Source organism: Notechis scutatus, chromosome 3 (assembly GCF_049901735.1).
Source record: "Notechis scutatus isolate UNSWTSFEM ecotype Mainland chromosome 3, rNotScu1.2, whole genome shotgun sequence".
In the NCBI taxonomy this organism is placed as follows: Eukaryota; Metazoa; Chordata; class Lepidosauria; order Squamata; family Elapidae; genus Notechis; species Notechis scutatus.
Window position 1 is genome coordinate 155,010,912 of NC_142011.1, and position 72,089 is coordinate 155,083,000.

Genomic DNA, 72,089 nt, shown 5'->3' on the forward strand with positions numbered 1-72,089 from the left:
GGGAAAGTAATAAATTAAAGGTCAGTTTAAAGGTCCATTATTTTAGTAAAGACCTTATTGTTTAGAGAAGAGTGGTTCCATTTATTCAATCCTTATAAAATAATATTTAAAATGGATAAACTTAACTATAATAATTGCATTACTTTTATTAATGGTAATTATCTATTATATTGATGCTGATTAACTGGAATCATAATTTAACCCATCGAATAGATGGGTTGATTTCCATATGCCAATAAAGAAGACTTGTAACTCTTCCTGTCTCTAGGCAATACTTCCAGTATAATTTTTGTCAAAACAGTTTATGCTGTGGTGTTATGACAGTGTGGTTTCCACTTTAAACAGACCCTAAGGCAGATTTTTTTTTCTCCAACAAGCTCAATGCCAGTCTATTAGTTAAACTCAATAGCATATTCCTTATTGAATGAAAGTTCAGAATTCCAAAACAACTTAGAAATATGGTTTGGAATTCTGGCACCTGATATCCAATATATTCTTAAACAATTAAACAAATTAAGCATGTCATTTCTACTGGATCTGGTGGGGTGGGTGGACCCCACAAATATTTTTATCTTGCTTTAAAAAAAATATGTATCTCATAAACAGAACCAGGTCCAGAAATATTTGGGCATAGAGAGCAGCATACTCCTAATTAGGACAAGACAATCAGCCTCAGAACAGACTTGGTTTCAAACAAAGTGTAACATAAATATTTTATGTACAAATTTTATGTACACAGAATAACACTCATTGGCAATGGGCATGTTTGATTATTTCTGAGCTAGAATGAATGCAGCCAAATTTATTCAGGGCAATTCCATGCCACGGCCTATGATGCTTGACCCCGTATTGTTCCCTGTTGCATCCAAAAATAACTTCCAAAATTCAGATTCCATTCAGTTAGCAATAGGACTGGCTGCTACTCAATCTGGATTATAGCTACTACAAGTCTTCATTGGTCCTTTCTTGCTTCTTTCCATCTATATAGGAACAATAAACAAACTTTGCTGGCTGGGTCCTATGTGAATTGGCTTGTCAGTATCTGCTATTTCCTGACCAATATTGTTCCATTCTCTGTGAAATGCTTACAATAAATAAGGCCATAGGGAACATGTTATTCTTTCATTCCTAATTTCCTCTGTAGGGCCATGGAAACTTTCTAGTGAGGAGCAGCTTCTCTTGTTCTGTTTCATAGAGTCAAAGCAACGATGTTCCGATACTATTTTTTAAAATAAAGTTCTGTTGGCAGAGAGGGAGGAAAGTTTCAACCATCCTGGGCGGAAAATGGAAGTATCTTTGTTGGAAGTTATGAGAATTGAACAGAGCATGAATTGTAAGGGTGGGGATAATTCATTGTCATAGTGGGTCAATGTTGGATAAACAGCCAATAGCAGCCAAATATGAAATATCTGCACAGGGCACCACCCAGTTGTTGAATGGTAGGGAATGCCAAGCATTGCAGCCAATAAGAGATAAATCTCCTACAGGAATGGAATAAAATCCATTATAATTGTGTTGACATGTTTGTTAATATCTGCTTGATAGGATTCCCTCACCTGGTTCTTTTTTTAATAATGGAAAATTGGCATAATGGGAAGATGCTATTATTTAACAATAATATTTGCTCCTGATACTCATATGGGCACTACAAAGAAGAGAAAATAATGGATAGTGATTGTGTTTTTCTGCCTGAATTGAAAATACAACATATGTCCAGGAGGGGAAATACGAAGATAATATGAGGGATGATAGTGTCCTGGTAGGCCAGAGGGACCGACACAGGATACATTCTGGTTTTCTGAAAGATGGTGTTTCATGACTGACCATAACTATTTGCCCATGATAGTCATTTTATTGATGTCCAAACCATTCAATGTAGGCATTTTATAAAATTTCCTGAAGATGCTCTCAAAATTCCTAATATTATGACAGACTTTCAAAATTGCTTTTCCTGGGATACAGCACTTTAAGAAACCGCTTTACTTTTAAAAATATATTCTATAACAAAAGTCAATAGACATTTATCTTTGGATAGGTGGGGATTCAAAATCTCTAGGCATTCAATGTGGCAATATGCCTTAGCTCAGAAAATAATATTTCATCACAACAGTTATATTTTTAGCCAGAGATGTGTGTCTAGGTTTATAGCCATGATTTGAAAGGTGCTTAGAAAAATCAAAAACAGGGTGATGGTTGAGTTTTTTCTTAACATTAATAATTTCAGCAAGCTGGAGGAATCAAAATTTGTTTTCTTTTCTCCTCTGGGGAAAGAGAACAGGCTAACTTTGCCAATAAATACCAAACTTGACTCTTTAAGCTTTAAATGTTCTTATATAAGAACAAGACATAGAAAACCAGAGACATTTCCTGGGAATCACTAGGCCCTGTGTTTGTGAAGCTGCTGTAAATTATCAGTTACATTGGGGATTTAGCTGTCATGCTAAACGGAGGTGGATAAGGAAACGGCACGGAGTCTACAAGAGAAATCACAGTATGGGATAGTGACTTTGAACTGAGGACAGGTTGTTGTGCTCTATCAGAACTAGAATATTAATAGGATTACCACAGAGTTTCATGGCAAGTTTCTTGTGCTTTCCTAAAAGCCTTTCTTTTTGACCTTCTTCAATTTAAAATGGAGAAATAACCAAATGCTGGATTTTCGTATAGGAAGGTCATGCGTTGAACATTCGATCCCCTTTGTCCCCTCTCAGTAACCATATCTTCTTACCGATAATGATTCTAACTGTTATTTGATCAATTTCTTTTTCCATCCAGGTTATAAAAGTGGAACAGATTCCCCCAATCTGTCTCTTCCAGTTGCTTTGGTTCTCAGTGGAAAGGGATTTATGGCAGCTATAGACTCTATCATTTGGTGGATATCAATTTGAAGAAGATTGATTTAGGATAAGAGAATATCTCCTGAAGGCCTATTTTCTCTTTTTAGCGATGACTTTGCTCAGCTATTTTTTTTTTAACCAGAAATAAAAAGTGAAAATATGTTTCCCCAAAAGATTCTTGGGTATACCATTATACTGATTCCACGAATCTTGGCTGAGACTACTATAACCTTATGTAAACAATATAAGTTATGAATGATGCTGTTTATTATCCTAACTAGTTTCATTTTGCATATGTTGTAATGCTTCCTGATTTTATGTTGCCTATGTATTTCTAAAATACCAATCATGTTATATGCACAAAACATTCTGTTTCATAAAAAAGTATTTGTATCTTTATCCTCTTTCTTTGAAAGGAAAACATGTTCCTCCTGGATAGAGACAGTTTTCTCAGGCAGTGGATTTGGGTTTCATTAAAGCGTAACAATTATTTAGTGCTTTGATTACATATTACTGTCAAAAACAGAATGATGCACTTGTGGATTTTTCTAAGGAATGCTTTAAATAGATTGGTGTGCCCGGGAGAAGGGATTTGTAAGTCCTTTTAGATACCAAAATGTCCTGGACTGTTTGTTTTCATAATAATGCAGAAAGAAGATGACCTTGATGGAAATATGCAAGATCTGAGCAAAAGGATATAGAACTTTAAAAAAAAATCAGAGAAATAAGATTACATTTGGAAGTGACACAGGCAGATGCCATTCTGATTCACTGGAGTATAAAATGGGGGCAAAGGTACAAGACAGTTAGACTTGCAAGATTATGTTCTTAAAGACACTGTCAATAAAAGCAGTTCTGGCCTTCCCGTACAGTTGATTTCTTGGTCTGGTCTACTTAGTGAGACTGACATTGATATACAGTGGTGAATGTCAAACTATTATTTCCTTACTTTAATTCTTTTTGGTTTGATTGGTACTTAATGGTATTTTCTAATAACATGCACCTTATACTTAAAGAGGTTGCAGCCTCAAACTTATATAATAAAGAGTAAATTACACTGAACCCAGATAGGTTTCTCTTTGAGTAGCAGTGACAGGATTAATTTGTGAAGAGTTCTAGAATGCTACTCAAATGTATCTAGAGAATGAACATGTTTCTGATGGATAGTAATTATCACAATGGAAATGCATCTGACATGCATTATAAGTGAATGGTAGCCATTATATTTCTTAAAAAATACAATATTCCACAAAAATCATCAGTTTAAGGAAATCAAGATAGTTCTACGTTAGCCTTTTATTATGTCATTGTGCTGATACATGCTCATACATTTACAGGGGATCTATATTTCTCTATCTGCAGTGATATTTGCATTTTTCTTTCTTAAAAAAACTGCTTAGGAACAAGTCTACTAAGGAAGGCAAAAATGTATAATATATTTATTGATGAACTGTTAGTTATCCTTGCAGATCCTAAGCAAGGACATTAGGAGATATTTAGGAGGATAAATTTAGGAGGAAGGAAGGAAGGAAGGAATTTTTTTAAATATATCATTCCTCCCGTAAGGGTTATTTATTCTATGTGGTGTAGTTTGTCAGAAATACTTAATTGTCACAAAAATTATAGCCAAGTCCAAGATCCCATTTTCTTGCTGTGCCTGGATAAACTGACTCATCCAGACACAAAAGGAAGAAAAACCTGGAGCATATCTGACAGGATCATGCTTTGCATACATAGGCAAAGCCACAGCTCTGACAGGACCTGATTCTGAGATTTCTGATTAGAAATCATTTTAGCTAAGCTGATGGGAAATAAATGAGAGTTTATATCTAAGTATTCATTGTACTGAAAATTCTGTGAATAGTTGTGAAAATGTAAATATAAACAATTTGAAGAAAACTTCATTGATAAATCACAACTATGCATACCTATCAAGTTTTATTAAAAATGAATATTTTTAGGATACCTTTTTAAGAGAATTCAGTGTATACAGTTATGGTTTATGAATGGAATTTTTCTCCCAATTTTTCTATTTGCATACATCTTTTTTGTCCAGAATGACATTGGGCACAAAATTCTATTATATCAATGCAGTTTGATCTATGTGAGGTGGTGAATTACACTGAAGTGGATAGCTGATGCTACTTAACTAATGAAGTCTTTAAAAAAATTGTAATTACCTAAATGTGTACCATGCGAGCAATATTATTGAGAAGGCAAGAGATTAACTAATCAAAAAAAAAATATCTAAGTATACATCCTTTCACCATCATTGTCAAGAAGGATGTCAAACTTCTCTTTATGCCTTCTATTCTCTGAGAAAAGCTACTCAGACAAAATTGTCTAACCTTCTATCATTAAGAAATGTCATCTGCCTCAAAGGGGATTATTTATATGAAATATTTTTGTGTGCTTGCCAGTCTTTTGTTCTGAAACCACTTCATTTCTCAAGGGTTTATTGAGAGTGGATTCCTGCATCTATGATACCAAGGTGATGGGAAAAGTCAACCTTATTTGAAAGTTTAGAGAGGCATAGTACTGGAGCTTTTGAAAAAGCCAATCTTATTAACACTGCTGGAACTTGCTATATTTGTTTCAATGTTGTTGAAATAATACAACTGTTTTTTTTAAGATACCAGGGCATAAAATGATTATTAGTATTGTTGATATATCTTGATTTGAAAGACTAACATGGTGAATTATTATTGGAACTGGTTATCACCTATTTTAGATACATATCCTTGTTTTTTTCTTTTTGAATAAAAATTCTGTCACAGATAAAAGCTTGTTGGGTATGAGAACTAGGTCTGAATTAGAAATACTGTAATCTTATTTCTCCATGCAAACATTTTGTTTTTGTAATACTCTTTTTCTCATTCTATGGTTTATGGAGTCCTGTCGACTGAAGAATAAAACATCATTACCGCTACGAGCAAAAAAGGTTGGTTTATTATGCTGAGGAAAACTGAACACTGGAGATTTATCGAAGGACTATTGTGGTTTTTTTTTTCACCTTGTAAAGTTACATTGAGTTGATATATGAACATGGTATAATTGCACGGCAATGGAAGGTCTATTTCTCTAACTCTGGCACTGGTATTGCCTTGTTAGTGTAGGAATGTAGCATCTGAGCTGCAATGTATACATTTTCAGTCACACTCTCACAATTAAAGTTGTCGATAGAAAAAGAAATTGAATTGTCTAGTATCTTGATGAACTAAGGACCATTTGGCCTGATGCAAATGAAAACTGCATCCTTCTGTTTAGAGAAAGAGAGAGAAATGATTCACATAGCCTGGGTTCAATTAGCTTGCTTCCTGTTTAGCTTTTGAAAAAACTCTGGCTACTTATATGCATACATATGTTAGTATTTAGCATGCCATGGTTCCAATTAAAATGCTGTGCAATTGAAATCTTTTCTAGTTTTATTTCAGCTTAGCTTGGCAGGCATTCACACAGAAATTCTTGAAAATGCCTTAGTTATTTGTTAGAACAAGGGTGTCAAACTCAAGGCCCGGGGGCTGGATCTGGCCCACAGGGTTTTTATATCTGGCCCATGGGTCTGCCCTGGAAACAGTGAAGGGTCAGCCTGCAGTGCCTCTGTCAGTGAAAACAGAACTTGGGTGAGGCATGGGTGGCCCTCTCGAGCTACATTTTTGCTGGCAGAGGGTTGCAGGAGGCTATTGCAGCTGAAAACAGAGCTCCGGAGCCCGTTGTCACTAGCAGAGCAGTCGGGCCACCACAGGTGTCCCCGACATGAGTGACATTGAACTGGCCATGCCCACGCTCGCCACATTGACTCTGTCCCCCCAAGATCAAACACAACCCTGATGTGGCCCTCAATGAAATCAAGTCTGCCACCCCTGTGCTGAGCAATAGGGAAAGAGAAGCACAGGGACAGTTAAGGCATATAAGATATGCACACAATTCACATGAGAAAACAGGACATGCATATACATAGGTTTGAAAGGACTGTTTTAGGAGACTAGAGAAACCTGCATATTAAGAGGGCCCGAGGGATCATATTAAAGAACTAACATTGAAATTATGTTTCACTACCTGTCTTAACCACAAATTGTACCAGGAAAGATTTTTGTCAGAAATGTTAATGAACTGTTGCAAATTTTTTTTTGTCAAAACTTGGTAGATCGACCAATGGTTTAATATAGTGTAAAACAACTGATTAGACTATGTGTTTTATTCTTTTGCAGCTACTATTTCCATAAGAGTTATTTTTAAACTTTCAAACTATCAGTAAAACTGTTGTATGATTAACTATAGAATCAACACTGTTTTATATTTATAGAGCTTCTCTGTGTCAGAGTTATAACCATTTATAGCATTAAATAATAAGTCACTGCACAAATCTTTATTGAATTGTAGTGCAGATCTGTTCCTTTCCTCCCATGTAGGATTGATCATTAAAAACTCAATTCTAAAGACAATCCTGTTCTTACATAAGTGCTCCTCCTGAGCTTTGAATCACAATTATTGAGAGCTAAATTTTCCATTATAAAAGTAGTGCAACCCTAATTATTATAGACCAGCTGTCCTGGAATTATGATTAAATAAATGGCATTAAATAATTATGACAGCTTTAAATGGAACATTTGCAACCTTAGCACAATGTTGACTGCAAAGTAAGAGCCTCAATATGCAAACCTTAATTGAGTTTCTTACACTAATACATGGTTACAGCACAATAGCATCATACAGCATTATTATTAAAAACAACATGGAATGAAGAAAGAAACATTGCTAAGAAAGTTTGAATGGAATTTTAAAAATCCCAAAACGAAAAAAAATGTTTAAAAAAGCATAAATAAGTTGATAGCAAAATCTCATGATTATATTTTTTACACATTTTAAAGTTTGAAAGTACTGTAGCTCAAATAAAATTAAATGTATAATAATTTGGAGATTTCATACATTTTTGTAATATGAATATAATCAGGCAATAAATTTATACCTATTGCACCCACAAAAAAAGTCTCATCTATGTTTACTTGATGAATCAGAATCAGAATCAGAATTCCTTTACTTTAAACAAGTATAAATGTAAACAATTCTTAGAAACAATGGCTGTGGTGTGTTGCATGATTTTTCTGGTTGTGTTTTGTTAGCTAAGCATGAACTGGCACCAAAAAATGGGAAAACACTTTTATCCAACTGATAATTGATGTTTCAAGTCTGGGGTATATCACAAAACTCTAGCTAATCTAAGGCCAATACAGAAAAAATATTAAATTCATGTTTAATATTGTATAATTGTATCAAAGAACAGGAGTACACAATATTAATTAATATAATTTATTACTCATAATAATACTTTATTAAATTTTATGCTGTCAGACTTTCTACTACTCTAAAGCTACATGTTAGCCAGATGAATTTAATGGAAATCTATCCAAAGTCAAAGCACATCTACCATTACTTCAATCATAAAACCTTACTCAACATATACAGGTGAAACTCAAAATATTAGAATATCATGCAAAAGTTCATTTATTTCAGTAATGCAACTTAAAAGGTGAAACTAATATATGAGATAGACCCATTACATGCAAAGAAAGATAGTTCAAGCTGTGATTTGTCATAATTGAGATGATTATGGCTTACAGCTCATGAAAACCCCAAATCCACAATCTCAGAAAATTAGAATATTACATGCAATCAATAAAACAAGGATTGTACAGAGAACAATATCGGACCTCTGAAAAGTATAAGCATACATATGTACTCAGTACTTGGTTTGGGTCCCTTTTGCAGCAAGTACTGCCTCAATGCAGTATGGCATGGAAGCTATCAGCCTGTGGCACTGCTGAGGTGTTATGGAAGACCAGGACGCTTCAATAGCGGCCTTCAGCTCTTTTGTATTGTTCAGTCTCATGTCTCTCATCTTTCTCTTGGCAATGCCCCATAGATTCTCTATGGGGTTCAGGTCAGGCGAGTTTGCTGGCCAATCAAGCGCAGTAATCCCACGGTCATTGAACCAGGTTTTGGTGCTTTTGGCAGTGTGGGCAGGTGCCAAGTCCTGCTGGAAAATGAAGTCAGCATCCCCATAAAGCTCATCTGCAGAAGGAAGCATGAAGTGCTCCAAAATCTCCTGGTAGACGGCTGCGTTGACCCTGGACTTAATGAAGCACAGTGGACCAGCAGATGACATGGCTCCCCAAATTAACACAGACTGTGGAAACTTCACACTGGACTTCAAGCATCTTGCAGTATGTGCCTCTCAATTTTTCCTCCAGACTCTGGGTCCTTGGTTTCCAAATGAGATGCAAAAGTTGTTCTCATCAGAAAAGAGGACTTTGGACCACCGAGCAACAGACCAGTTCTGTTTTTCTTTAGCCCAGGTAAGACGCTTCTGATGTTTGTTGTTCAGGAGCGGCTTGATAAGAGGAATACGACATTTGAAGCCCATGTCCAGGATCCGTCTGTGTGTGGTGGCTCTTGATGCACTGACTCCAGCCTCAGTCCACTCCTTGTGAAAGTCCCCAACACTTTTGAATGGCCTTTTCGTGACAATCCAGGCTGTGGTCATCCCTGCTGCTTGTGCACCTTTTTCTTCCACACTTTTCCCTTCCAGATAACTTTCTATTAATGTGCTTTGATACAGCACTTTGAGAACATCCAACTTCTTTTGCAGTTACCTTTAGAGGCTTTCCCTCCTTATGGAGGGTGTCAATGATGGTTTTCTGCACAACTGTCAGGTCAGCCATCTTTCCCATCATTGTGCTTCCTACTGAACCAGACTGAGAGACCATTTAAAACTCAGGAACCCTTTGCAGGTGTTATGGCTTAATTAGCTGATTAAAGTGGGACACTTTCAGCCTAGAATCTTGAACCTTTTCACAATATTCTAATTTTCTGAGATTGTGGATTTGGGGTTTTCATGAGCTGTAAGCCATCATCATCTCAATTGTGACACATCATGGCTTGAACTATTTTGCTTTGCATGTAATGAGTCTATCTCATATATTAGTTTCACCTTTTAAGTTGCATTACTGAAATAAATGAACTTTTGCACAATAGTCTAATATTTCAAGTTTCACCTGTACAGTATAAAAATAATTAGCAAAAGTCAAATGATATATTTAAAATCAGCACTAACAATTTGCAATTACAGGTTGTCCTTGTCTTACAACAGTTCATTTAGTGATGGCATGAAGTTACAAATGAATTACTATTGAAAAAAGTGACTTGTGACCATTGAAGCATCTCCATGGTCACATGATCAAAATTCAGAGGCTTGGCAACTGACTCATATTTATGACAGTTGCAGTCTACTGGGGTCATGTGATCACCTTTTGTAATTTTCTGACAAGCAAAGTCAATGGGGAAGCCAGATTCATTTAATAACTGTGTTACTAATTTAACAACAACAGTAATTCACTTAACAACTCTGGCAAGAAACATCGTAAAATGGGGCAAAGTTTACTCAACTGTCTCGTTTACCAGCAGAAATTTTGGGCTCCATTGTGGTCGTAAAGCGAGGGTTACCTGTATCTTACTGAACACAAATTTCAAAGAGTTTTTAATAATAAAGACATCCCTGTTCAAATAATGGTTTAAAGACTTTCAAAATAAATGAAAAATAAATGTCTTGCATCTCATGCTATAAGATGTTGAGAACTTCACAGTTTGTAAAAAATCAAGCTATTTACAATACATATTTTGCTTAGCTGGCTAGGGATTGAAAATGTTAGACTTTTGGTTGAGGCTCGTTTGCCACTAAGTGAAATCTTTATGCATTTGGCTTTATTTTGTACATATATCTCTGATGTACTTGAACTACAAATTTGCTCTGCTGATTAGTCCAGAGTTAAACCAAAGGACCTAGATAAAACTGCATTACAACACTTCAGAGATAAATCTTTATGGAGGATAATATAGACAAGCCTGAAGTCAAGTAAATAAATTTATTTATGCCTATAGAAAAAGGCTTGGCACACCAATGAAATATTAGATAGATATATCAATAACCGGAGCAGTGTGACATAATGATTTGTGATATAACATAGGCTCTATCAGGTTATTAGTGTTGTAGATAAATAGGACTATTGGCATAAATTTTAAGGATTAGCATTTTTGCTTCACTCCAGGCAATTACGATTGATTTGTGGAAATATGTGGGCTTTCAAAAGACTTACAAGATACTTTTTCTTGATTATTGAAAAACCTTTTTAGAACACTTCAAGGGTTGCTTATTCTTGAATAGAATTTCATTCCACTCTCTATTGTGATCTGATATAGCATTTCAGGGAAAGTGATGACTTCGTTTCATTAAAAAAATGCAGAATTTGAAGATATGGTATCAATAATTGATACTTCATAATCATTACTCTCTAAAACTTGACCTTTATCATATACAGTAACACACCTTAGGACAAAGAAATTTTCTAAATGATATATCCAAACTGGTAAAAATGTTAAATTTTCTCAATATTTTTCAGACATGCAGAGCCAGTGTTTGAATTACAGAAAAACCAGAACATTTTCAACCAATTTACCATCTGTGATGTCCATGTTTTCGATTCCTAAGCACTTTTATCCTGAAATAACTGAATCTCAAAGGTGGTCCATGAACCACTTATGATCCAATAAAGTTCTCTAGATGATCCATCACATGTTCATCTGCTACCACTTGGTCACCATCTCCAAGAGGGAAACTAATACCTAATTTTGAACTGTAGTTTTAGTACAAACTTTGCATATTTTAATATGGAGGTGAAGGAAGGGCTTAGAATTGCAAATGTAATTATTTTATTTACCCATGCTTCTAAACAGAGAAATTCAGGAAACATGTGTTTGTTTAATGGGCTTGTCTCAAGTTTCTTTTTTAATTATTTAGTGGTCAATTGTTGAAAAAGGAAAGAAACATTGGATTAAACACTGAGCAAAGGTATACCTCATAATGTCAGCTGATACTTTGTTCGCTTGTACTTTACTGCTATGCGTTGATAGACTGCCAACAACTTTGGGGAAGGGGAATGAAAGGGGAAAACAAAAATAAATGCTGTATTTCTCGAGATGCTGCCTCAAAATCACCCAGCTGGAAGAAGGTGGGAGCCACATACCAAACCGCATTTAGATTGACTGTTATGAAAACATCTTGCCTGAACCTGACTGGTTACAATGGGGTGAGCAATGAGAGATCATTAAGGGAGGGAAAATTAGAACTTAGGGAATTTGGCACAGTTTCTCAGTTCTGGCTTTGCAATAGTGCAATACACTTAATCTCTAATAAACTATCCCTTTCTCAACAAATGGAGCCCAGGATCTTTCCTACTTAGAGGTTTAAGTTCTGGCAGGTTTGATACATACATTAATTAAAGGTTTTTTCCCCTCAAATACTCACTTTCAGAAGAAAATAGGTATAACATGTCCTCCAGCAAAAATCAAAGTACGGCAGGAGGAAATAACTCTGCTCTCGGAGTACCCTTCTGTTTCAAAGGCTGCTTCCTTTGTTTATTATTTTACTTGCAAATAGAATGCACTGTCGCAGAAGCGCATCACAAGAACTAAGCAAGCATTCAGATGAAAATTAGCAGCTTTCAGATTGTCAGCCAACACTACTCACTTCAGTAGTTTTTAAACGGTTCTCTAAAGCAACATTTTGTAAAGTACATACATGCATGCATAAATACACACTTCCTGTTCATTTTTCCCCCTCACCTTTTCTCCACTCCTGCAGTATTTCCTATTCTTGAAATGCTTACTGCATGGAGACATTAGGATCTAATTGAAGCTTAAGTCCAGCAAAGAACATATGGTGAGCATTGATTGTTTCCTGTTGATGGTTTTTTTTTTAATTTGCCTTGTCTATCAATGACTTTCACAGATCATTAACCTTACTGTTGTTTATCCAAATTCCTTCTGAGTTGGCAATCATTTTCAAACATTTCTCCAGTCAATCAAATTCACATTAATAGCTGGACTGTTCCTGGTGCAGTTTTATTATTGTCACATCCAGACACACTTTAAAAGTCATTTGTGTGAGGATGGAACATAAATTTTGAATACATTTGGAAGTTCCTTTCCTTTCCTTTCCTTTCCTTTCCTTTCCTTTCCTTTCCTTTCCTTTCCTTTCCTTTCCTTTCCTTTCCTTTCCTTTCCTATCCTTTCCTATCCTCTCCTCTCCTCTCCTCTCCTTTCCCTGCCCTCTTCTCTTCTCTTCTCTTCTCTTCTCTTCTCTTCTCTTCTCTTCTCTTCTCTTCTCTTCTCTCTCTTCTCTTCTCTTCTCTCTTCTCTTCTCTCCTCTCCTCTCCTCTCCTCTCCTCTCCTCTCCTCTCCTCTCCTCTCTTCTCGATAGTAGGACTGTCTAGCTTAGGAAATATAATTTCCCCCATGGGGAACAATGAAATTCATCTGAAATTATTCTCTATTCATTATGGAACCATTCAAAAACAACAGTTTAGTAGCCTCACTACAACAAAATACAAAGCTTAGACCAGTGTTGGCGAACCTTTTCAGCACTGTATGCCACAAGCCCGCATTCTGGAAACTGGAAGAGCGTCCAGTTTCTGGTGCATGCATGCGTGCCAGCCACCTGGTCTTTTGGTTTCTGGTGCACATGCACACAAGACCAGCTTACCGGTGCTCATGCACATGCTGGAAACTGGAAGAGTGTCAATGAAGCACCCCCACAGCCCGCCACTGAGAAAAACTAGTGCAGCCCCCCCATCACTTCTGCCAAGGGAATGCAACCACTTCCTTTTACTCTGGTGCTGAACAGACCTTCCTCCTGAAAAAGGCATGTAAAAAAGATAAAAAAGAAATCCTTTTGGTCCAGTATCACTACTGGTCTGTTTCTACAGATAAAATAAGTGCCTTATTCTGGAACTTCCTTTCAACTTCACAGTCTTATAGCTCTTCTCCCACCCCAGTAATGATCACATCCGGCTTAGCTTCTCACAAAGCAGATGAACACACTAAGTCAGCTCTTGTGAAAACAATGTGATCCTGAGCCATGGGCTGGGCATGACCACCTACCCATCATCTCAGCCATATGCTCAGCAGGGATGCCCAGGAGGCAGGCACATGCCTCCCATTGCTGAGCCACCAAAGGCTTGGTCGGGGCCAAGAATAGAATTTTGTCGCCAGGGAACCACCAATAGAAATTGTACATGAACACGGCAGCTACCAGTGATTTGCCTAGCCCAGTCGGCAGGCAGAGCAGTGTGTTGGACAGGAGTGCTTCCCATGATGGTCGAACCTGGTAGGTGTACACCTCCACATAGCTGCTGGATGGGGACAGTGCCCGGCGTGCCACCAATGAATCCCTAGGCAGCAGGAGTGCCTAATGGAGATGGCCAGGATGGTGAATTTGCTGCCTCGGTTTCTATGGTTGCAGCCAACAGTGCCACCTCTTCTTCCTCCTCTTTCACTACCAACACAGGAGTTGGCTGCACTCCCCGTGCTTGGAAAAGCATGGCCTGTTGGCTTCTGCCTTTCATTTCAGCAGCACTGCTGCTGCTGCCTTTCCGCTGTTCTCTCACAACTTGTCTCAATAAATAGCAGCACCATCTTGATGGCTGCCAAAAAACCATCCAGCTTCGAGGAAGGCTCTGATTGGCCAAGCCCCAGAAGACAGATTGATCACATGCTCCATTCTTTCACATCCACCCCCACAATGAATGAAAGCACATAAACATGTCCCAGGATAATGTTGCAGGATATAGCCTGCCACCGAGAACAAGCCAGCACAGCCTCCTTCACACCACTTCTGCCAAGGGAGTGTGTACCACTTCCCGGCTGGTGCGTCTCTTACCCCAGTGCTGGGCAGATATTCCTCCTACATGAACTCATCCCTGTACAGTTCTGCCACCCCAGAAAGAGCAGCGGCAACAACAGCTGGAGTGCAAGGGGTAGGAGCGATTGGCCATCCCTCACAGCTGCTCCCCCACTGGCGAGCTGGGCCCTTGGCAGTGTCTCCATGCGTTGAGGAGCTGTGCACTCCCCCGGCCCTCCTGGGATAGCTCACCTCCTAATGGCAGCTCCTCCTCTCCCTCCTCCTCCAGCATCCCGGCTGAAAGTGGCAATGCAAGAACCACTGCCACTCCCTTGCCCTTGGCAGTGGCAGGAGCAGCGGGCGGGGTGGCTGGCACTCCTGCCCCTTGTCCTGTGGCTGCCGCCACCACTGCTGCCCTTCTGGGATGCCCGAGATGGCCAGGTGCTCTGGACCGCAGACGTGCATCAGTGCTGCAGGCTGGAGGGCTGGGGCCATGCAAGAAGCCCGTTTGGAAGGGAGGGAATCCCTGGCCCACCCATCCTGGCCAACAGCTCTGCTCCCATAGATAGTGACCACCAGGATCCCCTCTCCATGTCTTTGGGGATGCGAGGCATTGTCTGTTGCTCTTCTGGGTTCCAGTACATGCATGCACATGAGGCAGGTGGTCTTCTCACATGCATGTGTGCCAGAAACTGGAAGACCAGTGGCTGCTCTTCCAGTTTCTTGTCCTGCCACATGCATGAAGACCAGCTAGCCAGTGCCCTAGAACCCGGAAGAGCAACGGGTGATGGCTCCACATGCCTGGAGAGATGACTCTGCATGCCACTTCCGGCACGTGTGCCGTAGGTTCACCATCATGGGACCAGATGATGGACAGATTCTATCATGTTTCTTCAAGAGTCTTCATATGTTGCCACTAGTTTCTTATGTCTTTTTTGTATTAAGTTGTTACCACTTACCTTTGAGTCCTGTCAGAAAGACAGGAAAAATATTAATAATAAACAGCATTGCAAGCCAAAGAACATTTTTCCTGAGGGGCCTGAAATTCTTTCCTTTTTAGTTCTCTACTGCTGGCATATGTATTACCTTGACCTACATTTTGTGAATCTGCTGCATTCCTGTATACATTTACCTGGATGAAGGGCCATGGTTTACAAGTGCAGAATCAGGGTTAGCCATTCGATAATCCTTCCATCCCTGTGCACACAACCTCTCCAATCACTTTTGCTGAGCTCAGTTTTCACCCTTAATTTGTTCTGTCTGCTTAATCACATTTTTTTCCAATTCAGCTTGGAAGAAAAACAGCTAGGAAGATTAGGAAGTTTATAAAATTTTAAAAAAGCAATGTTCTTCCAAAACTCAAAATTTCCTCTGTATTTTGAAGACTCTATCCCTGTGTCTCTCGGTCTCTCTCCCTCTTTCTTCCTCTCTCTCACACACACTAAATCTCCCAATCCCAAACTTTCCCCAATTTAAAGGATTTGCCATTTTTACCAGAAAATATGCTTCAATTTATGCTAACTATGATGGAATCCAATTTTCAGATGTAGCTAACCATCTTTCATCACTTTTTCCCTATCCTTCCAGCAATTTCTGGATACAGTTCATTGCCTGCTTAAAAGGATCAAGCATGATATTTGATCCTGTTTCAGAGTGATCATACAGCTTAATTTCAGATAATTTCCAATTTAGTGTATTTAAATAATAAATCTACCTGGTTGAATGTTATAACTTAAATGTTTTAAGAACTGTATTCATTACTGGGCTATATTATCCTAAGCTGAAGCTTTCTCTAAGCAATATTAACTCTGGATAAGGGAAAATAAAGCCCAGTAAACTGTATGGTTAGTGTGCTTTATGAGATTAATGAAATATTAGGAAATTAAAGGAGATACTATTTCTTTCTTTAACAATTGTGGGTTGTACAACATCCCAAGATGGGCTTAAAGTAGTGAAATTGCAAATCAATGCAAAGACATGGAAAGAATACCTAGAAAAAAATATAGACAATTTGACATAAAGCAATAACTAAATACTGTATATCCATAGGGAGATGATCAAGTATACAAATTGCACCTTAGGGCATGTTGCCTTCACAATATACAGGTAATCCTCAACTTATAACGATTCATTTAGTGACTGTTGGAAGTTATAACTGTTTTCACATTTGTGACCATTGCAGCATCCTGTGGTCACATGATCAAAATTCTTTGGTCACATGATCAAAATTTGCTTGGCAACTGGCTTGTATTTATGATTGCTTCAGAGTCATGTGATTCCCTATTCTATTGCAACCCTCTGAAAAGCAAAGTCAATGGGGAAGCCAGATTCACTTAATAATTGTGTTACTCATTTAACAAATCTGGTGATTGACTTAACAACTCCAGCAAGAAAAGTCATAGAACGGGGCAAAACTCACTTAACGTTGGTCTTGTTTAGCAATTGAAATTTGGGGTTCAATTGTGGTCATAAGTCAAAGGCTACTTGTACTTCAGTCAAGAGTCATCTTCATGGCTTTAAGATATCCTGCTTGTGAGCCTGTGATACAAGAACTTGTTGATCAGTACAACAAAAGCCTTTGGGACTATTTGAATCCTTGGAGGCTGTAGTCTCTGCAATGCCATGGTTGCCATGAGTGTATGCAAGCAAATGCAGATTAGACATCTCGGAACAGGTTTCAAAATTAATGATGCAGGAGAAAGAAGACAAGACAACATGTCCTTTAGAAATTAATTAAAATGCATCACTCTGCCCTTTCATGCTATAATGATATTTTGGTCTTTTGTTTTTGTTGAAATCATAATGTATGCATTCAAGTCTCTGGTGACCAGTGGGGAAAACTGTACACTTGTTTGTTTTTCAATTTGTTATGCTGCTGTGCATTTAGGTGGAAAAAAATGTCCTTAACTACTGGCAGCTGTAGTTAGCAAATGTTTAGTATATGTTGCTGTGAATTACTTTATCCATCATTTTTACATACTTTGGTGACCAGTGATGTTAAATAAGCCAGTTGTGATTTATCTTATCTTATTAAAAAACATTCAAGATCAGACCCGTCATGTCACATTTGCATGCCCATATGTGGCAGTGGGGACATCTGTTCTCATAAAGAAGTGGTACTATGAACATTCACAAAAGATTTTCCTGGCACCTATGATACGCTACAAAGTTTGAAAAGATCTGAGTGGCTAAATCTGTGAAATCTGAACTTTCCTTCCTCCTTTGAGGAGCTGTAGTTATAAAAGGGCATTATTCTATGATGTGGAAGATCAATATTTGGGTGAAGGGATAATGATGGAGGACTCTAGCTAAATCAAATACACTTTCATTATTTCCAGATCTCCAGGATTGAATCTGGCACTCAGTAAGAGTTTGGGTAAAAATTGAACTTCACCTCTATTAGAATAGCATAGAATTGTTACTAACAATGGTGTTGAAGAGGTCTTTCTCTACTTGAAATAGGAAATCAAATTAAAATGTTTCTGATAGTTGTTAAGCCACTTCTTGTAGACATTCAACAATGAGGACTTCGCTAATTCTTTCAACTGATTCTACTGTCAAACTGCTCTGAACTACAATCTGCCTTCCTATAGCTTAAAACAAGGCATTGTCTCATCTCCTGCAATCTGGGATGACAAAGATGTCCTAACACTTGCTTGACTGGGCCTCTTTTGTGCAGGCTTTTCTTTATTGTCTATGGAGTCCCACCAAAGCAAAACTCTCACTAGGCAGTTGTCTCCAGTTGCTTCCATGTGTATACAAACAACACTTCCACTTGGGGACAAACAATTAAGCAGTTGTACATGCAAATGCCCATGGAAACAAAATAAAAAGGCTTTAAAGCATCTGATCTGAGCTTCTTGAAGAAATATCTGTCTTGGAACATTTAAGACAGGGCAGCATCATTCATATTAGATGTTTGGTAAATCATCCTTTGGGGCATTTTGCATAGCCTGAGTAAACATATTATTTCTCTATGTTTCCCATTTTAAAATGATGAGCAACCACAGGAGATTGGAAACTGTTGAGGTAATTCCCCATCAGGAGAATGAGAGCATACAGGGAGACGTAGTGAAAGTAGTGTTGAATAATACACACACAGCACACAGATACACTGTACAGTAAATATAGGTTTTTTACTTCCAATAAACGTTTAAGCACAGTCCAAGATAAGCAGGCCAAGTCATTCACAGGTAAAGCAGTCAGTGTTCAGTTCAGGGATAATCCAAATATCAAAGTCCAGTATCAAAAAACAGTTCAGTAACAGACTTACATCAACGATCAGTAAAAGTCATTAGGAGGAACGGCAACTCTCTCCAACAGAAGGAAACAGATACTCACTGAGACACACTCCAGGTTTCTAGGCTCCATCTTATGGCCATTTGCGGAACCACACCCAAAACCAGTTTTAGCATTCTCTTAAAGATACAGTATTAAAATGTCTATCCTAGTTTACATATTTCCAACCCAAATAACTGTTAGGTGACTTACATTCCTAACAGAAGCCACATGCAGCTCTCAATCCTCAAGACACTGTCCCCCCCAAAACACACACCAATTTCAGAAACTACTGTATATAATATCTAAAGATTAAATATATCAGGAAATTGGGTCTACAGTATCCTACTAACAGAAAATATATTTAGCTTCATGCAAGGGACTAAAATCAAGAAAGAATCCTCCTTTAGAATTGGAAGGGGGGTTGTTGTTTTAAATAAATTGTTTTAATTTTTGTACACAGCTTCAGTCAGTCAGATTCTCAGTGGTTCACAAAAACTAAAACATAATAGTGTTAAAGCATTCAAAGTAAATCCTGAATACATTAAATGAGTTTCCTTGCTATATTATAAATTCTTTTAAAATATATCCCATTCTCCTCACAAAGACTTTATAAGTTTCAAGAACTAATTCCAATTTCCTTATTATCAGAATGCAGTGAGGAGGTTTCCAGCCATAGATATATTGATTCAGGCTTTTAGCCTTGCAGTGAAATTTTGTCTTAGACTTGCTGCCTAATGTATCCTCAACCAAGCCATATAATTCAGAATAAATGTTGTAGTTCCAGCACACTAGAATCTAGTTTTGTATTGATTATTCTGTTCTAAGCTCTGTCACACTTCCATCAGTTCTTTAATCATGCATATACAAACAACAAAATTATTACTTTGTTTGTTTGAGTAGAATATTTTTGCCCTGCAAAAGCACTTTGGATTAGATTGATGATGTGCATTAAAATCAGAAATAAACAACCGAGGATGGCACTTGCATGTTATAAAAAGCACAATGCTTGCATATCTATTCCACCTGATATCACATCATTTAGTGTGTGCCCAACATGATCAACATGTTATATATCTGAACAATTTAAAGCAGCCAGAATGGGTGCCCAAAAGTAGGAGAGTTGATTATCATTTAATATGAAGAACAGCTCATAAAGTGACAACTGTTTGAGCTCACTGGGATTAATCTGACATGTCATATGCTGACATGTGCAATCTGTATGGGATTTCATCAATATATTCAAGATAAGGCAATTGTGGTCTTCTGGCTTTCATCGATGAACTCCAGCTATTTGTCATAGCCTAAGACAGCTAACCGAGATTACTTATAATAATGTTTCTGAATGCATCACTTTCTTGCTGTTAAGAGAATGTGATAAGATCAAGTTGGCTGACTAGAGATTTATATAAGTCTCTGGGAGACAGAGGTGAAAAGCTCTGCATAAGGGACATATTTTGACATATCTGTTGGTTGAGAGGATTTTTTAAGCATTCAGAAAGGGTGAAAGACAATGAAAGAAATCATAATCAGTACAACTGATATGGCAGAGACTTGAAGAGATATAACACTCAGGTATCAAAACAGAGGAAGAACATTCCAAACCATATCTTCACAAATCTGAGAGACAACTCTCCAAAGTCATTGCTATTTTTATAAGATTTAATTTCATTGGTGAATTTTGGTGATCAGGATTTTCCTGATCATTTCTGCTTTTCATTTGCTACCATAATGGCTTGCTCCCAGTAGTAGCAATATCATGTCAACTGTATTTTTTTAAATATGTACATCAAGGTTAGATAGAAAATAATCCATATCTGGACTGAACAGTTTCCCATTCTTGAATTAGACGGTGGAAGAATTACCTGGATATACTCATATATTGTTATAATTGACTTAAAAAAATCAACAACCTCTATTTGCCTTGAAATGTTCCAAATTAGTTTAGCATTCTGTTTAACTGAAGTGCTGCTCTTCTCTGGTGATTTCTCAGCCAATTTCCTATTTCACAAAAGCAGATGGCCAACTCATGGCTTTTACCGCCAATGCAAATCTGTGCGATACTCTGAAACATTGGCAGAATTCTCTGTGTTCCATTTTGCAATCCTTACATTCCATTTGATGGTGGCAGCTAGATTTTAGCTGTCCATTAAATAATGGAAAACTTAGGAGAGAGAAACAGAAAAGCTTTAGAAATGCATTAACAGTCCTTCAGGGAGCTGAAATGGTTTAGATGATTGAGCAGATGCAAGCCAAGAGTAAAATATTGATTGTGCTAAAAACTATTGAAAGGTAAACACTATCTCTGCTTAATTTTGAGTTCCTTCCAAAGTATCTCATATAGAGATTTGGGGGGGGGGGGGAGTGGGGGGGGAATCTAGGCCCTTAAGGAAAGTATCTGGAAATGTTTGACATAACCTGCAATAAGCTAATTATTAGCAGCAGCAAAATATAGATTAGAAACTAGCATTAAGATTTCCTACTTAAAAGCTCCTTTTTCTCTTTGAGGCAGCTCATTATTCATTTGCTGTCTGCTGTTTGCTAGTTCTAGTCTTAATCTGGAAAATCAATTTTAAAATGACAGCTAACTCAATAGGACATCTGGGTTGTTAGTGAAATGTTGCACAACTCTTCATCCTGTGCACTGGTCCAGGTGCTTGCTAGGCCTTATGTCATTTCCAATGTAATCACTGTCATACAGCAATCAGCATGAATTCTCTGCATTTGGGAACCTCTGGAAGAGAGCCTGCTGATATGAGACTGAGAGGCTAGGAGTAGAAGGCAACTGGCTCAAGGAACTTGATGAAAGCTTAAAATACCTAAATCTTGAAGTTCAAAACAATGCTCTTCCACATCAGGAAATCCTGATTTCAACAGCCTCCAGGTACTATACTTCATATAAAATCTTTGTTGCTTGTATTCAACAAATGAAGCATTAAGGTGGGAAAGAAAGAAAAAAAACCACCATGGGACTGATAAAGGTAAATAAAGTTTTTAAACTCAGCAAACAGAAAAAGGAAAAACAATGCATATTGAATCCTAAATACATATATAAGCAATTATTAATATATAAATAATACAAATACATAAATACAAATATATAAACAAGAACATTTCTATTCAGAATAAAATCTATTTTATTTCTAAGACTGTTAAATCAGTTAGCATCTTCCTCATATATAATTCTTCCAGGTGTCTCCTGTCTTATACTTGTAACTTATGTATTTTTTGTATTCAGATGCAAGATCCAGAGTTTAACATTTTGTTCTCTAAATCGCATTCTGTTCATTTCAGCCACTGCTCAAGCATTGTTTAGATTCCTCTGAATCTTTGAATAATCTGTGAACTTTGTAAATGTCACTGATTCAAGTCATTGGTAAAAAAATATTGAACAGCACAGGGTACAGGACAGAGCTCTGTGGCACTCAAAGCATTTTCCCCACGCTGGAACCACTAATGAGTACTCTTTGGGTTGGTCATTCAGTCAACTCTGAGCTCATCTAACAGGAAATCCCTATTTTACCATTTCATAAAGAACAATATTTTGAGGCACCCTAGTCTAAAGGCTTTGCTGAGGTCCAGGTAGGCTATGTCTACAACATTCTCCTGTTAATTTTAAATTCCTATCCAAGTCTGAGATCTGTTGGGTCTTCCTTTTCCCCCTTTTAAAAGACAGCAGTGATATTTGCTCTTCTCTTGCCAGTAGTTAAAGATGTTTCAAAAGATTATGAAGAGTAATTCTCCAACATTCCACCAGTAGGTAATACTTTGTCCAAGAGATTTTTCATTTGGACTTTCGAAAACTGTCATTAGATCTAAATAAAGTCTAGATTTGTTTATATTTTAAGGAATTGCACTTGAAAGATTGTTTGCCATAATTTTTGAACAGCTGAAAATTGACACTGGAGATGGCAATAAATTCCTTCTTACTTATTGTACTGAGCCATATATATGATTAAGCATGACATGTTTAAATACAATCTGTGTACAGTCTACATGTTTTTTCTTGCTTTGGTTGAAACAGATTTTTTTTATACAAATAAAGCCCAACTTAGCTTCCTCAGTAAGGAAATCTAGGAACTTTTTACAGGCTGCTTTATGACCCTTGGATAATATCTGCACATTGGAGTACAACTATAGAGATTAAGTATAGCTTATCTGATCTGAAAGAAGTTGGTCAGCCTACGGATGTCAGCAAAGAGTTTCTCTTTTCCTTCTGTTGCCATCTAAGAAGTCATTGCAAGTGGTTCTCCTTAGATAGGATAGTGCTTGACACTTTCTTATACATTTAAAAGTTTCACTTTTTGTTATCAATTGTTCCATTTTCATTAAATGGATAGTCCCTTCATCCTTAGTTTATACCACGGGTGTCAAATTTGTGACATCACATTGCATCATGTGATTTTGTGACATTTTTCGCAAAGCTGGTATGGATGTGGCCTGCATGTCACACATCCGGCCTGTGGGTCGCCAGTTTGACAACCTAGTTTTATAGGCTTCAGGTTAAATTAAATACTTGAGGGATTTGTAACTAATTATGTTTAAAATACAGACTACTTAAATGTATCCTAAAAATAGATTTTTTATTTTCAAAAAAAAAAAAAATCTTGCCTTTCTCAGATTTTAAGCTACATATATTTACTTTCATAAAAATCTAAATGGAGACCTAAGAGTGGAGCCAGAGGGGACATTTCAGAGTCCTTTTGTTTGTTTCCATCCATGCATCATTGTCAAATTCTCTAACTTTTTAATTACTTTTTCATATGGCATTGTTCTTATATTATTACTTTCACCTGAATTAGTTCTTTTTCCTATTCCATAGTTAAATATGTTTTATTGGAAGTAATTAACTCATACACACAAACAAAACATTTTAAATTGAGTCATCCTAAATCTCCTTCCTTGCTTTATAAATAGTAGTCTTTCTCAATCAAACTCTTGCCTATGTGGATTAGTTGGGTCAGCAGATTTTACCAACTTTTTGGCATCTTCTCTGTCAAGATTTTAGTGAGACATATGAAGTGGAAACACCTTAGACAGTTAAGCTAACATAGGTAAAAGAGTCATTTTTATAACAGCCACTTTTCCTAACCAAGACAACTGTTATTTAATCTATTTTTGTGATTTCATCATTTTGTGATGATTGGATACATAATTATAATGACAAATCCATTTACCTTCTGTAAAACCTAATTTGTATGGTGTTCTCTTCTCCAACCTTTGGATGATTTATAACAGTAAAATATCATCAAATATATAAATCTGTCAGTTCCTAAGTATGATGAAACCGAAATACCAAAACACACAGCATGCCATTGTGAAACAAACTCTCCCTTCTAATGCCTGTGTTGTAATGTGATAAGCAACAATGAAAGGGGAGGAGGTTTTGAGAAATTATCCATTTTGCCACTTGTCCCCTGTGGCAACGCAGCAGGACATTAGGCTATTATTATAAAAAAGAGAGTTATAAGTACTTACAGCATGCACTTGATGTTTACATACTAAATACTGTGATTTCTTATTTGTGTCACCTTATCCCACTATTTTTTCTAAACATTTGTTCCTTTGCTGTCTTATTTTATCTTAATTCCCTACAGTTAGAAATAATTTTAGCCTTGATTTCTGGTCCTTGTCTCTGGATTTATTATTAGTTCCAAAAATTGAAATCTTCTTCCCATTTTTAGCCACATTGATTAACTACCTCTTGTTAAGTCTTTCATTACTTTTTGATTGCTTTACTACTTATTTATACAGTATTACGGTATATTACTCTCTCTCCTGTCTTTGTCCCCTGTTCCCTCTTTCCAAATATCTAGTTGTTTGCTTTTTTCAGCTGGATCTGAGGTTGGTTGCTTAAAGGCTAACTGTTGCTCCTCTCCACCATTTGTCATTCTCAGCTGTCAGATTTCTCTAAATGGCCTATGTGGGAATTCTCCTGAGTGGATATGGGCTATCTCTTCTCTTGGCCCTCTTCTCCATGTCCTGATTCTATGAATGTCATCCAGCTTTCTTTCTGTTTTTGGCCCTGACAGCTATCTTCACTCTTAAGTCTTTATATAAAAGGTCAAGGGAAAAGGGAAGGCAGATGTTCTGTTCAAGGTCAACTTTGCTAGAACATTGGAGGCTTTCAATCTGCTGAATTGTTGATTAATCACTCCTGTTTTGCCCCCATACACTGCCATCTCCAACAGCAACCTCTCTTTCTTGTCCTATCACTTTATCTTTTCCCACCTCAGAAATCTTCTGAGTCGTTTGATACTTATTTTCTGTGGGATTTGTGTCTTTTTCCTTTCGCCTTTGCCCATTGCCATCAAGTCATTATAACACTCTCACAAAGAGTAAACCCTTCTCTAACTAACAGCAAGCTCCCATCTGTCCCCATCCTAGGTCTATTAGCTGCATTTCATTGCCTCTTATAGAGCGGAACTTGTCTATATGCTGCAGGACATTCAGCTCTGATGGAAGACACTCACAGGTGGTTAATGATCTTGGTGAGAGGCTGCGAGAGATTGTGGGAAAGCTGGGAAGAGTCAGATGAATCTATTTCAGAAAAGGCAACTCAACCAAGCTGCTAAGAGAGGTAGAAAATTATATTTCAAAGAGAATCTACCATAACAAATTCACTATAACTAGGAAATGCCTCTTGGAATTCTGGAGTCTGTATTTACCCCAGAACTAATGTTTAAGAGCCTTCATTGAAATGTATACAATTCTTATTTTCTTAATCTTGCCAGTTACATGGGACTTCACAAACAGTAGCTAGGCAGAGGCTGCCTTCTCACACATACCACTGTCACACAGATGCCAGTGAGAATATCAGAATTGTAAGATCAGAAACTTCATCAAAATAAAATGATAAAAACCAAAGAATGACCTTATTAAAAAAAATAACCCCCAGGAACAATGTAGCAACCAGGATTCTTATTGTGTGTCTTCAAAGGCTGAAAGAAAAAAGATCTTTGTCATCTTTCTGGGATACATCTAAAGAGAAGCCATTCCAATTTAAGTGGAAATAAAATTCAAAAGATCAAAGGTGGGAATCATAGCACCCCTTGCCGTTCTGTTAAATTGAGTTCATCAGCAGTCAGAGATAGCTTTTTGGACCTGTACAATTCTTAATAAACTTTAAAAGTAACCCCAAGTAAAGAGAATTTTAGTAAAATAATCATGGGTGATAATTCATTATAACATAATTATTAATTATTATAGCATGAATAACAACAATTGGAAAAATCTACTTCAAGAAATGATCACCTCTGGGGCATCAGCTGCAGCTTCACAAAGGCTTTTTTAGGACATGTCTTCACCTGAGGCATCCACAGTCCAGAAAAAATATCCCAAATATCAATTTCCCTCCAATCATACTAGATCCTGGAAACTGGATAATCACTTCTTTGTTGTCTTCTGGATAGCAAAATGGAAGTGATTTGCCAAGGACTTCTAGCATGTTTTTCAACTTCTACAGCTCTGATATTTTCTGGAAGACTGATCTTCAAGTACTTAACCACGACTGGCTCTATCATTTCTAATATCAGACAAGATCAGCAAATCTATAGATATAATAATAATAATAGTGGGGAGGGAAGGAAAGAGAATATCACAAAAGGTGAAACATTTATTTTGTGGACACCCAAGGATTCAAAATAAAAGTTTGCCCTTGATCAATCCTTACCAATTTTAAGTATTTCAAGTAGGAGGTGGTTTTCTCTCTCTCTCTCCCTCCCCTCCTCTTCTTCTCATGCTGGTGGAAAACAAATGTGTATTCTAACTGAAAACCTTGCTAGTAATTGTCCATAAATGAGAGAAAAATAAAACCCTTCAGTCTACAGACCGGTACGTGTCTTCCAGTGAATAAAGCCTATTGAAAAGAATAAGATTTATTTTATACCATTAGTGATTTGCTGGGTTTCATTTTTCTGATAAACAAGAAAAAATCTTCTCATTTTGCTCCTGTTCCTAGGTGACTTCTGCATGCAGCTGTCAGGCTGCTTTAGGACTTTAGGAAGTTTGGGTTAAACTCTGCAGGCTTCCTGGGGGCCAACATATGTTTTTTTTTTGTTCTTAGTAAGAACTGAGCAAAAGTAGAAATAAGCCTCACAGAATGGTTTCCTCTTGCTGAGACCTTTTTCTTTCTGTGGGTTTTGAAAAAAAATGAGGAAGAGAAAGAGTTCAACTCTGTTGTCCGATTATTTAGGGCTTGTTATATAATTACTTTATCCTCCGATGCATATCATTCTTTTTAAAAAATAATAATATCAAGCATAAGCAGCAGGATGCCTGCACATATCAGTCTGTCTGTAGACATTTTACCACTAAGCACTATCCCTGGCCAGCTAAACATTATTATTTTGTAAATGATTTTTGTGATGATGCAAAACAAAAATGTAATTTTTCCTCTCCTCCAAAAATACCCCTGGGTTCATGCAGGCTCAGGAACATTCTTAGAAAATAAAAAGAGTAAGTAACTATGCCTGGATGGTCTAAGGCAGTGAGTCTTTTTCAGGTAGTCCATCTGAATGAATTAGATAAATACAACTCTTCAGAACTGTCATAATTCAACAAGAAATAAATTGAAATTTGACATTGGTTGACTTTTAAAGATTATCGGTAGTCAGCTAGAGGGGAAAAACAATATGTAACGTGCATCTTGTTTTCAGATTTATTTTCTTAATCCCTATAAAATGTCAGGGAAGTGACAGAGAGTGACTCTTTCCTGGGCCTGGAAGTAACGAGGAAAATCCTTTCAAGGTGACCTAAAAACACAGACAGAGCATTATTTTTGCTGACAACAAATCAGCAAAGTTGTTCCCTGGCTGGAAGATAGCAGGCACCCCATGAATTTTGGTGACATTTATTACCCAAGTTTAACCTGCTTTTCCTTTGGCAAATTCCACACATATCGTTAGTCTGTTAATTTTTCCTAAGGCTTCAAATACATATCATCAAAGATCAGGCCTCACAGAGGCAAAAATTGTCTCCCTGGGAATCTGTGTCATCAGCAGTATGCTTCTATGACCCGCTCATAAATATTACAGTTAAAGGTGTCTGGTGTCCTCAACCAGCATAACTCTTAGATAAATCATGCAGAAAAAGCCATGAAAAATATTTCAGCTTTGGGATTGGTTGTGGAAAATCTATCCATCATTCCAGCTTTGACAACTTTGTTGACTCTGAAACAAGAGGTGGATTTTATGGTTGTCAAAAAGAAGGTAGATGAGTTGGTTCTTATGACCTGTTGGGAAGTACTGCATTTGAGTGGGCAGGTAGGTGGGTAGATAGGTGAATGCTAATTCAGCTGATAATTCCATGTGTTTCCATCCTGATAGCTTTGTGGTTTGACAGCAGACTTGTCTCACTGGCTGACAAATACAATCATGGTATTCAGACAGTAATTGCAGCTTTCAAGCTGTAACTTCTTCTATGAAGATTTCACTGCACAATGACTTTTCACATGGAAATATTTACATTATTATAAAGGAGAATTAGTTACTTCTATCTTAGCTTGTTCTCAAATAACTGCAAGTAAATAACAAACAGAGAGCCAAAACTATAAAATGCATATTGACACTGTTCACATATGCATTCAAGCATTACAAAGGCAGTTTGCTGGAAATCAGATATAAATGATACTCCTTTTGTTTTTAGAATTGGGAAAAGAAAACAATCCATGATGATGTCTAAGATTCACAGTCTAAGATTGGTGAAAACTTCATAATTCAAATCCTAACCAAGGACTAAGAATTATTAAGGTAGACTCTAAGAATATAGCCAGTTCCAAATTGGGTAAGGTTTTTTAAAATAAAATTAGGATGTTCAGGTGTGAAAAATTCAATATTTCCAGATATTAAGGAAGTCATTTGGATATTCTTTTGAGGGATTCCTATCATAATTGGTATAAAATGGATTTCTTTTTCCATAAGCATTCAACTTCAATCTGCAAGACTCAGTGTTTTATTTATTTTTCCATTTGCTTTTTCTCAATCCTAGAATCATTTGGAATAGCAACATCAATGAACCAGACATTACTATTTTCAATGGCTCATTGTACAGTCAGCCAGATGTTCAGACTAGATTTGGCATTTTTGTCCACCTAGCAAATCCTTCTCAAGGATGTGGGAATAGGCAGATGTGGATGTTTGATGGTATTAGAGGTATGGTCACAGGATGTAATCTGTTCCTCACAGGATGTAAGCAAGTAAAGCTGCCTTTTGCAATTGATTGATGGTGATTTTGTCAATGCTGATGGAGTTCAGGTGATGCTCCAGTTGTTTTGCAATTGCAACCAAAGTGCCTATTACTATTGGTACGACCTTTGCTTTCTTTTGCTACAGTCAATCTATTTTTATTTGCAAGTCTTTTGTGTTTTATTATCTTCTCCAGTTCCTTTTCTTCTATTCTGCTGTCTCCAGGCACTGCCACAGACACTATGTCTTTTTGTCTTTCTTATCAAAAATGGTTAAATCTGATGTGTTATGCGGAAGGTTCCTGTCTGTTGAATTCTAAAATCCTAGAACACAGTAGCATTTTCATTTTCTGTTACTTTCTTTATTTTATGGTCCCACCGGTTATTAATACTATTATTAAATAATTTTATACGCCTCCCCCAATTCCAGAGATTTTGAGTAGTATATAAATTTTTAGAAACATTCAAACAAGAAAACAATTTAAACGAAAGAAGAACAAAGGTGGGAGAGAAAACAAACCTGAAGAGGAATAAAGAAAAAGAACAAAAGGGATGTCAGTCATTCCACTAAAGGCCTGGATGAAGATTCAGGAATTCTGAGCTCTTCAAAACACCACAGTAAGTTGGGTTTTCTTTTTTTTAGATTTAATGAGGAACCTTGTTCCAGAGGACAGGCATTGTTAATGTTAAGTTTGGAGAAAAAGGAGACCAGACATCTGACCAGTGACTTCAACTCTTTAATAATAATAGTAATAGAATAGAACAGAGCAAACTCTATGGGCAGCAGTAACCCTTTTATAGGGTTGGCTGCTGCCCTATTAACCAATAGTCTTTGTGATAAGTTCAAATAATAACCAATAAGAAGTGGCCTCATCCTGACCAATCCTTGTTCGTTGTTTGAGGACCAATCAGGTATGCAGGCCTTCAAAACCTACTTTGCATTTTATATTAGTTACTTTATTGATTCATAACACCCTCCCCTTGGGCTCCATTTGCTCCATTTGAGGGGAGCTGTAACAAAATTCTCAAGGTAGACAGGCCGTTTGGTCTGTCTGGATGATTCCGTGGCTCCACCGGGTTTTGCCTGAGGTCCGGTTCCGTGGAGCGTTTGGATAGTCTCTATTATGTTCCGTTTCGCTGCACGGTGCTTCCGTGCTGTTTTCGTTGAGGTTGTCTCTGCTATCTAATGGTTCTTCAGGGTTTCGTAGTTCGGTTTCCCCATGTACAAGTCCCTGGAGAAATCAACTCCCTCACCGTTTCACTTGCCGGTCCTCCGCTGGGCCGTAAGGTATCCGTTGGCCTGCTATCAGTCATGTCAAGTCAATTTCCTCGATATTTCCTCCCCTTCAGTTGGGGAACCCGGGATCCCTGGGCGCTGGGTGGTAATCTCGAACGGAGTTGGTCTATGTGGTGTTTCCACACCCTCCCATCTTCTGTTAGCAGGCGGTAAGATTTGGGCCCTGTGAGTTGGGTGACGGTTGCGGGTATCCATAAAGGGTCGCCGGAAAAGTTTTTGGCAAAGATTAAATCGCCTACCTTAAATTCTCGGCATTTGCTGCTGGAGCCGAAAGGCTTTTCGGGTGCGTATGCGGGGTGGAGTCGGTCCAGGTGCGATCGTAGTTTCCGCCCCATGAGAAGTTCGGCGGGCGTTTTGTTGGTGACGCTGTGGGGCGTAATGTGCTGCAATAATAAAATTCGGTTGATTTTTTCATCGATGTCGCCAATTCCATTTTGTGGAGGGTCTTTTTACAAACTGTACTATGCGCTCTGCACATCCGTTCGCCGCAGGGTGCGCGGGCGAGGTTAGCGCATGGCGGATGCCCCGATCAGCAAGATACTGTTCAAATTGTAATGCAGTGAACTGTGGGCCGTTGTCCGAGACCAAAACGTCCGGGAACCCATGTGTTGCAAATAGTCTATTTAATTTGCTGATGACTGAGTCCGTTGTAGTTGTATTCATCCGATGGATTTCGAGCCAGTTTGAATAGGCGTCGACTGTGATAAGGAAAGTGTGCCCCTTTGTAGGCCCCGCAAAGTCAATGTGAATACGGGACCATGGTCCTCTTGGAGTTTCCCATTCGGTTGGGCTTGCTTTAGGTGGGGCATTACTGACGTCTTGGCAACGCTTGACACGTAGCGACCCAGGCCTCGATTCTCTTGTCGATTCCCGCCACCAGGCATAACTCCGTGCGAGTGCTTTCATCCGCACTATGCCCGGATATCCGTCGTGCAATACCGCTAACACAGTTCGTTGCAGTTTGTCCGGAATTATGACTCTATCTCCCCACAAAATGCAGCCCTTTTGGGAAAATAGTTCAGTTTGGCGGCTTTTAAAGGGCGCCCATTCTGGTGATAGTTGTTCTGTTGGCCACCCACGCTCAACCCAGCGTAGGATGTGTTGCAGGACCGGATCTCGCTTTGTTTCGAGGGCAATGTCCCTTGCAGTCAATGGCGGCACGTGCAGGGCCTCAATCTGTAGTGTTGTGATGGTTGGGGCTGGATCTTCAACCGATTCTGGGAGTGGTGCCCTGCTCAACGCATCAGCGTGGAGAATTGCTTTCCTGGGCAGTGTCGCAAGGTGTAGTTGTGCGCCGCCAAGAATTCAGACCATCGAGTCATTCTGGGGGACAATATATACGGGGTTGGTTTATTACCCGCAATAATCCCCAATAGTGGTTTGTGATCAGTAATTATTGTAAACGCACGCCCATACAAATATTCATGAAATCTTTTAACTGCAGCCACAATAGCTAAAGCTTCTTTATCCAGCTGACTATAATTCCTTTCAGCTTTAGCTAGAGTTCGTGAGAAAAATGCGATGGGAGCTTCTGCTCCATTCGGCGCAATACGTGGGCCAGGATTGCTCCAACGCCAAAAGGCGGCGTCGCAGGTAATAGTCAATGGCAGAGTTTCGTTGTACTGTATAAGTACAGAATCAGAAGTTAGCAGTTTTTACTTGTTGGAAAGCGTTTTGTTCCGTTGTCCCCAAACCCACGTTGATTTTTTGTCTAAGAGTCTATGCAGTGGTTCAGCTACCGTTGCTTTATTGGGTAGAAATACGTTATAAAAATTGATAAGTCCAAGGAACGCCTGAAGATCTGCCTTGTTCCTTGGAGTGGGGGCCCTCTTAATAGCCTTTAATTTGTCCTCAGTGGGATGGATTCCTTGGCTGTCCAGGAGGTATCCCAAAACTCTACCCTTTCGGTACATAAGTGGCATTTATTTCTTTTGACTTTGAGACCGCGTCTTGGACCCTTTGTAAGACCATTCGAGCCATTTTTCTAGAATGTCTCTGTTAGGGGTGGCGATGAGTACATCGTCAAATACGGTCGACCCCTTTTATTCCTTGCAACAGCCTTTCCATTAAACTCTGAAAGATCCCGGAGCCACGCTCACCCCGAACTGGAGCCGGTTGCATTTAAACGCACCCCTATGTGTGACGATAGTTTGCGCCTCGGCGGTGGCCGGATCTACAGGCAATTGCTGATATGCCTGCGCTAGATCTAATTTAGCAAAAAATTTTCCGCCCCCAAGGAATGGAGCAGGTGCTGCACTACCGGCACTGGATATGCACTTTGCTGAAGTGCGTGGTTTAGGGTGGCCTGGTAGTCTCCGCAAATTCTCAGTGACCCATCAGGCTTGATAGGCGTCACTATTGGAGTTTCCCACCGGGCGTGATCAGTGGGTTCCAGCATGCCCTGTGCTATTAGCTTATCAAGTTGTTTGTCGATTTTAGGTTTCAGGGCGAACGGCACCCGACGCGGCTTAAGGCGGATGGGTGCTACCTCAGGGTTCAAATTAAATGATATCGGGGTCCCCTTGTACTTGTCTAGTCCGCTGCGAAGACGTCTTGGAATTCTTGCACGAGGGCTTCCTCCCAATCGTTGCTCTCGGCCCGTGAACTCCGGCTACAGTGATCCCGAGCGGCCCGAACCATTGCAGGCCTAAAAGGCTAGGCCGGTCACGGTCAACGACAGTTAGTGGCAGTGCGACGGTGCGGTCCTTAAAAGAGACCTGGAATTGGCGGGACCCGACGACTGGAATTCGATTACCCTGGTAATCTTTGAGTATAACCCTTTGAGGGTTGAGGTCTTGGCGGCGGATTGTTGGGATGAGCTGCTGGAGCGTCTTCCACGATACCATCGAGAGGGATGATCCTGAGTCTACCTCCATCACACAAGGTTTGTTTTCTATCGCGACCTTCACCCGGATTTTCCCGGCGTCTAGGGATGTAGCGTGGCCTATGGTGATTATTTGGTGGGTCTCTTCCCGCCTGGTTTCTTCGTGCCTGGGGTTAGTGGTGGACTGGTTGTTTCTGTAGGAGTGGTTTCCCCATCGGTGGTTCAGCTTGTCTCGGGTGTACCGAGGAATCCTGAAGACTGGCATTTGGCCTGTTGGGGTTTGGAGTTGGAGGTTTGTTTGCTTCTGCAAACCTTTGCAATGTGACCTCTTTTCTCGCAAATGCGGCAGAGTGCGCCGAGGAATTTGCAGCTGGATCGTGGGTGACTCGCTCCACATCCTGCGCAAGGTCGAATTGGGCGTTGTGTGAGCTGGTCTCGTTCGGTTCGGAGTCGGTTGACCTCTTCCTCGTCACTTTCTGATGGGGATTCTAAGTCTTCGTGGTGAGTCGATACCGGTGTCTCTCTGGGCGAGGCAAGGTATCATTGGCGAGTTGGCGTGGCGGTGCGCTGGTGCGGCGCATTCGGGCTGCCGACTTCTTAGTTGCTTCTGCAGCCGAGGCTTCTTTAAGGGCATCGGTAAGGCTGATGTCCCCCTTAGCCATGATTTTGCTCTGGATTGTGCAATCATCTAAACCCAGAACTAGGCGGTCTCGGAGGGCTTCTTCTAAGTTGGAGAATTCGCAGAGGCCTCCAAGGTTCCGGAGGTCTGCGACGTAGTTGGCAAGGCTTTCGCCTTTCCGCTGGCCCCTCTGGTAAAATTCGTGCCTTCTGACTAAAGTTGGCACGGTGGGCGCGTAGTGGGCCCGTAGTAAAGGCTCGAGGACATCCCAGTCCATTGCTTTTACTTCGGCCGGCTTGGCAAGTGACTTAGCCATTTTAAACACGGTAGGCCCGCAGTGGGTTAGAAAAACAGCTCTTTTTGCTGGCCGTTGCATCTTTCAAGTTGTTGGTCTCCAAAACATTTGGAACCTATCCATGTACAACTCCCAGTCTTCGGTTTCTGGGTTGAATGGAGCGGGTGGTACGGCACCGCTGGCCATGTTGCCGTTGATAGTGCGTGTTCAACCACGTGCTCTGTTGGTTGCTCTGTAGATCAGTCAGCTCTTCGGTCTCCGCATCCCATCCTCGTCGCCAGTGTTAAGTTTGGAGAAAAAGGAGACCAGACATCTGACCAGTGACTTCAACTCTTTAATAATAATAGTAATAGAATAGAACAGAGCAAACTCTATGGGCAGCAGTAACCCTTTATAGGGTTGGCTGCTGCCCTATTAACCAATAGTCTTTGTGATAAGTTCAAATAATAACCAATAAGAAGTGGCCTCATCCTGACCAATCCTTGTTCGTTGTTTGAGGACCAATCAGGTATGCAGGCCTTCAAAACCTACTTTGCATTTTATATTAGTTACTTTATTGATTCATAACAGTTAACAAAGCAGTGGGCCTGTGAGCTCACTTGTTCAGCTCCATTTACGTCAGTGGCAGATGCATGCATCCACCACTTGTACAAGTGGAGCTGTGCACGCAAGCACACTCTCCTGCTGCTTGTGCATCCTGGTTCGGAACCGGGCTGCAGCCCAGGAATTGAGGAACCCTGTTCTATATGATAAATGATATATTTTATTTTATTTATTTTATTTTGTCAAGCAATTGTAAGATAACAGGTATAAGTACAAGCATGGTTATGAATACATGAAATGGATACATATAAGAAAAAAAGAAACAATGGGACAGGGACGGTAGGCACGTTGGTGCGCTTATGCACGCCCTCTACAGACCTCTTATTTGGACCTTAGTGGTTCAGAGTTGTATTCCTTTACCCTTAAATTCCTTCCCATTGACTTTTACTCAAAAATATATATCTGACAAAGCAGAGAATAATGCCTGCAACTCCTTCATTCATTTTGCTCTCTTAATTGAACTGATTCATCTAAAGCAGTGTGGGTATCCTTTGTGTTGTGGATATGGCCTTCATACTCTTATTATTTTAGTACAGATGTACATCACCAACCCACTATTGTGTGTTTTTAAGTCTGACACAACCGTAATGACTCAAATGCTGGAAGAGAAGATGACTTCTGTTCATATTATTTGTGTTATTATTTGCATGGCTGCAATTCAACAGTAATAATTTATTGTTTGAAACCGCAGTGTCTTTTCTTTAGTTATAATCCTCATTTATATCTTGATTCCTATTTTCTTTTATGCTCTTGCATATGATTTCAATGTTTATTATTTACTAAATTGAAACAGATTTTCATCAGTTCTCCTAAACCTGCTTGGTGTTTGATATGTGTGGTGACATGTTCCATCTGTATTACCTTTTGATGCTGCTTCTATCTTTAACTTCCTAAATTTATGGATATCTGATTCTCAAAATATTTATTCCTAATGTCCAGATGATTCTTTCAGCCTTTACTCTCAGCCCATATTAGCTGCTGGATATCATAGAAGGAGGTAAAGGAGTATTGGGATAAATTATTTGTCATGAAATTTAATAGTTTCAAGATATGAATTTTGAATAAGAGAATAAATTCGATATTGGAATAAGAACATTTTTAATACCCTGACACAAGAAATATTGCTACAAAATCTGTATAGGCATCTGGTCAGTAAAAACTGGATCCATTCATTCACCCCAACCCCATTCCGAAGGGATTACAAGGTTGTAAAAAGAAAACAAAAATAATCCAAAATGATAGCTGTTGTGTTTATTATCAAATTCTAGTCTTCACATTTTTTAAAAAAAAATAGACTATAAAGCAAGACCATTTTATAGTGTCTCTGATTGTTGGTATCTACTGGACTGCAATCATGTGGCAAAATTAACAATTGCTATAACAACTCCATGATTAATATACTAACATAGGATACTGAACCTCTCATTTTAGTTGTTTGCCCATAGAATATTGTATGTTAGAAAACACGTATTTGAGCCAGTTGTCAAATTTTGGAATTTTAAGATAATCTTAAAATTAGGTGTGCCCACAGCAGGGATGCTAGATGGGCTTTGTCCATTCACAAAATAGTTGCCTTGGAGAGATAAACAATTATAAACACAGATTTATGAGAACACTTCCCTGCCATACTCTCACTCAAATGATATATTGAAAGGGTGGGACAGGATCTTGAAAATAAAATTGCTAAAGCTTAGTTTGCAAAACCCATTAGAACAACTCAATATCAAAATATAGCTCAGGTATTATCTTTCCTCCCATGCCCTCTGCAGTAACAAAAACCCACAAACACTGCTGAACTATTGCTTTTAGCAATTAGCGAGAACCAGAAGGAAAATTGAATTTCTGCATAGCATGCTTAGACAGCTCTATATTATCCCACAATTACTTTCCCTGTGATTGAGATTTTCCTATAAAATGTACAAGTTTTTATTCAGCAAAAGTATCTAACAACTTCAGTTAAAAGTTTATTACCTGAAGGTATGGTCCATTTCATTTCTTGTTGTTAATTTTGGATGAGGAATTCATGATGCATAGCTTGTTAATTGCCATTTGAATCACCTCTCTGAATTGCCCCACTGCCCATATCCACTTCTACAGAGCTCCAAGAAAGTGAGAGGTTTTAATAATTAATTTCCTTTTATTGTGTTCTTTTTTTATAACTCAAAATTTAAGATTCAGGGGCTTTATTGTATTAACACGTATGTGTATGTATGCATTCAGTTTATCTGCCTCTGGAATCTTTTCAGATTACTAAATTTCCCCATGTCAACTTCTGTTTCTTTTCTCTTGGAGGAAGCAATAGCTTTAAATATCTGATTTCTGTTCATTTTCCTTTTTAAATAAATTACTTTTATTTTTGTTTTCATTTGCATCATTTCCTGCTGTCCCATTAACAAATATTGAACACTCAGTCAGTTCCTAAAAAGGTTTAAATCATGGGCAGGATCAAAGTTTATTAAACTGAGACATTTCATTACTCATCCAAGAAACATCTTTAGTCAAAATGAAAAATTTGGTTAGGCATAGAGTCAATGTCCTTGGAATGTACTAATTCTGCCATACTGACTGCAGGGGGTTTCTCCCCGAAATCAATGCAATGTGTAAATGAAGACATTGGGAGGTGGGGGGGAGGCAGTATGTCAGAGTTAGTACATTCTAATGACTCTGAGTCTATGCCTAAGCAAAACTTCATTTTGACTGAAGAAATTACTTGGATGAATAACAAAACAGTTCAGTTTAACAGAGTTGGAAGGGACCTTGTAGTCTATGGAGATTCTCAATCATCCAGATCAAGGTGCTTTTTCCCCAAAAGTCACTGGACTTTGTTCTTCTTTGAAGATGTTTCACTTCTCATCCCAGAAGCTTCTTCAGCTCTTGAAAAAAGCAACCTAGATGATGGGATAATCTCCATAGGCATTTACTAATAAATAACTAATGAAGTCTAAATAATAAATAAATAGTCAAGTTTCCACCAACAGCAGAGGTGGGCAGCTAGGAGATTTGAGTGTCAAATCTCGGCCTCTCTCATTGCAAACCCTATAATAAATGTTGGTTCAGTTGCCATGATTTAACTTTTTTAGATTCTTTTGGCCTGGATGATTGAGTCTTCATTTACATAGTCAGTTTATATTTTATCTTAATCCTTTCTTCTTTCCCTCCTTCCCTTCCTGACTGGTCCACCCTTAACCCCATACACACACAAATACACTCAAACATCTTTCTAAAACTGCCTGGCCTCCTTAGCTCCCCAAATTCCTGACCTGAAAATACGTAAGAGGATGGCTTCCTTGACCATTAATTGAAGTCTAGAAACCTGATGTAACTGCATATCACCAGAGAGATAAAATTAACAGTTAAATAGGGGACATTCAAGCATATTTTTCAGCCTGCTTGCTATCTGAGCTACATACATAAACCCCACATTCCATCCAAGATGTTCACCAATGCAGGTATGTCTCATTAGGAGCCATAATTGGGACCGGCAACTCACTCATTCGAGAAGTGGTTGCTAAGTGAAACTGCAACTAAACTTAGTATCTTAGTAGTTTTGCTTTGTGTTATAGTACTGTGAAGATTGGTCTCAAAGTTACTTTTTGTCACCCTGATACCTGAACAGTTGCTGTTTGAGTTTGAGGCAATTTTAAATATTTAAATAACTTTACTTTTCAGCCATCTACTGCAGGATCCTATCAGTCTGCATCAGTGGTGGGAGTTCTATTTTTTTTTTTTTACTATTATTTCTGTGGGTGTGGCTTGGTGGATGTGGTTCAGTGGGTGTGTTAGGGGAAGGATACTGTAAAATCTCCATTCCCACCCAACTCCAGGGGAAGGTTACTGCAAAATCCTATTCCTTCCCCACCTCACTAATCAGCTTTCCAGCTCTGTTCTACTGTTCAGGGCAACAAGAGAAGACCCAGCTAATCAGCTGGGACTTGGGAGGCAGAGAATAGATGGGGGCAGGGCCAGTCAGAGGTGGTAGTTGCTGGTCCTCTGAACTACTCTAAATTTCCACTACCGGTTCTCAGAACTGGTCAGAACCTACTAAATACCACCTCTGGTCTGCACCTGTTCCAATGATGCAACAACAGTAGGCATTCTAATATGGAATAGACAAATAAAAATTTCTTTAAAAAAAAAAACTTCTGGATTCAGAACCTCTCAAATAAACCTCTCAAATAAACCAAAGCTAAAGTACTCCACCCTGCAAATCATGCCCTGATTTTGCTACCACTCAGAGTCACCGATACAAGAGGAAAGAAAATCATATGATGAAAATGTTTTCGATTACAGATTACAGATAATCAGAGTTGGAAGGGACCTTGTAGGTCATCTAGTCCAACCCCCCACCCAAGCGGGAGACCCTACACCATTTCTGACAAATGGCAGTCCAATCTCTTCTTGGAAGTCTCAACTGATGGCGCTCCCACAACTTCCGAGGGCAAGCTGTTCCATTAGTTGATTGTTCTCACTGTCAGAAAGTTTCTCCTTGTTTCCAGGTTAAATCTCTCCTTGTTCAGTTTCCATCTATTATTCCTTGTCTGACCTATAGCTTGACCTCCTCCTCTTTGTGGCAGCCCCTCAAATATTGGAAGACCGCTATCATGTCTCCCCTGGTCCTTCTCTTTACTAGACTAGCCAAGCCCAGTTCCTACAACCGTTTGTTGTATGTTTTAGCCTCCAGTCCCCTAATCATCCTGGTAAATTTACTATGCAGAACTAACATATTTATAGGACACCTATTTCAGAGTTTTTTAATGCATTTTTTTAAAAATGGGAATTATTTATAATTGTTACTTACCCTGCTCATTTTATTTTATTCCACCCTGTGAAATTCACTGTTGTTAATTATCTCTCTCTTTTTAAGAGCCCAGCTGCAGATTCACGGTAGATAAGACGTTTTCAGCTGGCTAATGTTCTGTGATGCAGAGCAGTTAGCATAATTGAGTTAGTTCTATTATAGTAAGGCTGGAGAACCTGTCAACATAGCTCCTGAAACATTTACTTGCCAATGCTTCATGCAATCGCAAAAACACTTTCTGATGGAAAGTAAGATATAATTCAAACAGCTGCAATTTTGATGTCATTCCAACCAATATCTATTCCTAAATCATTGGTAAATTTCAAAATGATTATGGTTGAAGTTTCTCAGGTCTGGAGTTTTTTTGATTTAGTTACCTGAAAAGGGATAAACAAAGCTTCCTTTGGGCTCAGGGCTATATTCTATCTCAGGGATAGGACTTAGACCTGGACAAAGTTGTAAATGGGGCCTGGCCAACCACTTAGTTTGATTTTATTTTAAATTTAAATGTTAAATATTGAACTGGATTCTATGCCATGCATTTAATAACCATATCTTTATATCAGATTAAAATTATACTATAATGGTAAGTTTTAGAATTTCATTTATTGGTTTGTTATAGCATTCAGTTCAGTGACCTATGTAGCTGAAGCTACTGTAAGACTCACTAGATATTGGTTCTTTAACTATCCAGCACTGCAGGGACTTTAAACCTTGAAACCTTGGGTTATTATGATTTTGCAAAGACCTTTTGTCTGCAAAAGAGCTTATCTTTCTATATCTGTTTGCTCAGTATCGTGTTTCCATTAAAGCATCTTCAGCAAGTTGATGAATCTGGACAATCTTTTTATTGTTCAATTTGGGAGGTATGTATCTTTTTTTAAAACCTTTTTATTGTTAAAAAGAATTGAAAGCCATCCATTTTATGTAGGATGAACTCTTGGTAGCAGCCAGCTTAGACAGTTATCCCACTCCAATTATTTTCAAATTTTAGAATAATTTATTTCCAGTCTGCCTGACAAGCACAACAAAGGATTAAAGGAAATTACAAGTTTTCCCCAATTCCTGTCTTTTTTTCTTTGGCTGGGTGTACCTGGAACTTTTAAGGCTTTCAGATTGCAAGAGTTGCTGGTCACAGTTTACTTAGATATCTCCAACACTACTTGTCTTGTACCAGTTTACTACTTTATCCCTTTTCTCTTAGGAACAGCATTTGAGTCTTGGTACTTAGTCTCTGTGGGATTGTCCTCCCTCCCTCCCTCCCTCCCTCCCTCCCTCCTTCCTTCCTCTCCTCTCCATTCCATTCCATTCCATTCCATTCATCCTGATGTGATGTAGAACCTTGATCTTAAAGGTTTCTAACCCAGAGAACTTTTTTAAAAAATACAAGAGCATGCATCACCCCTTGAGAAGTTATATAGATTCACATAATGTAAATGGTGGAGGAGGCAACTTTGAAGAAAGAAGGCTCAAACCATTTCTTATACATGTTGAGGTAATTTATGTAAACATTTATACCTATTCTATTGCTTGTTGCTCTCTGAACTTGATATTATCTCAGCTTGGTTCAAGCAGGAAACAATACACTAGTCAAGGAATAACCAAGGATAAAACTATACCCACTATAATAATACTCGAGGCAAGCTACTCTATGTAAACAAGGAGCAAACACCATAGCCCCTAGCATTGGTGATATTATGTTCAGGTAATGAAATAGCTGCAAGCAAATAACCAAGCTCAGAGAGCACCAAGTACTCAAAGGTTCAACCCACAGCTATATGCATTCTCTTCTATTGTACTTGTTCCATTTTCTGCTGCTGTTATTTTTATTTAACACACTTGTTAGGTAGCATCCAAATTGAATAAATAACTAAATAAACCATTGTTAAAATAGAATGGTATTGGAAAGCTTTGGATTCATCAAGAGATAAACCAGTGATTATTATCTGAGGTCTTGGCTTACCTCTAATTTAATTACCAGTTAGAAATTTGTGTAGTTACTTGGTAACAAGCATTTAATATATTGTGATGTCATTCTATTTAAACCAGGGGATTTAACAAAAGCTGCATTTAGTTTGGCCCTGAAGCTTAATCAAATTTTAATTTATTTCATGTTGCATCAAATGGTCATAACATTTTCTTTAATGGATGATTGATAACAGTTTGTAGCTTTATAGCAGGGAGAATACAGTTTATTGACCTAAGAAACAAAACAGTTAAGGTATTTGTTTCTATTAACTCTGAACAGACATATTTTTACTGCAGGCTAATTTAAAATCCCCAAGGGAAATGGCCTATGTAATTCATTGACTTGATTGCTCTCAATGGACAGAATCAGCATTATCTAGACTTCCTTTATATGATGAAAAATTTCATTTAAATAAAGTTATTTTTCTAATTCTATTTACTTCTTCAGAAATTCATTTATTTGTGCAACTAATGCATTCTATGTTTTAATATGATAGATAGATAGATAGATAGATAGATAGATAGATAGATAGATAGATAGATAGATAGATAGATAGTAGGTAGGTAGATAGGTAGGTAGATGATAGATATAAACAAACTGACTGTATGGAAGAAAAATCAATGGCACTGAGATAGATCTGGTTTGGGGAATTTTATTCTGGATGTCTTTTCCTTGTGATTTTTTTAAAAATGAAACATTATTTATATTTTTAAAATATTCTGGTTGATTATAATCTACAGAGGCATTTTTCACTCTCATCTTCTTAATTTGTCTTATTAAATGTATGAGTGTCAGTTTCTAGAAATTCAACATAACAGTCGATATGGAAGCCAAATGTCTAGCTTTTAATGACAAGCAGAGAAAACAGATTACCCAATGCACCATTAATAAATAAACCCTTTTCATAAAAGAAGGTACATATCTATCTATTCACTAAGATAGACCTATGAACCCAAATCCAGTGAAAGAAATGTCATTGATATAGTGACAAAACTCTATTTGCTCAAAAGAAGATTATTTGATTTGAGATGAAAAGGGGAGATGAAGTAGGGAAAAATATAACTGACTTAAAGCAATTCTGGATATTTCCTATTCCTCTTCCCTCCTTCCCACTAATAATTGTGTGCATGTGCCATGGTTGCATATGGGTTTATGCATATATTATACACTAGCCAAAAGTCACACTCTAATAAAGATAAATGGATAATGCTATGATCAATAATACATTTGTGTAAAATCAATTGATTCCTTATTTGTGAATACTGATCCCCCAAATACAGAGGCCATTCTCACATACCCCAAATTCCCCCACTGTTTTTCACATATATCCAAATTCCATCTCTCCTTCCAGCAGCAATAGTAAAATGAGTGGGAGAAGAAGGCTGGTGCCATGGGCAGTTTTGGGCCCTCTAAGAATAGCCCCTATAACACCACTGCTTCACAAGCTGGATTGGTTGCCAGGCTGTCAGAGTACATCCATGAACTGGAATAGAGCATGGTAACAAGTTCAGCCAATAAATAGACATAGCAACTAAGCAGCCAATGAGGACCATTTGGAAACTGAAACTAGAAGTAGCCTAGGCGTGGCTCTATATTAAGCTCTGCAGCTCTGAAGCAATTTTAAGCTCTGAGTCTGTCTATTGAAAGAGAAACTAACTTGCTTGCTTGCCTGCTGAAATAAAGTAAAACTGATGTCTGTTTCTGAGCACCTGAGTTACTGTTCTGCTCTTAACCTGTCACATGTTTGCTTCTGTTTGAGTTTGCTCCATGTTGGAGAAATCTACAACTGGTTTGTAAAATTTACTTCATATGTTTATAAAGAAGTTAAATGAAGCCTCAGCCATCTGTGTTTATTTTTCTGGCACTGAATTTATGCTGCAAAACTCTAAACACAGTCTCTTCCAGGTGCAATTCAAGGTGTTTGTGAGCATCTTTAAAGCCCTTCGTGGCATGGGTCAAAGTTTCTTGAGGGACCATCTGACCCAGTGGCACTGGCCTGTCCCACCTGTGCCAGCAGAAGAGGCAGGCTGTGGGTCCTGTCAGGCTCATTATTCCAGCTGGCAAACTCCAAGAGGAGGGTCTTCTCTGCTGTTGCTCCTTCCCTTTGGAATGTTTTGCCCACTCCCCCCCAATGTGAGTTGACCCCAACCCTCTTATCCTTTCATAAGGGCCTAAAACCTGGCTCTGTTAGTTGGCCTGGGTCTCAATGGGGGAGAGTACAATGGAGGCAGTTGGTCAAGTAATAACAGATCCTACCTCCCCCCCATTCCACCCCTGCCTCCCCACATGTCCTTAGATTTTAATCTTATGATTTTAATTTATATTTTAATGTAGATATATTTTTCTGACTGTAAGCCACCCAGAGCTTCCTTATGATAAGATGGGCAACCAATAAAATTTACAAATAGATAAATACAGCACAACACAATACAAAGATGGAAATCAAGTGAGGCAGAAGGGTAACTTCATTTCAAAGGAAAGTGTGGGGATCCCAATGGGACAAGGATGGCAAGAAACAAAAAAAATGAGATGTTGCTTAGTCTTTGGATGTATAGTAGAAAGTACAGCTATAGAAAGCCTTCACAAGAAGTGATTTACATCATACAGAAACTTCTATGATAGGGGTTCCCGATCTCCAGTCCATTGCCTGGTGCTGGGTCGCAACCCATTCAGAACCAAGACGCAGAAGTGATGGATGAATGTATATATTGTATGTGTGATGTATGTGAAGCTGTGTTTGTGAAAGTGGCACACATGTGCAAGACATCCCCTCTCCCCACCCACTGCCACTGTCACCTCCACCAGCCCATCAAATCACACTGATTGATGAGATACAGCTTCCTATCTCAACAGCCATTCCAGGAAATGCTTGAAGTCCACAGGTACAGGAGGCTCTCTTGTCACTGCATGATCCACATTTTACTTCTGTCAGACAGAAAAGACAGCTTCTCCCTTTCCATAGCCAATAGGCTCAGTCTGTCTTCAAGAGGTCTGACACAACTCTCCCACTTCAAAGATAATCAGTTTGTGAAAACCTTTACCTTCTGTATAAATAAATATTTTACTTAAAAACATCCCAGTTTCAAGTACCCACTTCAGATGCTGAAAGCTGTTATTACTTTCTTGTAAATATTATTCAGAGTGATAATTTTGCTGGGTTAGGTTCTTGGTGTTAGATGTTCATTTTAAATGAGAGAAAATTTAGGAATTATTTTACTCACATAAAGGGAATATAGTATAAAAAGGAACCTTGGTGTCCATTGTTAGGTCACCCTATATTCAGTAATGGAGCCAATCAGAAATCAGAAAGCCAGTTTTGTCTAGTGGTTAAGATACCAGGCTAGAAACCAAAGGATTATAGTTTTAGTCCTGTTTTAGGCATGAAAGCCAGTTGGGTAACTTTGAGGCAGACATTGTCTCTTAGTCCACAATGTCAGAATCAAAATTGTCAATCAATTCTTATGACAAGCAATGGATCAACATTTGGTAGATCCAAACAAAGGCAGAACCTGTACACATATGAAAATGCTAGGAAGAAGAAAATCTAATCAAAAGTAAGTTCCACAAAAGAATAACATTTATAACCAAGTTTCTCTCACAAACCTTTGGAGTTTTTAGTCAAACAATGTAACTCAAAGGCTACTTAAACATCCTAGCCTCTAAAGGCAATGGTCCTTGAATATTATACTATTGGTGTGGATAGTTTAATAAGAAATTGGCTATTTTATTTTTTTCAGCGATCATGTAATGCAGTCTTTGGATAAATCAAAATGAACAATTTGGAACTGTGTTTAGTAATAAACCCCTAATTTGCAGGTGATTGTTTTGAGTATATTTTTCAGAAGGATAATCTGAAAACTGATTTTATATAGAATAGTATTTCAGGAATGGAGAATATTTAATATCATTTAATGCTTTTGTCTCAGAGAAAATTGAATGCTTGTGTTGGCTCTAATTTAATAAATGTAGTAAGCTCTCATCTAAGTCAAGTTCAGTTCTTGGTAACTTCAAGGATATATTCCAGGTATTAAAAAAATACAACCTCTCTTGCTTACATTTTTCAAGATCAGCCAAGATAGCAAGGCAATAATGTAGCATATCTTGGTTGAAGAAGCTAACGTTAAGGGTATCTAAGACGTCTCTGAATGTACACATATTTGTCTCACAACTCTTTCTGCCATATGAAAAAAAGAAAAGGGAAATCCCTTCTGGCTGCAACATGAATATGAACTCTCAAGTCTCGGATGGAAATAAGAGGAAAAACTGAAAAGAAGACCGAGATCTACACATATTACATTACCTTACATGTTTGGTCATGGGACAAGTTGTTGTAGCATTACTTTATGCGGGTTTTTTTCCTCCATCCTAAGGGTAAAGATACACAACATATGAAGAGCAATGTTGGATCACCTTTCTAGAATCAGGTCCACATAACTAGACTAATATTTGTGTTCCCAAAGAACTGATACTATGGGCTAATTGTTTTTAAGGCACCTCTATCAATACCATTTCCTATCCCCAATCCCTCAAAAGGAGCTGGAAAGTAACCAACAGCTTATCTTCATTGCTGCTAGAATTCAAAATGCTGAGAACAGCACAAACCAATCAATTCTTCCTTCCATTCTAAGAAGAATGTTAAAGTTGGTTCACAGACTGATAAAGATGCAAGGGACCATTAAATAAACAATAAGTGGCTTCCTCATTATCAGTGAAAATAGCTGCTTCCTTTCCAGTGCACTGTAGAATTGTGAGAAAAAGAAAGTCTCTACTCTAATGTACATTGGGATGTATTGTTTCTAAGCCAAAAGTTCACTTCTTGGAATTCTTATATCTTCTTGGAATTCTTATATCATTATATTCTTTCATCTTAATGAATCTTGTTCAAGAAAATTCTGTAAATTCCTGCTTGGGGAAAAATTATCTTCATTTCTGGCAGCTGCCAAAGGCTTGACAAGGAGATTGCACAAAACAATATTCAATCATCTATCATTTAGTCTGTATTTTTAGTTCCCCTTTTGGCCATTCTCCATATGGTTTAGCCTCCAGACCCCTTTGTTGCTCTTCCTGGCACTCTTTGTAGGTTTCAGCATTGTTTTTATATTGTGACAACCAGAACTGGATGCAGTATTCCAAGTGTGGCCTCATTATTTCAGTACACAGCAATATTATCACTTCTTGTAATCTTGATGTGATCCCTCTAGTGATGTAGCCTAAGACAGACTTACTTATTTCATAGGTATTTTTGTTGTGCACAAGTGTTAGATTGGAATGTTAGCTGGTCAGAATTATTTCTCTCCTACTGTAAATGTGACCTTGTAAAAAGTGCTAGGTATTACCTGGGGGAGACAGCAGCACAAGATGTAGAGTCAGTGTCTCCAGTGGAGCTCTGGTTATACTGTGTTGAGGCCACCTGGGGACATAGATTGGCAGCCTGACAAGAAAGACACCTTCCCGATCAATTTGTCTGTCTAGTCAAAGTCCAATTTAGAAACTTTGTGTTTACAGATCACACAAATGGTAGGTTTTAATGGCTTCAGAGAAGCTATTAAGACTTTTCAATCGAGGGAAGTGTGGCTATAACACCAAACACTTGAGAAGGCTTTGTAGAAAGCAGAGCAGAAACAACTTTCTAGATTAATTGACTCTCACTAAACACATTTTTACAAAAGACATAATTAAGCAGGGTTGTTAGTTGTCAGCCTTTCTATGGATTGAAAGAACAGCTTTTCCAAGGAATGATAGAACGGCAGACCCAAGAAGAAAATTATCTCTTTGGTTAAAAATATTAAGTCTGCTTTAAAAGGATGAGTTGTTAATGGTATTCAGCTCCTATGGTATCTGGATGGAAAGTTTTGCCACATAGAGCAGACAGAGAAATGGATTTTAAAACCAGCTAAGACATGATTGTAAACAACTCTTTTTCAGTACAGTAAATGAACAATCCTTTGGAAAACTCAGAGGGGAGAGCAATCTTGTGGAAAGTACAGAAAAAGTATAAAAAATTAGAAGTATTAGATAAAGTAAAAGAACTACAGCTACATACTTTAAACTAACTTTACACTATTTTACACTTACATAATTTACATTAACACAATATACAATATCTTTCCATATCTTTATAAACTATCTTTGCTTCCAGTACTTATATTCTTTTTTTTTCTTTTTTCTTTTTTTCAGGCAGCGACCAAACCTAGATTTCTTGGTCTTCCTTTCTCTTTTCATTTCCCAACTATTGAGATTTGCAGTAGGAAAATCCACAAAACTGGGCATTCCCCATGAGTACTCTCCTCCTATAGGACATTTTGCATCCTTCCCCTTCCCCAGTGGAAGAATTGTTCCACTTCCATGGCCTTCTGGAGGTTTGTAAACATTTGGCCATTTGGAAGAGCCTTTGGAATGAGTTCTGTAGTGCTTCTGATACCAGCAATGTTTTTGTTGTATATTATTGTATTGTCTATGGCTGTTGCTTTTGCACACTGCTTAGACCCATCATGATTGAAGAAGGTTATAAACTGGAAATAATTGTACTTCCATTGTACTTTGTTACTTTTTTTTATTTAATCCATATTCACCAGTCACCCATTCATTCTTGAATCTACTTTTCATTTCACCGTACATTATTTTAATAATGTTAGTAGCTTATTCTCATTGCTTATAATTTAGTCTTTTGCTTCTCTTGATAGATCCAACTTTTTATTCTGTATAATAAATAATAAACTGGACAAAGTATGCTATTTTTCCTTCCTTTGGCAAACTTCCATTCTTCACAATGGATCCATAACTGCCAAATGCCTTTATATCAGCATTCACAATTAAAATAATTAAAATAAATGTTATCATATTCATGCAGTTTTCAATAACCTGCTACAGAACAAAAATTTAATCCGCACACCCAATTCAGTATAAAGCTACCCTAGCTTGTGATGTTGCACATTCAATCAGAATGGAAATGGCATCTTCAGGGATAATAGTTGGCATACTATGGTTCCTCATGATTATTTTGGGGTTAGGGGAAGAGGACAAAAGACAATACCTACATGATGGTATAAACACCTATGCCAAGACTTACACTCTTGCATCAGGATGCCTGATGTGGCATTTGCTGGATCACATCATTATATATATAATAATGTTAGTTTCATTGTTGCTCACTGAGAACATCACTGATCCTCCTGTCATTTTTGCATTCATTCTTGTTACCTTTTCTTTTGAATCAAAAATCAAAGGAAAGGTATTCAACCAAAAGGTATTCAACCAACTAGCACAGAGCTAGTGCTCCTACACATAAGACAAAGTTATACAGCCACTCCCTGAGTTAATCACATACATCATTTAACATTTCTCCAGTTTAGATACCATCTAAATCAGCAAACTCAGCAATTTTCAACATTCTAACATGATTTAAGATTTTTCTTCATCAAGTTTTTCATTGGAAGTAACACTGATAGCATTCCTTTCAATTCCATAATCAACATATCACTATCATTCACAGAGACATTGCTAACAACATTCTGCCAGCTTTTGTTTAGAATGTGAGGACTGTACCTATGACTAGTAGGAAGAATGATGATACTGTTCCATCACATGAAAGTAAAGATAACAATAATGAATGCAAAATTACAAGGGGACACCAGTTAATTGTGCTTGAGGGTTTAGATAGAATTCTGTTTGAAAAGGTTGGAGAGCTAACAGGAAACATTAACAGCTTAATAGCTAAGAGTACATCAAAGGGATTTGTTTCAGATAGGACTAATTCAATTCAGATAGTCCTTAATTGATGACCATTCATTCAGACCATTCAAAGTTACAATAACTCTGAACAAGTAGTACTTATGATCAATTATTGGTGTTTCAACCATTGCAGCACCCCTGTGGTCACCTGATTGTGATCCAGAAAATCAACCACTAGCTCACAATTACAACAAGCTACAACCACATGGTTGCAATTTTTGACATTCTGTGCTGGCTTCCCACATGCAAAGTGAAGGGGGAAGCTAGCAGGATGCCAATGGTCATCAATCCCATGAGCTCCTTGGTTAACCACTTGAGTGTTCCTTGCTTAATGACCACAACCAGGGCCAGTTATATTGCTAAATGATATCACCATGTGATGTTGGGCTTTACAACCACATAATTCCAATCCCAATTGCCACTGTAAGCTGAGGACTATCTTTAAATGTAAAAAAGATTGTTTTCCCCATTACTGGACAATCTAGAGCAGGGGTGTCAAACTTGTGATGACACATTGTCATCACATGACGTATCACAACTTTTTTTCCCCTTTGCTAAACCAGGGATGGGCGTGGCCAGTACATGATGTATCCAACCTGCAGGCAGCGAGTTTGACCCCCCTGATCTAGAGAATGTTTAAGAAAGCATAGTTATTAATATTGTATACAATATGGACCTGTCCTACAAATGATCAATTTTATTTTAAAATCTATAAATTTGTTAAAGATATTAAAAGACTAAGTGATTTAAATATGTGAACGTACTTTTGAATTATATAACAAAAACTACAGCGTGCGTATTTATATGAAGAATTTGGGATTCTTTACCAGACCCTTCCTTCCTACCAATGCTTCAAACATGAAAAAATATTGCAGCATCAAAACTGAGAACACCAGGACATGTCTGCCTTCTGATTGTCTGAACAGAAATAATGGTCAATATTTTCAATGGGCTATAAAAACTATCCCAAGTGATTTCTTTTCTACTGTTAAAGATTTTTTTTTTTTAAAATAGCGACTTTCTTCATAGCACTTCTTTTGTATTTTTGCAATTCCAGGATTGGATCAGATTTATATCTATTCTTAGGTTTCTTTGCATGATAAAATAAGTCTTGGCTTCCTTTGTTTTTTTAATAATTATTCACCGTGTGCTTACATCTCTCAAGGACAGCCAAAGGGTATGGCATTTAAGATGCAATATGAGGAAAGCCATAGGGATGCAACATTCTTTGTAAAGTGTATTTTTGATGTTGAAGCCAAAAAGTTTTCTTGGTTCAGTTATTTCAGGTTCATTATACCAGAGCTAGCATATCTGGCCTGCAAACATCCCGATAAACCATTACAAAGCATCAAAAAGGAATATGGAAGGGGAAAAAAAACATGCATGAATGCATATTTTCCTACCACAGATTTATCTAAAATGTAGAAATTGTATAGTATAGCACTTTGTTTGGGAGATTACTTACATAGCTAACTCCCAAAAATACATTATGGAAAATAATCTTTACATCAGACCAGCTTTGAAGCAAGTACTGCAATAATGGAAACTACTGCAGAACAAATCCAAGGCTACAGAATGAAGATTTATTTGCCTTTCCGGGAGATACTTTCCATCATTCTGGTTTCTAGACAAAATATGGACTGCTGCTAAGCAAGCATCAAATGAAAAAGCATTTGAAACAGAAAAGCTTTGTTCGAATATTCCTGGAAATATGTCATCTTGTTTAATTTTTATGTAAACATAAGGAGTCCTTGGTCAAGCATAATATCTCGCTATTTTTGTTGCTTTTTAATTCATAACAAAACAGTGCTTTCATGGGAAAAAATGAAACAAGTACAACAAAGAAAAAAGAAAAGAAAACCTAATGTGATCAATCATTTTAGCAGTTAACAGTTACAGCATGGGAAAGATAAATGCATGGCCTCTTTCACTCAATAGTTTGAAGACATGATTGTGCTTGCCGCATATGAACACATTGCCTATAGAGGTAAATTTTGCATGGACAAATATAATGAAATACAAAATGCAGGAGGTTAAAAACCATAATAATTATATTATTATATTAAAAATATATTGGACAGAATGATGGCTCAAGTGGTGAAGAAACTGGTCTTGTAGGCTGGAAATTTGGCAACCCAAGCACCTCATGATCGGGTAAGATATATACATACCTAAAAAATATTTGCATTAGATAAGTATATATATAGAATTGTAACTGCTTACTGTTAGAATGATTGAAGCACAGATTAGACATGTCATATAGTTTCCCTTTGCTGTCTTCTGTTTGTTTTTCTTTTTCTTTTCTTTTCCAGTATAGTCTGGAAAACATAAAAGGAATCTTCTGGATGCCATAATATTTAATAGTAGTAGTTATACTAATAACAACAACAAAGAATATGAGGTGATGATCACATGGTCACAGCCAATATCTTAACATTTTTTTTTAGCTCCCAGCAGATTGCATGCACCACCTGTTGAAGCAATTTCCATAAGAACACCTTATTATTGTTCTTTATTATTTATCATTTTAATATTTACCAATTGTTAATGCTTGTAAGTCACCCAGAGTTGCCTCTAGATGAGATGGGAGAATAAATAAATAAATAAATAAATAAATAAATAAATAAATAAATAATAAGCAAGCAAGCAAGCAAGCAAGCAAGAAAGAAAGAAAAGGAACAATATATATCTTTATTTTCTAGGTTTGAGCTAGATTCAATGAAAAAAAAAGATATAAATAAATTGCCTGAATCAACAATTCAAAGTCTGTAAGAATTTCATCCATCTTAGGAAATCTTTTTTCCCAACTTCTTAGGAAGAAATGCTGACATTAGCTTCCATGGCATCAAGACAGAGAACTGAGTGCCACTTTTTCTAGGTTAAAGTAAAAACAACAAATCTAGATTTTTGTCCCAGAGGTCAAATTAGAGTTGCAAAGAAGGGATGGTTTCATCTAAGGAGCATTTAGTGAATGTTACAGTTCAAAGTCAGCTCTGAGAAGACTCTAAGGGGAAACTTTTAAGTTTGGAAAGTCTTGTTTTTCCCTAACAAAACTTGTCATTCTGAGATCTTTGCCTGTGGTAAGTAGGGTGGCCCCCTGAAAAGAGATTTATTAGTTCTTTCACAAAAGTGCAGTGAAAACTTTTCCAGGCCTGTTTACTCAGAGATGAAAGAGTTAGAGCTTAAAGGGACAAATCCATTCTGTTTTGGAAAAGCTGATGGATGCATAGAGGAAGTTATCCCTGCAGATTTTTCTGGAACAAAAGCCTTGCCTTTGCCTTACATCCTTATAGACTTTCATTTGCCTATAGCTTTCTGGCACATATTCTCAGCCTACAAAACATATTTTATTGGCAAAGATCCTGTTAGATTGGCATGAATGATTCCCTCCTGCGCTGACTGAACTCAGAGAGCAAAACATGTTTAACGTGAATCGACTGATGTTTCTTGGAACAGCTGCTCCTGGAAAAAGAGTGACATCAAAATGGATGAAAGGGTGCCGCTTCCCCTCTCCTACTTCCAGGTTGGGCAAAATAAATAGGTAGCTAACTACGTGAGTCTAGGTGGGTGTGAATATGAAATGGGAAGAAAGAGAATAAAATATAGAAATGTACTAGTTGGGCAGATGGAAATGAAAAAGAACTGCTTTAGATGTTCACTGTAGGAAAAAGCAGAATAGTTTAAGAAACTTGGGTAGTTCTAACTGATCAAAAAGGAACAGGATCAGGATAATAATAACAAGGCCAGATGTGGAAAAAAAGAGTTAACTTCCAAAGCAAGAAAATAAAATAAGCCACTTTTAGCCATAATTATCCTTGATTGGGATTTAAGGTTCATTCATAGAACTGGATTTGCTTATTGACTACAATTTGTTATGTATTCTCATTTGATTCCTTTTCTCTAAACCACATGGTCTCTGAAAGAACCCAAAGTCACGTTTATTAGGATTAGAGATGTGAAAGTTTGAGTGAAAATGAGGAAATTCAGGGGCAAGGATCACGCTTTCTTCCCCAGATTTCTCCCAATGGTAGTATTTTTAAAACTCAAAATTTATTTTATTTCTCCCCAGGCTCCATTCTTTTCCTGGTTCTTCCTACTTCTACATCCCTGGCAATTATTTGACTGTGAATTATATGATGAGGTGGCAATCAAAACAAACTTTTGAAATGTACTTGAAGATTTTTAAGTCTTCTCAGCATCTACTGGGATAATTCAGAGATATTGGTAGATGTAGCAAATGTCATCCTTTGGCCAATTGCCAACATTCTATTTAGTTTTTATCTTTTGTGCTCCAATTACATATTTGCACCTTTTGCCCCCCGCTTTCAATAAGCCTTATAATGGTTCTTCAATGGATCTGTTTTTAACCTCTGTTTGGAGTAATTTAATCTTGTATTTAGTCTATTTGTAACTAAACTAAGATTTAGATTTGGACTTGGACTTGGATATTTTGCTTGTTTTTTCAACCAGATTTGAGGATTTTCTGAAAAGCTGCAAACTTTATCCTTCAACACTGAGACTGATTGCCTTTGCTGAGAGGCTATGGGCAAAGTACAGAGCAGGCAGTAATACTCCCAGTCTTACTAAATCATGCTATATATTGATGTCCCTCTCCAAAGCAATTTTATCCAAGCACTTATGCTTTGTCTTGTAAACCAAAGCTTTGCAATAAGAGAGGAGTGACGGCTGTTGGGATAAAAACAAATCTTAAAATCAATAGTTTTGTTTAGAAAATTTGGAGATATTATCATAAAATCTATAGCATTGATGCCCTTGTCCTCCACTGTGGAAGTTCCCTTTGAAAATGCCATTCTACCTCTTTAAGATAAAGTCATATTTCATAGCCACCCCATATTAACTGTTAATTCTGTTGTCATTCAAGCAACAGGGCAACTCAAGCTAAATTTATTAGAGCCATGCCCATATCTCTCAGTGTGTGTGCCAAATGCACTTCTGAACTTTAAATCTACACTTTCTTCTTGGAACTCTGCATCCACATTATTAAAGTATTGGTTAAAGCTAACTTGAACAGGGAGATCTCTGCCCACCCCATTTAGTGCTTGTTGACAACTGTGTCTTTTCTTGGATGAAAGATGAAGATACAGTTTTTAGTTAACACCAGTTTATTAACCCAATATTTAACAATATAACAGAGAACATTCTAGAAACAAAATGGTGGGCTCTTGACCCCCTAACTACAGAAAAAAAACCAGATCTCCTTACTACTGTAAAGATTACTTCTTCAGAAAAATCTTTAATTTTTAATATTTAAAAATATTATTTTTAAAATATTTTATCTTTATTATTATGGAAAAGTATTTTTCCTTGCTAAATTTAATAACATGCTAACTATGGTTTTAGAGGAGAGGTGGAACAACGTCTGTCTATAAGATGGCTTGTTCTCTGTTTGAAAAAAAAAACACAAGTTAATTTATCATGGTCTATGTGTAGTCCTATGTATCAAATCTGGCATTCTGATCTAGCATGTCCTTCTTAGCTAATTAGTTGCCCAGAGTAGATAAATAAAATGTATTCTTTCTGCCAGTGGATCTGCCTATAGAAATATTCAGGACAGATGCCAAATTGTATTCAGTTATGATTGCTACCAAGGGACTTTGGATTTAATTCTGGAACAGCAAATGTGAAAGATATTGCATATCATATTTTTTGTGTTTTATAAACATGCATATAAAAATCCTCTTCATTAATCCTTCTAATTATCTTCCATGAAAACAATGTGTCATGGCAAAATAACTCATCAAAAAAGCCAACAATTAGAGATGGTTCAAACAATTGTTTTGATTGATATAAAGCTATCAGGTTACAGTGAATCACTGGTCTTTTGCAAGGCAAGAACCAGAATTATAAAATGTATTATATAATGTTATATGAAATATCAGTTAAAGGCAACTGGAATATACATACAAACAAGGGTGGGATTCTACCAGTTTGCACCTATTTGCTAGAACTGATTGTTAACATTCTAAGCAGTTCGGAGAACTGGTTGTTAGAAAAAATTACTGGCCTAATCTTATAAGGAAGGCAGGAAGTAAACATTCTGATGTTGCTTACAGAAACTGCCTCTCCGTTAACCCTTATTACATTCTTGGCAGGACTAGACTTCCTGTCTCTGGAACATCTCTGGAGTTTTTTTTCCATCCTTTGCTGGTACTTTGCTTGTGTGGGGTGACCATTAAAAGTTACAATGGAAAAAAGTAATTTATGACCATTTTTCACACTTACAACTGTTGCAGCATCCCCACAGTCTTGAGAGGCCAGGCGAGGAGATGCATGCCTCGATGTGAATGATGTTGAGTTGGCCACGCCCAACCAATAACATGACCACTAACCCATGTCCACCCAGTCACATGACCACCAAGCCACGCCCACCATCTAAGCCACGCCCACAGAACCGGTTGTTAAAAATTTTGAATCCCACCCCTGCATACAAATCAGTAAAGGAACTCAACTGGAAAATGTTTGCATTATACAATAACTTACGCATCTTTTACAATGTAGGAAAGATACATTCCTTAAAGGCAGCATAGTCACTTTTTAATATATCACTTTTATCACTGCTCTAATATTTCAACAAGCTGTTGAAATAATAATTAGAGTACAGGGATAAGGAAATACAATGGTAGACATTTTTGGATTTTCTGCTTCTGAGGCTTAATTTTTATAACCAAAATTTAGAAGTATTAATTCAAGGTATACCGGTTATTACACAATAGTACTACATGGTATATTTTCTTTAGCTTTGAGTTTTTATTGACTGAAGTCAGTATGAATGCAGGAGCTTTTGAGTGCATCTGATTTGATAAGAAGAAATGGGAAACTTATGATCACCTTTAAAAACTGAAATAATGCAAAGTTTTTGCATGGCACTCTTCCAGACTGATAGAGATGAAAGAGGGTAGATAACATTGAAAAGTTGCACTCTCATGTCCTCCTAAATTCTTAATCTACACCTAGCAAAATTTTCTACAGACATTTGTGATCTATGTTAATCTATGGATATCACACACTCAGTCCAGATACATTAAGATCCTGGATTGTTCTATGGATTTCTGTGGACAATTGTCATTGTTGTTTTGGAGACATTTTAAAATAATTTTGCATATGGATTACAAATAACCCATTAAAAGAAACTCCAGCAAAATCCAGAAGAAAAAAAATTGATGTATTAAATCTCCTCTTCCCAAAAGCCTTGTTGGTATTTAGACATTAGTCATACCTCCTACTTTGGGATATCAACTTGGCAATTTATATTGTCATCACCTATTTTTCAGAGGCTGCCTCACCTGGTATCTATCCCTTTCATCCTGGTGTGTGAAAGGGAAAAGACATTAAGCATCTGCACTACTTCTACATCCTGCAATGATATCGTTTAACACATCAAACATCGACATCTTCCTATCCCAGGTTCTTGGGAAAAACTTGATAGGCAGATAAAATTGCCAAATCCAGTCTGAATATCTGGATGACTGTGTGATGATCCATAATAAAATCTTACTACGCAACTTCCTGATACATAGTATAGAGGAATGTGACTAAGAGTGTCACCCCTTCCTTGAGAGACCGATCAATTGTACAAGAAAGAAACAAAATCAAACTCTACCATAATTTGTATTTATCTTGATCAGTAATTGTTGCCATTTTAATACCTAAAATTGTTATTCTTCTCTAACTAAAAGAGATGGGTGATGAAACCTGAATTTTTATTTTTAGTTTTGTAAATATATATCACAATAACAATGTTCAAAGGAACATTCAAGGTCTTCTAGTCCAACCCTATTCCATTTCAGACAAATGATAATCCAATCTCTTCTTAAAAACCTCCAGTGTATGTGTGTGTGTGCGTGTGCGTGTGCATGCGCGCACACACACACACACACACACACACACTCACACACATTTCCAGTGGCATCTACTAATTTCTTGCTACATTATAAAAAATATCTATACCAAATTATCTTTCTGTTTTCTGTTGACTGTCCTTTGAGCTCAGAAAAGACAATTGCGCATTTGATGTGCCAGCATTCCTTGCATTTTAAAGTGACTCATACAAAACAAAAGATAAAATAGTTTCTCTGATCTGCTGGTGCTCAGTATCTTGGCAATTCGAAAAGAACAGGAAACTCATGCATATTTGATAGTTTCACTGAAGCAGTGGGACTTGAGACTAGATGTGTGTTAGTCTATTTCATTTCAATATCAGCAGCTCCTCCTCACCACTAAACTGGTCACTTCCAGAGAGATCCTCTCAGAGGATATAAACAGGAAATAACTTTGTGTAATGGGATATGCAAAGAGAGAGTGAGCAAGCTCGGCTTTTATCAATATCTCTCTCCCTGCCACATCTTTCAAGAAAGGTCACTCTTCTATTGATGAGTCAAATTACACCTACTATTGTGCACTTCCAATAACTCCCTGCAATGCTGACCTTTCATTTAAATGAAACATTCATTCCTAAAAGTAAAAAGGGCAGTTAATTAATAAAAAGCAAAGCCAGAAGTCATAGTGGTATATTATTACCACACTATTAAAATACCGGTGTTAAGGTTTGAATCAAGTCATAATTAACTACATGTCTAATTTTTCTCGTATGGTCTTTCTCCTGTTTCAAGGATTCCAAAATTCTGAATCACCATATCCTTGGGCCCGACACAGACAATTGCAGCTTTCAAAGGTGATCGAAGTCTAGAATCCCCAAAACTGTTTTTCGTATACAAAAATGTTCTTTGTGAGAAGCCAGAATTTAAAAAGCAGCATGTTCCAAATTCTCAGACCACTTTGATATCAGCAGGTCCAAAGTGTAAATCACAGCTACAGTTAATTCAACAAAGTCCAGTATATTTTCCAGTTTAATTTCCATTTATTCAGAGATGTTCACAACAGTGATGGTTCAGTGTTGATTCGTATAATTGGTTCCAATCAAGGACTGAAATTTACCTGCAGGCTTTCATCCTTTGAAGATAAGGCACAGGAATGTGCAGAAATGAACATACCCTTGAACACAAACACATAAACAAGCTTTAATTATCTTAGACACCTATTCCTTGGATTGCTTTCAGACTTGTCCTTCAACAAAGTAAGGTCTTAGATTTTACTTAAGTACAGTCACCATTGGTTATCTCTGATTTTTAGAGCAAGGCATGCTCTTGAGTAGGATGTTGTACAGGTAGTTTTCCTTGCAACTGTCTAAACCTCCAACTCCAAGAGCCGTAATAGCACAATGGTTAGAATGCAGAATTGCAGACTAATTCTGCCCATTGCAAGCAGTTCAATCCTTACCAGCTCAAGGTTGATTTGGCCTTCCATCCTTCTGAAGTCAGTAAAAAGAGGACCCAGATTGTTGGAGGCAATATGCTGACTGTGTAAATTATTTAGAGAGAGCTGTAAAGTACTATGAGTTGATATATAAGTCTAAGTGTTAATGCTAAGTGCTAGCTCCCAGACTTCTGACTCTCTACGTGAAAAAACAGATGGAAGCAGATTGGATAAATGAGAATATGATTTAACTGAGGATTTTCAGGTATGGAGTCAGGGCACTGAGTAGAAATTCTTCTTGGCCAATGATGCTGGGCCTGGCTTCTTTGCTTTTCTATGTGTCTTCTTGATCTTCCTCCTCATTAGAAAAAGATTGATAGGCTGAATGTATAACAATAAGGGTTCCTATTCATGAGCAAGAAGGTGCAATTTACATATTAGAGGCATGCCTCTAGGACTAATATTGGAAAACTATTCATGAAAATTCTAATATTAGAATTGAATAGTTTTCTTATCCACATCAAAATTCCCCATCCTTTCCAGCTTTGCAGACCATTGGTGGGGGGAGGGGATGATTCCACATGAGCAATGGGCAAATGGAGCATCAGCACATGCACTTGCCCACTGCTTGTGCAAGTGGGGATGTATGCGCGTGCTTGCCAGTGGTGGGATTCAATTTTTTTACTACCAGTTCTGTGGGCATGGCTTGGTGGGCATGGCAGGGGAAGGATACTGTAAAATCTCCAGCGAAAGGTGGTATTTGCCGGTTCTCCAAACTACTCAAAATTTCTGCTACTGGTTCTCCAGAACTGGTCAGAATCTGCTGAATCCTCTGATGCTTGCCCACCACTTCCATCCTCCAGTTTGAACTACTCCTGGCCCAGTAGTAGGCTGCAGGCCAGGGGTTAGGACCCCTGAACTTCACACTTGTCTATTAATTCCTCGTGAAAAGTATCAGCATGGTTTTAAGGTGCTATAAAACTTTCTGTTGAATTTGCTATGGTTAAGCACAGTTTCCTTTCCAGATGCAAAAGCAGATGCAGTGGCTGTCAGAAACAGCAGCACTTTCCAATATCCTATCTATCTATCTATCTATCTATCTATCTATCTATCTATCTATCTATCTATCTATCTATCTATCTATCTATCTACTGGATCATTGTCTACGAGTTAACAAGTGAGCTCTCATTCCTTTTTGGTGCGCTGCTAGTGATAAAATCACACATCTGAACATATTTTTCCTGATGGCAGATAAATTTGCACAGGCAGGTTCTGCAAACATTTATTAATCAACAGCCCAATTACATGAATATTTCAGAGTTATATCATGAAGAATGCATTCAGAGGTGTTGCTGTGAGTGAGACCATTGAAATCCGTGTGTAGGGAGAAAAAGTACAAGGCCAGTGACATAAACATCTGAAACTCATTGATGGCCAAACAATTTTGACAAACAAAAATAGAACAAGAGTTATGACATGGGGCAACAATCCTGATAGTTAAAAAAAAAAAAAGCTTCAGAGGAATAATGGATTACTCTTTGCAATGCACATCTAAACTTTTAGTTCAGTAAATGTGTCTATTCAGAATAAGCACAAGAGACACAAGTATATGGCTGTATTGCATCAATGTTTTGCATCAATGTAATAACAGGTTCGGCACTTTGTAGAATCACATATTATATCTGATTCAGTTGTCCCAGTAAGTATTCTTCATTATGTTGTGATTTCTAATGTGTGGTTCCTAATAAAAACAATGCTAGGCAAAATTGCTTTGCTGTCTATGACATTACAATGACACTTAAGAATGTACTTAATTCACTTTGTATATTAGAAACTGTCATGTTGCCTCTTTAAAGTCATCACTTGTGTAATATCTCTGTCTGCACTGGATTGCATTTATTAAGCTGTCCTTCCTGTAATACGATACACTAGAAAAGTATAAAACTTTTATGGCTTTTTCCTTTATTATTCATTATTATAATTCAACCAGACTTAAAGGTTTTCATATTCACATGATTTAAATTATGGAGTTGAATAGATGTTTAGATTTCTTTGACATGGTCTTGCCTAGTTTTGGAATTTGTAGCCTCTGATGTAGCACTCAAAAACTAAGCATTTATTTATTTATTTATTTGGTTTGTCAATTGCTTACAAGATAATAGGTATAAGTAAAAACATAGTTATGAATACATAGATACATATAAGAAAAATAAAAGAAATAAAAGAAACAATAGAACAGGGACGGTAGGCACGTTAGTGTGCTTATGCATGCCCCCTAAAGACCTCTTAGGAAAGGGGTGAGGTCAGTCGTAGACACTCCAAGGTTAAAGTTTTTGGGGTTTGGGGAAGAAACTACAGAATCAGGTAGAGTATTCCAGACATTGACTACTCTGTTGCTGAAGTCGTATTTCCTGCAATCAAGTTTGGTGCAATTAACCTTGAGTTTGTATCTATTGTTTGCTCTTGTATTGTTATGGTTGAAGCTGAAGTATTCATTGACAGGTAGGACATTGCAATGTATCATTTTATATACTATACTTAGATCGGACTGAAGGCGGCGTAGTTCTAGGATTTCTAGGTCTAGAATTTCAAGTCTGGTGGCATAAGGTATTCTGCAACAAGTAGAGGAGTGGATAACTCTCTTATGAAATATTTCTGGACATTCTCAACTGTGTTAATATCAGATACGCAATGTGGGTTCAAGACTGATGAGCTGTATTCGAGTATTGGTCTAGCAAATGTTTTGTATGCTCTAATTAGTAGAGTAATATTACCAGAGAAAAAGCTACATAAGATTAGGTTAACAACTCCTAACGCCTTTTTGGCTATGTAGTTACAGTGGGCTCTAGCACTTAGATCATTTGAGATGAGTACTCCAAGATCCTTGACAGAGTTTGGATCATCAACAAGGTCTTGACTATTCAGCCTGTATTTTATTTTCTGAAGCATAAGTTATTGTGCCTGGTAGTACTTTTTGGAATATATTTCTATGTATTATTATCTTTTTATTTTGACTGGATAGGCTAGTCATTAACCTGAATCTTCTGTATGTAGAATATATTCTACCTATGGTTCTATGTTAAAGGATAGTAGAGCAATCACAGACTATTCTTGTGTCTTCTAAAGAGACAATAGAATTTGTGAAGACAGTTTATATTACAGGATGAGGCCTCATTATACTATCCATTCATCAGCATTATTGGCTTCTTATAACACAATCAGGACTCAGTGAAAATAAGTGAAATAAGAACACCGAATTGCCCTTCTGCTTTACATGTATCTTCAATTTAAAAAATGCAACGCTTATTATTTGCCAGCAAAATATTTAACTAATCCACTAAGTCTGCATTATATTAGCAACATATAAGAAAATAGCTAGCAAGGTAAATTGAACAATATGCATTTTGGTTAGATAATGTAGTTAATTCTGGAAATTTTCCATCCTTAATATGGATTATAGCCTGGGGAAACAATATTTAATAATGGAGTTTGGGGCATTGTCCAAGCTTACTCAGATAACATAAATTAAGATAAAATTGAGAAAACTAAGTAAGGTAATCTGGGCTTCAGTCCATGCCACCATACAATCTTGGGAATCAGTAACAATATATTCATTTCTATAGTTTGGGGATCCCAAAAGACTCCCAGGCACATCAAACCTAAAACAAATCTATGTTGCAGACCACATTTTTCTTTAAAAGTATTTGAATTATTTAGCAACTCACTTCTCTTCTTCAGGTCTCAAATATAATTGAATTGTTGTGAGAGAATAGGAGCATATAATTATGTATGTTTACCACCTTGAGTTGCTTACAAAGTAATTTTTAAAAAAATCTTCAAAAATAGTGGGAATCTGTATCAATGCAAAGAGTGTCCATTAATAATCCATTCTATGCTTCAAACTTTCAGGATATAGTTCCAGTGTGCCACCATTGGGAAAGTGTGGCAGGCACTTAGTAGATATATTTGGTAGATAAATTAACAGTCATCTAAAATCCATCATTTTTTTACAGAGGCTTACTTGATGGATTTTGAGCACATTCATTTAGGAACTGATGTTAACATACTATACTTCCTACTAAAAATTCTATGATAACAATCAAGTTTCCAGAGAGTTCTGAAATTCAGAAGCATTGCTAGTTTAGCTATCATTGTAAATCAAGCTATTGTTTTCAGATTTACATTGTTAAATCTGAACTACTGTCATTTGGGAATGTGTGTTTTTTCCATTCATTTGAATTATGTCTTGTCTTTGACCTCCTGACAGCAGAGGTAATGTACCAGAATTTGGGGAAGAAATTAGGCTGCATAGCTCATCTGCCCAACTGTCCATCTACCTGTCTATTTAGCATTTTGTCCTTATTTTTATTTCCTAATTGCTTGTAGTACCACACATTAATTACTCTCCATGTACAGCAATTTACCCTAAGCTCCCTTGCGGCTCATTTTTTCCTAGCTTCAGTGCCTGTCCCCGTATTTTTGCAATCCATTATTCTATCTAATTTTAAGCATTCTCCTTGTCTCTGCCCTTCAGAACTATATTAATCTGTACCTAATTTTATCATAGACAGAATAAATATTTTATGCTTTTTCCCTTGTTATAAGTGTAATATGATTCTCTGTTTTTTTTATTTTTCTCCCTATCTATCTAGGGTTTACATGGCATTTTAATTTTAGACATTATTCCAATAAAGGTTCTATTTGTAAAATGAGCAGTCCTTCAATGCTTTCCTCATCTCTGTACAAATCCAGTGTTTTGTTTACTTCCCTAATTGCTGTCAGCTTTGACAGTGGGCTGATTGTTTTAAAGTTTATGCCAATTATTTGTTAAGCTGTTCAAAGTATGCAAAAAAACAACTGGTTTGTAAGTTAAAAATTCTATTTATAATAGAGGTAGAATGGCTGTCAAGATATTGCATTTTTTAAAGTTTTTATTGGTTTTTAAAAACAAACATAAACAAACAAAACATAAAAACATCAAGCCATGTTCCATATGTATACATACAGTGTGCTGGTTTACAAATTGTTTTGTGCTTCCATTTCATAGTCTTCAATTACAATTACATTGCATATAGTCTCGTATTTTCAATCAAAAATTGAATACCTTAGTATCATTATTAATCTATCATTTGACTATACTTTTATTCATTCATGTTTTACAAGATAATCATAATTTACTTTGTTTTATAACAGTTCATATTATCATCCCAAATCTATCCTAAAATCATTTTGTAGATATAATAAGAAAGAAGCACATCTTTATATATTTATTATTTTCTAAAAGTCTACATATTTCATCAATGTATTTTATTGTCTAACCATTGATAGAATAGATCCCAAATTTTATAAAATTGTTTATCCTCTTGTTCTCTAATTTCAAATGTCAATCTACTCATTTCAGCACATTCCAATATTTTCTTAATGATTTCTTCCTGTAATGGTGTTTTCTCATTTTTCCAGTTTTTGGCAAATACAACCCTAGCCGCTGTTAATACATTTACAATCAGATATTTCAAGTCTTTACTATATATTTCAGGTAAAATTCTAGTAAAAATATCTCTGGTTTCAAGTATATGTGTTTTTTTTTTGTCATTTTTTCCAACCACAGTGGATTTTAGTCCAGTATTTTTTAGCATCTGCATAAGTCCACCACATATGGTAACATGATCCAGGTGTCTGATGACATTTCCAACATTTTTTGGATTTATTCTTGAACATTCTTGCTATTCTTGTCGGGGGGAAATGCCACCTATAAAACATCTTGTAGAAATTTTCTTTATATGCTGTTGACATTGTCATTTTATAATTTTGAGACCACAATTTTTGCCATTTCTCTAAATCAATCCCATATCCAAAATTCTTCCCCCAAACAATCATAGTTTTTTTAACTTGTTCTTCTTCTAGTTTAATTTCTAATAAATATCTATACAATTTTTTAATCACCTTTTCATCAGTACCTGTGAAAATCTTATCTAAATCAGTCAATTTATCATAGAAACCTCCCATTTTAGAATCTTTATCATACCTTGAATGTATTTGCGCATATGAAAACCAATTCATCTTTATACCTTGTTCCTCTAGTTTTTGTATAGATTTGAGTTCACCCTCTTCATTCAATATTTCACCATATCTAACTGTTTGTTCCTTTTTGTATATTATAGGATAAGAAAATGCTTCAATAGTCGATAGCCAGACTGGAATTTTCAAATAACATTGTCTTTTAATCTTCTCCCAATTTAACCACAGAGACTCCAGTATATAATGTCTTCTAAAATACCCCTGTGTTTTAGTTCCTTTATAGCACAAAAAAGCATGCCACCCCAACAACAAATCATGTCCTTCTAATGTCAACAATCTAGTATTTCTTAGTGTTATCCATTCCTTAACCCACATCAGATTTGTAGCTTGATAAGACAACTCCCAATTAGGCAAACCAAATCCTCCTCTAATTCTAGCATCTTGCAAAAGTTTTAACTTTATTCTCGCTTTCTTACCTTGCCATATATATTTCAACACAATTTTATTTAAATCTTCAAAGTAATCTTTTCCAAGCCTAATTGGAATTGTTTGAAACAAATATAAAATTCTGGGTAATATATTCATCTTGATTGTTGAAATTCTCCCTATTAGTGACAGTTGTAAATTTTCCCATTTCGCCAGATCTAGCACTATCTGCTGTTTAAGTTTGATATAATTATTCTCTTTTAGTGTACTACATCTTGCTGTCAAATATATTCCCAAGTACTTGATCTTATTCATGACCTGAATTTTCAATAGGTCTGCCAATTCTTCCTTTTGTCTTAATAGCATATTCTTTGTCAAGATCTTTGTCTTATCTTTATTTATTTTCAAACCAGCCACCTTTCCATACGTCTCTATCTTTTCAATCCATTTTGGTGCTGTTTCTAGAGGGTCTTCTAAGATGAAAACCAGATCATCTGCAAATGCTTGCAGCTTAAATTCTTCCTTTTTGATTTTCATTCCTTTTATATTCTTTTCATCTCTAATATTTCTGTTTAGCACTTCCAAAGTTAACACAAACAACAAAGGTGATAGTGGGCACCCTTGTCTGGTTCCTTTTCTTATATTGATAGAGTCTGTCAGTTCTCCCTCTATCATTACCTTTGCCGTTTGCTTATAGTATATAGCTTCTATTGCTTGAATAAATTTTCTAGCAAAGCCCATCTGTTCCAACAGTAATAACATGAATCGCCAATTCACATTATCAAATGCCTTCTGTGCATCTAGAAATATCAGAGCCATTTGTTTTTCAGGATGTGCCTCGTAGTATTCCAAGGTGTCCAAGATTACTCTCATATTATCTTTAATTTGTCTCTTTGGCAGAAATCCATTTTGATCAGGATGAATAAAATTATTGAGATATTTTTTAAGTCTTTCTGCCAATATTGAAGCAAAGATTTTATAATCTGCATTTAGTAGAGAAATAGGTCTATAGTTCTTAATTTGTAATGGATCGGCCTCCTCTTTTGGAATAAGTGTAATATAGGCTTCTGACCATGATTTAGGTATCTTCTTCTTTAACATAACTTCATTCATAACTTCTAGCAATGGAAGATTCAACGATTCTTGTAATGTTTTGTAAAATTCTGCCGGAAGTCCATCTGGACCTGGTGCCTTTCCATTATTTTTCTTCTTGAGTGCTTCAGTTAACTCCATCATCGTTATATTGCTTTCTAACATTGTTTCAATCTCTTTAGGTATCTGAGGTAAATTAGCATTCTGTAAGTACTGTTTAACTCTTTCCTCATCAATATTCTCTTGCATATATAGTTTCCCATAGACGTCTCGAATGATTTCCTTCTTCTCTTTACTACCATAGCAAACTTGGCCTTGGTCATCTGTTAATTGCAATATTTTCCTTGATTCTTTCTCCTTTCTCAATTTGTATGCTAACCATCTACCTGGTTTGTTTGCATCTTCAAAGTAGTTCTGTTTAGCACTTCTAATTTTCTGTGTTAATTCTTCTTTTTCTATTTGACCCATTTTATGTTTAACTATATCCATTTTTAGCTTGATGTCCTTTTTCTGTGGCATTTTCTGTAGCTCTTTTTCAAGTCTTTTATACTCATTCTCTAAGGCCTTAGAGGCTAATCTTTTCATAGTATTTCTTTTCCTTGTATAGTCTATTATCAAGCCTCTAACATATGCCTTCATTGTATCCCATACATTCTGAATTGATGTATCTTCTTTTTTGTTTTCTCTAAAGAAAAAAGCCAATTCTTTCTCCATCCACTGTGTGAAGTCTTTTTCTTTTAAAATAGTATTATTTAACGTCCATCTAGATCTTCTTTTTTGTCCTTTCCATTTAATTATCATTGGATTGTGATCTGCCCAAGTACTTGTTTCAATATTTATTTCTTGAATATTAGTTATTAATTCTGTTGACATCCATATCATATCTATTCTGGACCATGATAATGTCAATTTGAATAGAAGGTGTATTGTTTAGTTTTAGCATTTCTTTCTCTCCATGTATCTTTTAAGTTTATTTCATCTACCATTTTAAAAAATGATTTAGGGAGAGTCTTTCTGTTTTGCTTTATTGTTTTCTGTGCTGTATAGTCCAATTTATTGTCTACAATTCCATTAAAATCTCCCATCGTAACTATATTAGCATAGTCCAGTTCAATTATTTTCATATGTAATTTTTTGTAGAATTCTTCTTGTTTGTCATTCGGGGCATAGATTGCAATCAGGAGTGTTTTCGTATTATTGTCCATTATTTCCACCATTAGTATTCTTCCGTCATCATCGGTATAGATCAATTTTGCTGGGATGGTCTCTTTAATATATAAAACCACTCCTCTTTTCTTACATTGTGTCAAGGAAGTAAATATTTTCCCTAGTTTTGGCTGTATCAACAATTGCTCATATTGTTTTTTAATATGTACTTCTTGTAGACAAATTATATCAAATTTTAATTTCTCTAATTTATGAAAGGTTTTCCTTCTTTTAACGACTGAGTTAAGTCCATTTATATTAATTGTAATCAGTTTTTTCTCTTCCATGGTTATATTTTGTAGTTAGGTTTAGCAGCTCTCGTAGATCTTAGTTCACATTGTTCTTTGGCTTCCACCTTTCCACCTACTGCACCTTCTTCTTTTTCAATCGCCATTTGGCAGTCCTCTTGGAATTCAATTAGTGAGATTTCTTTTTCTGCCTCTGCCTCTTTCCCTCCAAAAAATTCTGTATAAAATAATTCCGCTTTCTCAATTGAGTCAATTCTATGTCTCTGTTCTTGCCATGTGAATATTAAACCTTCTAGAATCAGCCATCTATAATTCACCTCTTTTTAAAGTAGCATTTTAGTCAGGAATCGGCATTCTCTTCTCATCTCTCTCACTCTTCTGGGTATGTGTTTCAAGACCACAATCTCCTTGTCTTTATATTTCAATGTTTTCTCTTTGGCCACTTGCAATATTTGCGTTTTAATGGCTTTCTTTGTAAATCTAATGTGAACTTCTCTTGGTAAGCTATTTCTCATCGCATATCTTGTGAAAACTTGATAAACCTCATCTATTCCATCCATCATCTTCTCTTGAGTTATTTCCAAAGCTTCAGCCAGTATTTCTATCATTATCTCAGCTAAGTTTTGTCTTTTTTCTTCCTCTACGTTTTGGAATCTAAGATAGAATTCTGATCTATCCATCTCCCATCTCAACATACCACGTTTATCTTGTTCAACCACCGTTAATCTATTATCAACATCTCCAATCTTCTTGTCTCTATGTTTATCTTCTTCTTCAATTTTTTGGAATCTCTCATCATACTTCAACATCATTTGTTGGATGTTCTCCACTTTTTCATCGGTTTTCCCTGTTCTTTGTTCAATGTTCTCTGTTCTTTGTTCAATATTCTCTGTTCTTTGTTCAATGTTCTCTATTCTCTTTTCAATATTCTCTGATCTTGCTTGAATATTTTGAATTCCTTGCATAATCATCTGCAGAGTCACTTTTTCTTGTTCTTTTTCTTGCTTTAACATTGTCTGTATTGAACGTTGTCCTCCAGATGGTGGAGAGGAAGAAGTAGAAGTTGAAGAACCAGGAGCTGTAAGTTTCCTACTCATTTTAAGCAATTCAAAATCTTCAGGTTCTTCTAAACCTTAATCCAATTGTGAAATAACCAATTGTAGTTCGAAATAAAAATAGTAGAAAAGAGAAGCCAAATAGTAATGATTAAAAAAAAAGAAGAAGAAAAGGGAGGACAAAATTTCTTCAGGTTCTTGTATACCTTAATCCAATCTTTACGCTTGCTTTTTATTTTAAAGGGAAAGTTTTAGTATTATTGTTTCCTTTTTTTTAGAGAATAGCCTTTTTTTCTCCTTTCCTGGTATTTTTGTTTTTTTCATCTACCTTTCTGGTTTATTTTTATGCACTCTTTTCTATTTGAGACCTCTCAATTGGATGAAGGTGTTGAAGAACCTGAAGAATTTTTCCTTTCCTTTCCTTTTTTTTTCAAGCCTTTTTCTTCATCTAACTAAGATATTGCATTTAATGATATAGATTTAGTTGAAGGTTAATTGTACTGGCTGCTCTTTAAAAGCAGAAGGTATGTCCCTCGCAAAACATCTGGAAAACATCACAATCATGTCAGCTAGAGTTTCTCATAAGAATATTCTCCAGGAGAAAACTCAATGCCCATTTTCAGTGATCATTAAAATGTGTTTGGGAAACTTTGAGCCAAGACATACTAGCAGATAGTCAGAAATACGTTGCCTCAGAACCAATATAGAACCAATAGTCCATGTGTGAGAAGAAGTGATTAATTGTATTTCTTCTGAATCTCCATCTATTTGTTTAAACCTTAGCTTGATTGGAGGGAATCTTCCAGAGCTGATCTTAAATCACAAAATCATAACTCAGACAATTGCACAGGAGAAGCAGCAAGTCACACATTTCTTATCCATGGCATTGTAAGGGCAGGGTTCTATTCAGGGGTGGGCTTCAAAAACTTTAGCAATGGGTTCTCTGCCTGGTTGCTGGGTGGATGTGGCCATGGTGGGCATGGCCTAATCTCCTTCCTGCACCACAGCTGGGGGGGGGGGCAATTTTGCCTCCCCGGGCTCCGGAAGCTTTCCTCAAGCCTCCAGGAGGATGAAAATGATCTCCCTGGGCTCTGGAGGCTCTCTGGAAGGCCCATTTCTGGCCTTCCCGAACTTCTGGGAGGCCTGTTTTTTTCCGCCCCCAAGCCTCTGTGCCTGCCCTGCCCTTTCCTGCATCCAAAATGGGCCGCATGTGGATTCCTGGGAGAGGTGGGTGGGTGGGGCCAGCCAGGAGTGGGATTTGGGGGTTCTCTGAACTACACAGAATCTTAGCTCTTAGGGGCTCTCCCAAACCCCTGCAAACCCCCAGCAGCCCACCCCTGGTTCTATCCACATTTATGCCACATTGCTTCAATCCCAGCAGCCTATAGGGAAAGATTGGCTGGTGATTACTCTTAAAGCTTGTATCTTGGATGGAGAAGGGACCTTCTGAGAAAGGGATCATGTCCGGCAAGTAATAAGCATGCCAGAAGCTCTTGTCACTATATCATGGGTGCCATTAATTTACAATCTACAATAACCATTATGAAGAGAAGGCTCTCTCTTCATAAAGAAGACCCTACTAGGTAAAAATGATTTAAGATATTGCATCCAACCTTGGCAATGAACTCATAAGTATTCATTGTCCTCTGAACTTACTAATTTGTTTTCCTGGTGTTATTGCATTAACTGGATGTCACCAGCAATGTGGGATACTGTCATTTTTACCCTGATTTTATTTTCCATCTTAAGATCATTCTGAGCATTTTTGTCAGGTCATGCAAAGGGTTGACAGCTAGTGATCGCATATGATCAGTATGAAATAATGCTGGGGAACTGACATTGTCATTTGCAGCAATTCTTTGGAGGAATAGTTTCAGCTGATCAGTTATAAATTGTACAACACTGTATATCTGTAGAAGGATAATACCTCTGGTATGTCTTTGCTTGTCTTTCCTATAAAGTTAACATTTTCAAATATTTGTTGCCTACTGCATCTTTCCATTTCATCAAGTTTAGAAAGTTAAAGTTGGGATAAAAAGAAAATTCATCATTTATATCCAGCTTTTCTAATTCAACAGTCCTCTCAAACATATATATGAGAGATACTCGGCTGTACACACACACACACACACACACACACACACACACACACACACACACACTTTTATGTTAAATCGATTGAAGGAATTTCTAGATTCCCTGTACAGAGCACAATGTAAATAATAGTAATCTTTTAGCAATGCCCGAGTAGTTTCTAGCTAGAGTAAGCTTCTGTGATGGCTGTCATATAATTTTATTTTTCATTAGGGATAGTTGGTGACTATTGGTAATTACCCATTTTCTCCCACAGAACCTAATCTCTGATCCCTAGATTTTGGCTCAATGTTATCTAGAATTAGTTTATAGACACTTATAAATGCTTTACTGGCAGCCCTTTCCTTATCATGTTTACTAGGAGACAAATTTTTGGCAAAGAGTCAGGGACATTGAAAAATTGGCCTTGGTTTATTCACCATAGTGTGGGAACAATATTCACTTATTGAGAATTTATAAACAGTGCAAAGAAGAGTCTGCCAAAAGCATTAGATAGTTAATGAATGCTGGATTGGAGCGAGATTGTCAGTTTGTAAAAAAGAAGGCTACATTCTTTTCCTTTTTTAATATTCAGATTTTTTTTTCTCTTCCAATTTTTGGAATCATGTTTCTTGCACAGGGATCTGTTACACCATAAAGCACTGAAACCAACAGTTTTTTTTCTGCCAGGGATCAGACTGGAAAGATTTACACAGACATCTGCCTCTACATTTGCATTCTTAGAGTTTTAATAAAAATGGAAGTCTGTTTCATTTGAAGAATCATTGTAGCGTAATTTCCAATTTAGGTGACAGATCCCACAGTATGAATGAATGTAGATAGGAAGTGATATCATGTTTGCACTGCAACTCAACAAACCAGAGAAAGTCTGCTCCTCATTACAATTAGTTTTTTGGGGGGCACTTATTTAACTTGGCACATTTCTGCTCCAAATTCTTTATTAAAAATGTATGGAAATCTACCAAATCAGTTCTGGAAACAGATGGAGATTGAATATGCTTCATATAGTTTATGAAGTGGCTGAGAAATCTTTTAATTATTTTTTTAACAGTTTCAAAAGCCTAAGGCACTTACAGAAATGCCACGTTCTTTGAGAAGCATACGGCTTTTTATTTGTTGTTGTTTTTCTGGTACTTCATGAACTGTGTGATCACACCATACTTTACGATCTTATGGACCTCTATTCTTCAAGGAACCTTCTTTCTGCAATGAAAAAAAAAAAAAAGGACCCATTTGGCTGTTTCATACAAATTGGACAATAGCCACTACTGTTTAAGTCTCAGTTCTGAGAACTGGGAGACCAAAACATTATGAGACCCAGTACAGTCGTTAATGTGTTAGACTAGGATCAGGGTTTCCCGCATCCTGGTCCACTGTTAGCCCCAGAAGCTTACTGAACCATGGTTTTTGTCTCACTCCAACCTAACTCATAGGGTTGTTGTTCAGAAAAACAAGAAGAGGGAGTAACAGGCACACTATTCTGAATTCATGAATTAAAATGGGATGCAA